The sequence below is a fragment of the Rosa chinensis genome, chromosome 2, assembly GCF_002994745.2.
Source record: "Rosa chinensis cultivar Old Blush chromosome 2, RchiOBHm-V2, whole genome shotgun sequence".
Taxonomy (NCBI): domain Eukaryota; kingdom Viridiplantae; phylum Streptophyta; class Magnoliopsida; order Rosales; family Rosaceae; genus Rosa; species Rosa chinensis.
In genome coordinates, this window is record NC_037089.1 from 67974821 (window position 1) to 68040375 (window position 65555).

General features: G+C 39.3%; 7 protein-coding genes and 1 pseudogene across 7 annotated transcripts; 5 read left to right on the forward strand and 3 right to left on the reverse strand.

Annotated features, from left to right (window-relative positions):
* Window positions 1–8025: 8025 nt before the first annotated feature.
* Window positions 8026–13111, reverse strand: LOC112190975 (U1 small nuclear ribonucleoprotein A). The gene is given in 9 exon segments (XM_024330491.2): window positions 8026–8406; window positions 9066–9148; window positions 9281–9350; window positions 9459–9550; window positions 11805–11916; window positions 12112–12238; window positions 12515–12590; window positions 12684–12919; window positions 12922–13111. Coding segments are annotated over 9 exon segments (978 nt in total). The 5' UTR covers window positions 13007–13111; the 3' UTR covers window positions 8026–8309.
* A 1453-nt stretch (window positions 13112–14564) lies between these two features.
* Window positions 14565–18797, reverse strand: LOC112190974 (D-3-phosphoglycerate dehydrogenase 2, chloroplastic). The gene is made up of 5 exons (XM_024330490.2): window positions 18061–18797; window positions 16308–16684; window positions 15876–15986; window positions 15664–15759; window positions 14565–15570 (listed from the first exon to the last, which is right to left on the reverse strand). Exons 1-5 carry the CDS (start codon window positions 18716–18718, stop codon window positions 14902–14904), a joined length of 1911 nt encoding a protein of 636 aa, XP_024186258.1. The 5' UTR covers window positions 18719–18797; the 3' UTR covers window positions 14565–14901.
* A 10417-nt stretch (window positions 18798–29214) lies between these two features.
* Window positions 29215–32027, reverse strand: LOC112189159 ((R)-mandelonitrile lyase-like). Its single transcript, XM_024328428.2, has 3 exons — window positions 31771–32027; window positions 29669–31184; window positions 29215–29530 (listed from the first exon to the last, which is right to left on the reverse strand). Exons 1-3 carry the CDS (start codon window positions 31889–31891, stop codon window positions 29473–29475), a joined length of 1695 nt encoding a protein of 564 aa, XP_024184196.1. The 5' UTR covers window positions 31892–32027; the 3' UTR covers window positions 29215–29472.
* Window positions 32028–32213: 186 nt separating this feature from the next.
* LOC112187764 (DNA-dependent metalloprotease WSS1) lies at window positions 32214–35014 on the forward strand. Its single transcript, XM_024326679.2, has 5 exons — window positions 32214–32354; window positions 32722–32883; window positions 32969–33164; window positions 34067–34522; window positions 34667–35014. The coding sequence occupies exons 2-5, from the start codon at window positions 32729–32731 to the stop codon at window positions 34847–34849; spliced, it is 990 nt and encodes a 329-aa protein (XP_024182447.1). The 5' UTR covers window positions 32214–32354; window positions 32722–32728; the 3' UTR covers window positions 34850–35014.
* An 11579-nt stretch (window positions 35015–46593) lies between these two features.
* On the forward strand, window positions 46594–48339 carry LOC112187179 (mitogen-activated protein kinase kinase 5). The gene has a single exon (XM_024325858.2). The coding sequence runs from the start codon at window positions 46942–46944 to the stop codon at window positions 48001–48003; it is 1062 nt and encodes a 353-aa protein (XP_024181626.1). The 5' UTR covers window positions 46594–46941; the 3' UTR covers window positions 48004–48339.
* A 2781-nt stretch (window positions 48340–51120) lies between these two features.
* LOC112189565 (mitogen-activated protein kinase kinase 5) lies at window positions 51121–52607 on the forward strand. Its single transcript, XM_024328911.2, has one exon. It carries the CDS (start codon window positions 51466–51468, stop codon window positions 52348–52350), a length of 885 nt encoding a protein of 294 aa, XP_024184679.1. The 5' UTR covers window positions 51121–51465; the 3' UTR covers window positions 52351–52607.
* Window positions 52608–54326: 1719 nt separating this feature from the next.
* Window positions 54327–55808, forward strand: LOC112189195 (mitogen-activated protein kinase kinase 5). The gene has a single exon (XM_024328469.2). The coding sequence runs from the start codon at window positions 54367–54369 to the stop codon at window positions 55693–55695; it is 1329 nt and encodes a 442-aa protein (XP_024184237.1). The 5' UTR covers window positions 54327–54366; the 3' UTR covers window positions 55696–55808.
* LOC112184840 lies at window positions 55790–56849 on the forward strand (annotated as a pseudogene).
* Window positions 56850–65555: the final 8706 nt, after the last annotated feature.

Here is a 65555-nt window from a genome sequence, read left to right on the forward strand (position 1 = left end):
GGCTGGAAGAACCCTATTGAGTTTTAAAGATATAAGAGCCAATGACCTTCATGTGGAAACACATTGTGAGAATTGACAAGAGTTCCTTTGCATTACCTCTAATAACTACGGAAATACACAAGTATTAGAGAAACTTATGTATCGCTCTAGTGGATTATATGCAACCACTATCAGAGTAATTGAATCCAACCATGTCATGAATGAAAATTTATGGGATTCTGACACATATAGACTTTGGCACGACCGCTTGGGTCACCCAGGTCGTGATATGATGCTCCGTATATTAAAAACTTCACACGGACATCCATTCTTCAAAACGAAAAGAAGTACGAACCAAAGATTGGTCGAAAGAACTACTTCATATCATTAATTTTGCAAGGCTTGCTGTTTAGCAAAGGTAGGATCAAGACCATCCTATGCAAAGGACTCTAAAGAAAATATACCATTCTTGCAAAGAATACAAGGTGATATTTGTGGACCTATTCAACCAACTTGCGGACCATTTAGATATTTTATGGTGTTGGTTGATGCATCGACACGCTGGTCACATGTCATGCTATTATCCACGAGAAATGCTGCATTTGCTAAACTCCTAGCACAGATCATTAAATTAAGGGCTCACCACCCTGATCATCCTATTAAGTCAATTCGTCTTGACAATGCTGGAGAGTTTACATCAAAAACTTTTGATGATTATTGCATGTCCATTGGGATCGAGGTTGAAAACCATGTACCTCATGTACGCACCCAAAATGGTCTCGCAGAAGCTGCCATTAAAAGACTTCAAATGGTTGCTCGAGCATTGGTTATGCGCACCAATCTCCCTATTTCTGCTTGGGGCTATGCAATATTGAACGCAGCTGTGCTTATTCGTATGAGGCCCACTGCCACCCAACCATTTTCTGCTTCCCAGATGGTCACTGGGTATGAGCCCGATGTCTCACACTTACGAATATTCGGGTGTGCAGTCTATGTGCCAATTGCGCCGCCACAACGCACCAAAATGGGTCCTCAAAGACGATTAGGTCTTTATATTGGATATGACTCTCCCACCATTATCCGCTATATAGAACCCTTGACAGGTGATCTATTTACCGCTAGATTTGCGGATTGTCACTTTGATGAGACAGTCTTCCCATCATTAGGGGGAGACATGAACAGTAATGTTCAACAGAAAAGACAGGAATTGTCGTGGTTTATCCCCACTCTGTCTCATCTTGATCCCCGAACAGCACAATCTGAAATAGAAGTGCGGAGGATTCTCGATCTTCAGAACGTAGCAGAATCAATGCCTGATGCGTTTTCTGATATAGCTAAAGTGACAAGATCACATATACCTGCTGCAAATGTGCCTGCAAGGATTGATGTCCCTAACACTAGAGGACATGATGCCATCTCAAGAGTACATGAGAATGGCGCCAACGTCCCCTATATGGGTGACGTAGTGGCTAGACCCATGGCTCCCGCCAGAAAGTGCGGGAGGCCCATAGGTTCGATGGATTCTCGCCCAAGAAAGAAAGCGAGTTTGGCACAAAATAATCCACTAATCATCGATACAATTAATCCATCTCATGAAAATATTCCGGATTATGGTTATGTCAAAGAGACATCATTGGAGGACGCTCCAATAACAGAACCAATTCCATGAATTACACTGGTATACATGGGGTGATGGATAGAAATTCTATGACTATTAATGATGCTTTTGCATATCATATTGCAAAATGAATTATAGAATACGATGATATCGAACCTCGCTCCGTTGAAGAATGTCAACGAAGAGCTGATTGGTCTAAATGGAAAGATGCGATCCAAACTGAATTGGATTCACTAACAAAGAGACAGGTATTTGGGCCGATAACGCTGACACCACCAAATATAAAACCTGTTGGCCATAAATGGGTCTTTGTTAGAAAGCGTAATGAGAAAAATGAGGTTGTTAGATACAAAGCCCGCCTTGTGGCACAAGGTTTCTCACAACGCCCTGGAATCGACTACGATGAGACATATTCTCCCGTAATGGACGTTATAACGTTCCGCTACCTTGTCAGTTTGGTAGTTTCCGAAAAACTTGACATGCAGCCAATGGATGTGGTTACAGCATATCTCTATGGGGATCTAGATTCAGAGATATATATGAAGGTTCCAGATGGACTTCAATTACCCAAATCAAATGGCTCTAAACCACGGAGCGCGTTTTCAATAAGATTGAGACGCTCACTATATGGATTGAAACAATCCGGACGGATGTGGTATAACCTTCTAAGTGACTACTTGATTAGGAAGGGATATATTAACAATGAAATATGCTCATGCGTGTTCATTAAAAGGACAAGTTCCGGATTTGCAATTATAGCAGTATATGTCGATGACATGAATCTAATTGGAACTCTAAATGAGTTAAAAGAAACTGCTAAATATTTGAAATCTGAGTTTGAGATGAAAGATCTTGGGAAAACACGGTTTTGTCTCGGAATAGAACTCGAGCACCGTAGTGATGGGATTATGATCCATCAGTCAGCATTTACTCAAAAATTACTAAGGCGCTTTAATGAAGATAAAGCAAAGCCTGTGAGTACTCCCATGATCAGCCGTAGTCTTGAGCCCAGAAAAGATCCATTTCGTCCAAAGGATGAGGACGAAGGCTTATTAGAGGCTGAAGTGCCATATCTAAGTGCAATAGGTGCATTATTGTACTTAGCTCAATGCACAATACCGGATATCTCATTCGCAGTGAACTTGTTGGCTCGACATAGTTCCTCGCCAACACGCCGCCATTGGATTGGTATAAAGACAATCTTTCGATACTTAAAAGGTACGATTGATATGGGCTTGTTTTATCCCTACAGGGAGAAAAGAAAAGACGGAGGTATGGGATTAGAATCTTAGATCCCACAAGGAAAAAGGCCACCTTCCGTAATATGAACGTCGGCGACATCATCCATGGTGGCCGACGTTCTCCTCCTCCCCTCCATCAAAATGATAATGATGTTTTGATGGGTTTTGCTGATGCAGGGTACCTCTCTGACCCTCACAAAGGTCGCTCCCAAACAGGTTATGTCTTTACCATGGGAAGCACCGGGATATCTTGGAGATCCACAAAACAGACCCTTGTTGCTACTTCCTCAAATCATGCAGAGATTATTGCTCTACATGAAGCTGTGCGTGAATGCATATGGCTAAGGTCTGTAAATAGACACATTCGAGGAACCTGTGGTATGAAGTCTACCACAGAAGAACCTACATGCATTTACGAAGATAATGCAGCTTGTATTGAGCAAATGAAATTAGGTTTCATCAAGGGGGACAATACCAAGCATATATCGCCAAAATTCTTCTACAATCAGCAACAACAAACACTTCTAAAAATTGAAGTAAATCAAATCCGATCAGAGGAAAATGTAGCGGACTTATTTACTAAGTCGTTACCAAAATCCCCTTTCGAGAAACATGTGAAGAGTATCGGACTGAGAAGGTTATCCGAACTCCCACGATCTCCAGGGGGAGTCTAAATCAGGGGGAGTATCTAGATACATACTCCACACTCAACGCGCGTTGTGCTCTTTTTCTCCTTCAACCAAGGTTGTTTTTTCCCACAGGGTTTTATTACTTGGCAAGGTTTTTAACGAGGCAATTTCGAAGCGCACGACCTAGACAATACTATTGACATGAAATATCCAAGGCGGAGTGTTGTAGTATATATGATTCACATGTACAACATGAGTCATAGTATAAATGTCTATATCATGTATACAATAGGTACTTGAGTGTATAATGTAGGTATAGAGACTTGTGTGACAAGCTTTATGCCAAAGGGAAACAAGCATGGCAATTATCATCATCACAGCCACAATGTAGAGCTGCTGCTGTAAATGTTATAGTTATCAAATTGAGTTTCTCTTTGAGCTTTCACATTACAAAATGTACTCCTATATATACCCCTTTGTATGAGATGAATAAATACACTTGAAACTCCATTCTCTTTGAAATATTACTCTCTCTCTCTCTGTATCAATTTATACTTGTCCTCAAACAAGAAGGGAATTCATTGTTGACAGTATTGTCTTTGGAGATCTATGTGATGACTTTTGTAAGACAGTTATGTATGGTAGAGTTTCTTCTTGTACTACCATATATTTAAAGCTACATATTTATATATACATATTCTTTTTCAAAGTAATAGCATACAACAGAGAAACATCTATGAAAACGATAAGCACTAATGACTAACCCTGGGGAACGAAGTCTCAGATTCCCATCCAAAAGTTGACTGTGTAGGTAACTTCTTAAAGTTATCAACTGTGTGAACTATATCCTTGTGGAGTTTCTTTGAAGCATGGAGAATGTGCTTGTGCAATTCAGCCTTCACAGCAGCTCGGGCAAAACAATCATTATTTACCGAAGCAGACCTCATATCAGTTAAGACTCCTGGCGACATCCCAGGATATTTGTTGTACAGATAACTAGAGTGATCAGGTAATCTAAAACTGCGTCCCCGAGAAATTCTAACCGCTGCACAACAAAGAAAATACTTTTAGATGAACAGATTAAAGAACTTGAAATGAAATAATAAGCACATTAGATAGTTTATCGGTTTATGTGATAGCCTATCAAAAATGTGCAGATTGACATATGAATAAGTTCAACATCACTGGAAGTACCTGAAAACATCCTGGGATCTCAGGGAGCATGTAAGAACCATGAGTTAGTGCTTCCACTAGAAGAGAAGGATCACGAAATGAGTAGTTTAGTTGCTTCTCTAAATGTTTGACATTAATAAGCTCTCTCTGGCTGCACCGGACAGTTCCTGTCATATGGTATATAGGTAAAATCTACCTTTATACCAACCCAATTCATGAAGTGCACAGCAGCCATTTCACCACCGGTAATAAGGAATGCACCAATAAGTGCCTCAACAACATCAGCAATACGCTTTCTTTTTATCTTTCTTGTTCCCCTGCTGTAGATTTTTCTTTCACTAGAAAGCAACTCCTTTAATAAACAAGGTACAGAAAAGTCTCCAGGTATAATCCATTTTTTTGGATCAAAATGCTCGTTACGAATAAAACCCTACACAAAATGAAATAATGGCAAATGAGTTACAACTTACAATGCAGAAGATGACTTGTCTAAAATTGAATATAAAAAAATATGAAGACGAGAGTGATTTTCATGTCATGATAAAATCCCCTACTAATTTTTTTTTTTTTGAGGTGAAAGAGTTTAGACTTTATTCAATCTCCTACAAAAAATCTAAATGCAGCTATCAGCAAAATCCACAAGTATAAAAAGATCAAAAACGGTAATATTATACAAATAATTGTTACCGGAAGTTTGTGGTCACAACCAAGCTTGCAAAGAGCAGCATTAGAAACCATTATGTCTTTCATGTGTAGGTACTTCATAGCATGCCTTTTACATGTCCACTGCAAAACTAATTTACTCTAGATTTTGGTCCATTTACCCTGTTTGATCATTTAATGGGGTCTTGGTAATGGTACCATGATTTTAGTTTGGTTTGGCATTTTCTACCTTTATTTGTGTTTTACTGATCACCAATGGTAATTACTTTAGGTTGAGACTGCATATGATATGTAGCTTATGAGAAGGAAAGAAAAAAAGAAAAAGAAACAAGTTTTATTAAGGGCCAATAAATGTTTTGAATTGATGTAAGCTCCTCGTTTTTTTTCTTAATCAAAGTTTTATTTGTCTAATTTTAGGGAGATTAGTTCATATTCTGGCAACTGAAATGTCTATTGGGGGGCAATACATGTCTATCGAGGGGGGGGAATAAACCTCTCCGACCCTATATGAGATCTCTGACAACCTCTTTGGCAACTTTCGACGAGGTTTCATAAACCTCTATTGCCCCCAATAATGGTTTATTGGGGGCCAATACAGATCTGTTTAGGGGCAATAAACCTTTCCGGCAACCTACAAGATCTCTGACGACCTCTTTAGGGACCTCTGACGAGGTTTTTAGAGAAGTCCGGTGGACGGCAACCGGTGACAGAAATACAGTGATCGTTGGCCAGATATCGGCGAAGTCTCCTATGGCTTCTCTGTTTTCCATTCTCTCTCTCTCTCTCTCTCTCTCTCTATAACAAAGGGGTGAGGGTAAAATAGTCTCAAAAATTAGGAAATACCTTATTAGAGTTTTTATGGGTAAGAGAGAATTAAAAAAACTTAATGGAGTAAGTGGGAAAAAATCCCTAGAATTATGACAAATGGACAAAAACCCTTTACATAGGTATTGGAAAATTTAATAAAAGGTGTAAAAAACATAGAAGGTCAAGTGAGTAAATTTAGAGGTTCCAATAGTTTTTTTTTTTTTTTAGAATGAAAGTGTTGTTACGCTTAATTATAAAGAAATCCTCAAATACCACAATTGAGAGCATTAGTTAAGGGATTCTTGCTTAATATTAATTTTTTGTAAGATGTCATAGTCTCGTAAGTTTACTGATGAATAAGTGAGCTACAATGTAACAACAAACGGTACAAATCTTTCTTATCTGCTTGGATGATTATGAGCAGAGAAAATCATTGCAAGTGTCATTCTAATGAATCTTATTAATCTCTACTCAAAACAAACAATATTTGAAAACAACAACCACATTTTTATATCTATAAAAAAGTGTTTAGCAAAATATTACCAAACACCCCACGTTTTTTGTATTATCATGTTCACCCATTTTATCTCCAAAACAAGGTACTTCAAGAGATGGGATTTTCATACCAAAGGAATTAGTTAAAAAGTATGGTTGACAAAATCTCATACAGAAAATGTTGCTGCGAGTCCTTCAATGTTCAATTGATTTATAAGGATGAGATTCTTTGTTGGCCATCCGGAAGATAATTGGCAGTTACTAATTCCTATTGTCGGCTGCATGGTCAATCAAGAACACATCCCACGAAAAAAAAAAGTCATTTTATCATAGTTGCATAAAATCAGCTTTCTTTCCCATAGTTTAATCTCCTACATTCTCTGGTGTAACTACATTAGTCCATAGTACCATATGCACTACAGAAAGGGAGGTTTAGTGACACCAGCTGCATTTTATTTTTTGCACTGTACTACAGTTCGGCACACAAGGTATCAAGCTGCTGTTGTTTGCCTCACAAACAATTGAACTGCAACAAACCCGCTCGTCATGCACATCAACATATCATATAGAGAACACCAATAACAATTGCACGCAAAGTTGAAAAATCAAGGGGGTAAAAGATCTCAAACACCAGGCGAAACAAAAATTGAGAACTATTCTTCAAAGGTACCACCATATGCAAAAACACACTTCTGTCTCTCTGTTTTATCTTTTTTAGTTTTCCATGTATATTCCCACTCCCTACAATTAATTTCAGTTACAAAACATCAACAGCGCCCAGGGACCAACTAATAGTTCAGCAATAATTGCTAGAACTTGTGTACTAAAACGGAATGGGAATTCAGACCAGGAATAATGAAGTTCTCATTCAGAGTTAAATGTCAGTCCTCTAATCTTAAGGCAGCTTCACTGACGTACAAAGAAATATCACGCTTGATGAATGAGAATTAACCTCCATACAGGGCGTCAGAGAGTAACCTTTGCCTAGTAAAGTAATATTACCTGAAACAAAAGGGCAGCTGCAAAACCTTGACCTCCTCAAATGAATAGAGCTTTGTCATTTTGTATTGGAAACCCCTGTATATAAATGACAGCATATAATTCCCAACAGCTTTTTGAAAAGTTATGATTTGAAGATCTTGAATGTTAAAACAGCTACTAGCTCCTCGCTTAAACGATGACCTATGACCTAGTATGTCGTGGTGATGGGAATGACATGATAATGGTGTAATATCCTAAGTTTTTCAACATCCTAATAGAAGTTATGCCATGAAACAGACTGAGGACCACCTTCAGATGATTCGCTGAGTTTAGTGAATTAATCAATCCTACATAGAAAGATATGTAAGATAGCAACATGTCTAGATAGATGTGCATTCCTAGTATTGATGTACATAATATTAAGCAGATCACACTCAAATCCAACAAACCAGGAGACCCATGCATTACTCATCCTACAGGTGATAACAGTAATTTAGCCCCTAATATCCAGGAATTAACACACACTGATTATAAATGCATGTCTCAAATCAGTATAACATGACCAAATGGTATGTTCATGATGCCACTGTGCATTCATTCACATGAAGAGAGATAATGATGCTGATGACGTGACTATGAAATGGATGCATGCGCTGCAAGATGCATCCTATCATGTGGTTGTGTTTGTCGGTAGCATAAGGAACAGAGTACATCCCCCTCAAGCTACTGGTATGTCATAGCTGGTGGAGCTCCATTTGCAGCAGGGACAGCACCAGGGTAGTTCCCATCTTTCCTTTTACCAAATGGGTTCTTTGAGTATGTATTTATAGGTCAAGGAAAAGCACATAATAACATTAACAAGTCACAAGCAACAATATATGTTTCATTAGGTGAAGCAGATCAAAATATACATTTGGAAGTTCTTTAAGGTATACCGACACTTAAATTTTCTGTAACAAAACTGAAATCTCGTGGAACTTATTTAATGAGATGTCATCATGGTAGAAAACATCACTATGGTAAAATGATCGTATGTAAACCTTACAAATTGTGAAATGATAATCAGCCAATACAACAGACAGGAAAGAAAAAAACTCATTTTTGCTAAAGTAAATGAGCACAGGCAATGACTTCTGCATCCATTATAGAGGAGAACTCCAGATATACTATAATATAAAAAGTTATTTAGTGATTCTGAAAACCTAAAAAGCTGTGTAACTAGAGACCAAACGTAAAAAACAAACCTGTATTCAAACAAATACCACATGAGCGAAAAACTTATGCAACAAAATAATCAAGTTAAAGGTGACTTGAGTAATTAGTCAGGGTGGGGCTTTTAAGAGGGTTTAGCACCTAGGTACATGATCACACATTTTTAAACCTACATCAAGAGTCCCAATGCTTGCATGTCAATTCATATATATAAAAGTTGCATAAACAACCAAAAGGATCAGTGATAACAAAGTAATAAAAGGATATTGTATTCTCATGCCTATAGAACCAGAACTGGGGATAACAGCACCTTGAAAATTGTGGTGTACAGCAGTGGCACTGTTTACATCCTGCATAGGTTTTGCAGAAACCCCGTTTAGAAAATGTGGAATAAGGGTAGGAACTCAGACTCTGTATTTTAATATGATAACATTACTAATGAATGCATTTAGAGTTTAAAAGTTCGAATAAATATTACTTACTTCAAACTCAATGAAGCAAACAGTATGCCTTTCCTGTCGCAAGATCTTCATTTGCTTAAATCCAGGTTGTCTGCATGACAAAAAATCATGAAACAAAACAAAAGATTGTCTATTTAGCAGGCGTCTTTACTATGATAAGAGATGAAACACAAAACAATATGGGATGAGACATTCATACGAGCTGAATAGGCCCCTCAGTTCTTCCTCGTTAATGCTCTCTCCTAGATTGCCAATAAATAAGGTATTGCATGGTGGATTATCTTTTGTGTTCTGCGGGAAACAAGGGAACATCACATTAACGAACAAATTAGAGGCTCCATCACACATCAGTCACCATAAACAGCAACATTGAGGAGATATACTTTCAAATAAAACAACAAATATAGAAAGATAGGGCAGCGCGAACAACGTAAATGACTATAATATAGACAAGTTTCCAATAAAATAATGAAATCAAAATCCAAGACCATATATATTAAGTTGTACCCTGAGTAAATATAAAGCACCAAGATAACTAGGGAGACAACTTCAAGTAATTAACTTCTTCAGATGTGCAATCTACATGTTTAGCGCTAATATGTACAGCTGCATACCAAAGGCTTTCTAGAATGCTTGCAAAGGCTTTCTTGAGGCGCATCTCCAGGGATTCCAAGGCGAGGCACTGAAAACCCCGGAGGCAGCCACAAGAAGATTGTCTCTGGAAGCGTATCCTTCTGTCTCTGAAGAGGTCGAAGTTGTGCCGTGTAGAAGGCGTCCTTCTACGGTTCTTGATTTGTTTTTTCGTTTTTTTTTTTAGTGACCCAGCTTCAAAATGTTGTGGTGTGGCTATTTAACTTAAAAACGGCACATTTAAAGCCTAAGTTCCTACAAATTAGAGCAAGCTCTTCCTGATACAGTACCAGCAGGAACCCCAACTCCTAACGGTCACGATCTTCAAATTACCAAAGACTGATGACGATTGGCTCAACGAAAGAGTGGGTTTCTCCAATTTTCCCGTAATCTTGTTAATATTTTGGCATCCCTAATATTACTATGTTTGGATGACTATTGGTACTTTTTTATCCCATAGAAGTATATCTTGTAGTCTCACCTTGAGCTTTTTTTTTTTTTTTTGAAAAGAAACAACTCTTTATTGAAAAAGAGAAAGACAAAAACAAGGGGGCGGACAAGGAGTCCACTAAAAAGAACAAAGGACAGCTAGGCCAAAAGGCTTAGCAAGACGACTAAAAGAACAAACACAGCTTAGGGACTTATACTACAGCTGCTTGCCAATTAAGAATAATAGAAGAAAGACTATAATCCTTGAAATCCTTAGAAATAGAAGCCCATAAAGATGCCCATAATTTGACTCTCTCCCACATGTCATCCCTCTCCGAACCTCCATAGTTTTCAAAAATTCTTCTATTTCTTTCCAACCAGACCACCCAACAAACAGCTAGCACCCCACATCCCCAAAGGGTTTTTGCCTTTTTCCCTTTACCAAAAGCTAAAGGTTTTTCTCTTAGCAATTCGCTTCGCTGTAAAGGAGTTGTCCAGTCCACTCTTGCCTCCCTAAAAAGCTTTTTCCATAAGGAAATAGTCACTTCACAATGCACAAAGACGTGATCAGCACTTTCTCCATGGTTCTTGCATAAGATGCACCAGTGAGGAGAAGAACAACTTCCCGGTCTTTTCTTTTGAAGGACATCACAAGTATTCATCTTCCCCAATACCACAAGCCACCCCAAAATCTTCACCTTTGTAGGGACCTTGACGTTCCAAATAAACTTTGCAGGAGCTTTGACCGTAAAATCACAGGATAGTACTAGTAGTGTATCATCTATGTGTGAGGGTGACCATGAAATTTGCAACTGATTTATACTACTAGTTATGTATTAACTTTTTAGGCAATACCAAGGGAAAATACCAGTAAAGAGATGGTCCTAAGTCAACCGAAAACCTAGATGAGTACATAACTGCCTAAAACAGAGACGAAACTAAGGCAATTATCTAAGACAGTTAAAGATCTCGTTCTACAAAATTCAAAATACTGGCCTGCACTTCTCAGTCCTCACCAATATTGCGACTCAAGAAGTCCTCTTTAACCAGCTGGTAGTAAATGAACCTACTTGCAAGTGCCCACCCCAGGTTTGATCCTAGCCAGTGCACTTAAGAGCGACAAGCAACTTGTAATACAATTGGACTCCAAACATATTAGATCTATGATATGCCTAGTGCTAAGCAATGATACAAGGAAACACGAGCATAAAACTAGTCGAGATGTGCCTCTGTTAGTTGATCATTTTGAATTAAGCAACAGCACATATCTATAGATGAATATCAATTTCAGTTATCTCAACCCCCAGAAAGAAAAAAGAAAAATCAAATAACACCAGTTAACGAAAAAACACTTTGTGGACCATTCTAAATGTATCATATGAACTGATCATATAGCAAACACAAACTTTGCTTTATCCCACATTTATCTTCCAACAAATATCTCAAAACCAGGTGCTCAAGACATAAAAATGGCTCAGTGGATTACCAGAACAGGTACATAACTGCTGGGTGCTGGTACAGGAGCAGAAGGGGGCATTGGTACTGGAGCAACAGGATAACCATATGGATCATATGGAGGAGGTGGTGGAGCCATATACCTGGGCCACATAAGCAACATTCACTATGAGAAAATATAGATATATGTAGTCCTGAATCTGGAGAGGAAACTATATGCTCCATTGAACAACAGAGACAGCTGAATTTGTTTCCCGGATTATATTTTCAGTTATAACATCTGGTCCTTTAAATAATAGCAATTCCAGCAGGAAAATAGATGAGATATATATTCTTACCCGTGTGGTCCCCAAACAGGTGGCGGTGGCGGATGAAAAGGCACCGGACTGGAATAACCAGCCTGTGTGTAGTCACCAGTACGCAATCGTTTACTTTGATCATAAGCATTTGAATCCCCTACAATCCCTACAGTTCCAACAGATAGCACATTGTACCATCACAACAATTGGGAAGCATTGTTATCAAGATCCATCATTGAAAAGTAGAGCGGTAATGGTAAACACAATTGACAGACCCAACTTCTTGTTTCCACTATCAAATTTAGTTAGAAACCAATACATTAACTACTCCACATACCCTACCCTATCAATGTAGACAATACATTATGTACTAGATTCCTCGCAACCTGTATAACTTCCCAATCAACTCTTAAATTCAACAAATATTGAGTAGCATTCTCACCTCTTTTCACAAAAAGATTCTTCTTTGCCATCTCCGTATGCAACACCGCCTTCGATTCCGTATCGAAAACCATACTCTGCAAATCCAAAATCCAATCAAAATTCAAACCTCCAGCATCATCAACAACAACAAAACCAGTCAATGTAACCTCCGTTAAAGACGAACGAACCTGAAGAGCGTCTTTGGCAGCGATAGCTTGCTGAGCAGTGGCGAAGAGCGCGAAGCTCATGGGCTTCTCGCCTTTGTAGTTGACCTGGGAGGCCTCGTAGCCCGGGAGCCATCGGAGGAGGTTCTGTATCTCCCTCTCCTTCACATCTTCGGGAAGACCGGTGATGAAAATGGTGCGGACCTCGTCGTTGGCGGGACGGTTCGGGTTGTCGACGAGGTGGTGAGGCGGAGGCGGAGGGCGGCGGCGACGACGGCCGGAGGAGGAGGCGGGGCGGCTGCCGGCGCCCATTGTTGATGGTAGGGGTGAATTCCCGCACCGGCCATATCGATTTGTACCCCAAAAGCCCTAGCTGAGATTTTGAGAGAGAGAGAGAGAGAGAGAGAGAGAGAGAGAGAGAGAAGGAGAGTTATTGTTGAATGCGTTTGCCGCGAGAGATTTGGGAATTGGGATTATAAACTGTCACTGTAGCTATCCGGTTACTCTCTCCCTAGCCTACCTAATCTCCAATAGCGTAGTGCCACGTGTCTAATAATTTTTTTTTCTTTTCTCTTTTTGAGAAACCAACTGGAATATCGCTTCAGTATAATTTAATGTGACACTAGTCTCTCTTTTATAAGTAAGAGTTCCTAAATTTAATTCACAAATTAGATATTGTGTACTCTCGATTATTGTTGTCTGGTCATAAAGATTTGAAAAACGTATATACTGACTTGACGAAATAAGATCAGGAAGTAACATTTTAATAAAAAATAATAATAATAAAAGTTAAACTATTAAGAAGTTTGTAAGAAAGAGCTCGAAAAGTTACTAATTCTAACCAGCTGGCTAGTATATTTCAATTTATTCTAGATTGAGAGGACATGCAAGCATGCTTGATGCGATTGACCACAATTTATGAATGAATTAATGATTGATTTGGAAGCAAAGTTGATTAATTTTAAATTAATTCACGTCATTATCGAACTTTCGTCACGTAAAAAACGGTAAAATAAACACGCAAAATACAACTTTATCCTCCGTTTGATGCAACAATCATAATACCATTTGTTGCTTACAAAACACCATCAACCATCAATGTCATTCAAAAAAATGTTAATTTAGTTATTGAGCATTTTTATGTTACTTTCAATTGACATGCATTTTGTCATTCTTAGTACTCTCAGGCTCCGTTTGGTTGGCAGGAATGTCAAAATGGGAAAATGATTTATTTTCCTTTCCAGACCGATATGGAATGGAATAGGTTTCGGTATTTCCATGTAAGTGTTTGGAACATTACTGAAAATTAAATTATAAAATTTATTTTCCATTCCTATTGTAGTATTTGGTAAGTCATAAGAATGAAATATAAAATTATAATTTTCAATAACACCCTTTTACTAATTAAAGTACAAATATGAGATTAAATTAAAATGAATGTTTGCGAGAGAATATAAATTTTTTAGAGGGATAATTTATGTAATTTTGCCTTTGATGGTGGAAAATGGAATTAGAATATCACCTCTTACTAAGTAATTCAATTCAGGCTTTATGAGGGAGTCAATTTCCAGTCAAATCTCATTTTTTTTATTTCCTTTCCAATCTCGAATTACAACCAATTAACCAAACGACACCTCTATATGAAAAATAAAATTAATTCTCATTCCATACCATGATTTCCTGCCATCCAAACGGGGCCTTATGTGTGGTAATTTTTCAGCATGAGTCCATGTCTCGGAGAATTTAGTATTGAATCCTTTTAAGACTAAATCCAGATTTTCAGAAATTTGTATGGTAAGCCAATACACTAGAGAAAGAAGAATTTGGGAATTAGAGTCCTGGGAAATCTCGAATGTCAATCACATTATAGTAGTTGCCATAAGAACTTCAAAGACAAGGGCTACATTGCAAGAGCTGAATACAATCAAGTACTTTATTAATTACACACCAGCAGAAGAATTACTTCCACAACCACCAGCATGGATAATAATACAAGAAGAAGAAGAAGCAAGCAAGCAAGCAAGCAATCAACAACAACAGCGATAACGATCTCTGAAAGTAGGTAAAGAGTTGCCATGACTAACTAAACAGCAATTCTAATACCCTGACTTCTATCATATCAGGTTGGCACAACACTACTATCTGGCTAGCTAGATGAAATTCATAGAACAACCGATGTTTACTGGGTAAGCAACTTGTGATTTTAACTCACCACTGTAAACTAGACCATCATTAACTTTCTCTATAGATTAAGGAACACAAACTCTTCAATAGCAGCCACATCCCCAATTTTCTTCAAAGTCTCCTTGTTTGGTTCCTCATCTACACCAATAGCCATTATGGCTTTCTTCAGGATGGTTCTTCCCACACTCATAAAGCTCACATTCACATTCTGGCTCCCAAGAATATTTCCCACCTTGCCAATCATTCCGGGTTGATCCACCTGCCGGCACAAAATAAGATTCCCTTCAAGGCTCACGTCCACGCCAAACGAACCCAAACATGTGAGATGGGGTTCCCCATATTTCACTTTCCCCTCAATGCTTATGCTTCCATTATCAGAAACTGAACTTGCAAATTTGGAGTCCACATTGGATATGTGCACCTGGATTGAGTCAACAGGGAACTCAGGAGATGAGTCAACAGATACCTTTTCCTCACTTATGCGCAGACCTTTCTGCTTGGCAACATAATCAGCATTTACTAGATTGATGAATGAGGTAGATATCGGTTCAATGATGCCTTTAGTGATCATAGCCCGGAGAAGTCTAGTATCCAAGTCATCAGAATCTCGAGCTGATTTGTACACCACCCTCACAGATGTAATTCCACTCCCTCCTGCTACTAATTGTACAGCTAACTTTCCTAGCTTCTCAGCAAGAACAACATAAGGAGACAACTCGAACATAACCTAAGGACATAAACCATGTAAGAAACGTTTATATTCTGCTATGAAATAAAATAGCTTATTCAAAAATGGGAATGATGTACCATCATCATTTACCTCAGGAGGAACCATGGGTGCATTGACAGCGGTTGCAGAAAGTTCACCTTGCAATGCTCCAACTACTGCCTCGGCTATTTCAATTGCTACACCTTCCTGAATTTCATACAGAAAACTCATTGACTTATACATGTAAGATATAATTCAATAAAGAAGTTTGATCAATATAGAAAATTGAAATTATGAAGACAGATCAGAGGAACCAAGCATACTTGTGCTTCCTTTGTACTAGCTCCGAGATGAGGTGTGACTGTGACATTCTCATGTTGCACTAACTTGCTTTCTTTTGATGGAGGCTCCTCTGTGAACACATCAAGTGCAGCCTGTTTCAAAATATAACAGTCAATTATGCATAGATCAAAACAATACTAAAATAATCTAGCGAAACTATGAATAGAATCATTAGAATGTACAATTCATATATGACACTAATTAGTGAGAGATTGCCATCTAGTTTTTCATCTAAGAGTCATCTGGACAAATATGATGATTTTCAAAAACCACAAGTAAAGAATTGGGAGCTAGAACCTAAGTCTTAAGGACAACAGTCCAGACTATTAGGTTAAAAATGTTGCATAAAGGCATGCTAGTTTAACAGGATGATCCTTCATATGAATTGGCTAGAGAATCATAAACAATCATACCTGAGCTACAACTCCGCTATCAAGGGCTCTCACTAATGCATCTTCATCAATGACTCCACCCCTTGCAACATTAATGATGCGAACACCCTTCTTCATCTTTGAAAACGTATCATCATTAAACACCTTTGATGTAGTAGGGGTAAGTGGCATATGCAGAGACACGAAATCTGCAGTGGAGATGGCCTGGTCGAAAGAGACCAAATCCACACCAACAGCACGGGCTCTGTCAGCTGGGGCATATGGATCATGTGCTATAACATGCATTCCCAAGCCTTTTGCACGTCTAGCAACTTCTGATCCAACTTTTCCAAATCCCATTACTGCTAATGTCTTCCCAACAAGAGAGACACCGACATACTTGTTGCGTTTCCATAGTCCTGCAAAAGATAATTGTCAATTTTAGCCTTTTTCTGCAGATTAGAACTAACAATTCAGCTGTATCAGATAAGAAAAATAAAACAATGTAATTAACCTTCTCAAAGTTCAATCTAAGATTCCTGCTAGACCTTGGAAACTCAAGTTCTTAGGTCAAAAGACTCAAAACTGAAATCAAATGTGTTAATTACAACCTAATTATCATCATTTTAGCAATCAAAAATTTGTAACAATCTAATGATCTGGGAACTTATGATTATGCAACCAAATTCAGGTTTACAACTGAGGTCGACGATTAAACACAAAAGGGATAGTCCTCAATGTTGAGCCAGGAAACAGTTCATTCGAGTTTTTCATCTCGTAGTATTCATTTGATTGAATAGAATATGAGACAAGCATAGCACATACTAGGCCAACTTCAACAGAAAGAGATTTTCACCAAGGCAAAGTACACTGGATAGCAACTTTATCTATTTCAGAACATTCTGATTCAAGCATATTGAATTCTGCCTCATTTAGCAGATGTCCCACAACAGAAACCCATTTAAAGTCTCCACTAAAACAGTATAGCAACACTGAGTTCAATCAGTCATCTTTGTATAATTGTAAGCAATAATGCAGAAGGGTATATACATAGTTAAAGCTAGAAACAAAAGGCAATATATAATATTATAATATCTGACAAATTTTGATGCCTGATTCTCTCCTATAATGAATTTTCTTTTCTTAAAAAGGCCACACATGTGAAGCATGTGCACACCACCACCTACCCACTTGACCATGTCAGCAAATAGCTAGCATCCAATCATTCATGTAAAACAGTTTTGCTTTGGCCCTCTTGCTTGGAACAATCATATTTCTACCCAGAAACGATGGAAAAATTCAATGCCACAACCACTAGAATTCAAAGTGTGAAACGTAAAAAAGCGAAAATTCGACCATGGCATTCCCCACTCTCACCAACCAAACTCACCACTATTATGAGAAAAGTACCCATCAAAAAAATACCCTAGAAACTAGATCTACAACAAAGCACAACATTTAGAAGTTCTGCTTTTAATTAGAAAGTTCAAAGCTTTGGCCTTTTTTTGTTGCTTAAAAATCCATTCTCTGTAGGTGAATCATGACGGATTTCAAACCTAATCTCCTAAATCGAGTTTCAGTATCATCATTTCTAACAATCAATGAAACACTTAAACAATCGGAATAAACAATACATATAAACTAACAACTGAAGCACGTAAACTGTCAGAATAAACAATATGTATCAAACTAACAACTTCCCCGGTCAAACAGAAACGTCACAAATTAAAACAGGGTCACCTAATTTGCGCCGGAGACTGCTCATTATTGACCAAACTAACAAAAAATTAATTACCAGCTTTCATGGAGGCATCTGCCTGAGCAACATTTCTAGCCATGGAAGTGAGCAGAGCGATCCCGTGCTCTGCGGCAGCGACGGTGTTTGCTGTCGGCGCATTAACGACGAGGCATCCAAACTCCGTCGCCGCCTGCAGATCCACATTGTCTATTCCAACCCCTGCCCTTCCCACCACCTTCAGCCTCCCCTTCGACGCCTCGAAAACCTGCCTGTTGACCTTCGTCCCGCTCCGGACGATCAGGGCGTCGCAGGCTGAGATCTTGGCGCAGAGCTCCTCCGGCGTGAGGTTGTACGCGCACTCCAGGTTCCCGAACTTGCGTAGGACCTCCAGGCCCGCCTCTCCAAGTTTCTCGGAGACCAGGATCGTAGGCTTGGCGTTGGAGGATGGCAACTTTGTTCGATCTCCGGAGGTAGACACCGGAGAGGAAGACTGTACGGTGTTCAAAGCATTGGTGACTGCGAGAGATAGAGCGGAATGGTTTCCACGAAAATGTGAACGAGGAATGGAGTGAGAAAGTTTTAGGGAGATTGGAGAGGAGGTGTTGTTGAGGAACGAGAGAAGTGAAGCTTTTGATGATGATGACGAGGGAGGTGGTGGTGTTTTTGAAGGGGTGGTGAAGGTGGAGATGGCTTTGAGAGAAGAAGAAGAAGCCATGGAAAGTGGGAGGTGTTTCTTCTTGTGTTTTTCTGTGCTTTGAAAAGTGCGAGACTAGATTTGCAGACTTGTTGGGATCTTAAAGGGAAGAAGAGTTTGTATTTTGTCAGGAATTTGTAACCGCATGCCATTTTAGGGGGGGCAGTAACTAAAGATGGATAATTTTTTGGGAAGAATAAATTTTTTTTACCTGAAGGAATTACAGTCAGACCAAGAGAAAATATAAAAAAATAAAAAATAAAAACCCTGATTGAAATCATGAATCATAGGCTGCAATTCAACAGTTGCACTTTTTAGCGGGTAAAACATACTTCAACCAAAAAGACTTGGATTTATGTGTTCATTATTTGCACACTCGGGGACCTTAGAGGAATCATGAGTAGCTAAAACACGTAATATGCAATGGAGATTCATTGGATTCATTGGGTTAAAGGTGTTAGACAATTTAAAACGTTCAAGTTTATGAGTACTCATCTCATACTCATATAGTCATATCTTTAAAGAAAAATTTCACAAATGGTCACTCAACTATAACTCATTCGACACTTTAGTTACTAAAGTTTCAAATATATCACTTTGGTCACTCAACTATTACACTGTCAATCACTTAAGTCACTTTGTTAATTTTTTTTTCATTAAAAAAAATTATAAAAAATACTCTTTGGGTGACTTAAGTGATTGACAGTGTAATAGTTGAGTGACCAAAGTGATATATTTGAAACTTTAGTGACCAAAGTGTCGAATGAGTCATAGTTGAGTGACCATTTGTGGAATTCTCCCTATCTTTAATATGGGATTCATTCGGTTATTGATATCACTTTTCCCTTCCTCTTCTCTATATCTCATCATTCTACAAGGAATAAACTTTTACAAGTTTACGTAGCGGAACTAGCAAGAAAAACTTGCTTATATAAAGATTTGAATTTAGGATATCTCAATCATAGTTATCATTTGCACATCTTCAAAACCTATGTGGACTGTCCCCTTTAACCAAAAAAAAAAACTATGTGGACTATCTTCCTTGTACTCGACTAGATCTCAGTGGAATCCAAAACGTCCTAATTAATACATTCAAGATTCATATGTATGAAACGAAAATTCTTGTGTGAAGCAATCGTGTAAAACGTCCGACGACCACATCTCATTCATTTACCCTAAACACTAATACCCCTTCTACTATATAGCAGAACACCAGAGTTACCCCGCAACCCCCCTCAAGTACTAAACTAATAATATCATACAACGGACTAACAAGAGAGTTTCACATTAGATAATTAAAACATTTTAATTTACCGCTGGTCTCATTACCCTACAAACAAATGTGGTGACATGATGTGGTTTTAAAGAAGTCTGCTGCAACAGATCGAGGACAGTACTAGTCATTTACTATATGCATGCGCCGCCCATTCCCCACATCAATAGTCTCATTTTCATTTCACTTTCATCCTTTCAATCAACGTATTAAAAGGCGAATATATGAGGCGAGGCGTCTTGTTTAAGGCTTAAGCGTCAAAGTAAAAATAGATGACAAATAGAAATAATCATAATGTTTTATTAGAAACTACTAAAAGATGGTTGATTTTTTGACATGAAATCACATCCATGCATGTGTCACTTATCCTCTAAAGAATTAGTTTCTGCTATGATAAATATGAAATTGCAGTGATATTCACATTAAGAAAAATAAATAAATAAAAACCTTGCAAGGGTAGTCTCAAGGCCTTTCACTAAACTAATCATATACAAGGACACGAACTCTAGCAATAGTGCAATACAAGGTTTTCTTGCAACAAGATCTTCTTCAAATCGCCGCCTGTTTTCCTGAATTCAAAACTAATTAGCCTTATTCTCAGTAATAGGAAAAATTTAACTACACTCGAAAGTGAAAAATTAAGGAAACTCATTTTTAAGGTACTAAAGGAAAACTAATTTCACCGAAACTCTTTTGATCATATAATCTGTAAAGCAGGTGATCATTAGTCTATGTCAACACAAAATTCTAACTTTCCTTAGATCTTGAAGAACACAGAGAAGCCCAACTCAATTAATAGCACGTTTACTTACTTTAAATGAAAAATAATCATGATGTTTGGCTCCAAAACCAGTTGGCGTGCAAACTGTTTCTTTTGAGCGTGTGCGCAGGCGTGCCAGCACCGTGGGGTGCAGTCGTCAGGGGAGTCCCTTGACCTGACTTCTTCTTCAAGCGTTGTGGACGAGGAGAGCACCAACCTCGCCACAAGGTTCTTCTCTAGCCTTCCGAGAAAGGACTTCTTACCTTACGAATAAGGACTTTGGATGTGATCTCTTCGCGTCACCGAATCGATACTCAACGTTGTAGGCTGAGCAGAGCAATCACTGGGAAGTTTGGAGAAAGCACGAGTTTTACTAAAGCGTGACTTTAGCTTCGCTGGGTTGCGAGGGCGTTACCCTTGCTTCGTTGCTAGTATCGGTGGCAGTAGCACTGGCAGTCGGCTCTTAGAGAGACTAGGACTGGAAGTGCGGTCGCCGGGTTGATCTAGTGACGCTGACAATTGGCTCTTGGAGAGACTAGGACTGGCGCGCGGTCACCGGGTTTCAATAAGGTTGAAGGTATGCTCCAGGGAGGCTCTGTAATCGCTGGGATTGATTGATTCGAGAGAGGTCCTTCATTTGTCCTTTAAACCCTGTATTTATACACCTAGGGTTTCGAATGTTCCTTGCTATAGAAGGATTATTGATTGAAGTTTCCTATTCAATCTCTGCTACTTGATTCCAATAAGGTTTCGTTTTCCTTATGGATCACGGAATAGGCGAAGCTATAACCCAAACCCAAGTAGGCTTATTTTTGGGTCGCAGGTATCGACCCGCTGTGCTAAATCCACTAAAGGATCTTGCCAAAATTAATTTTGGGCTCAAACACATGAATCCTAGACAACTGGAATGAGAAAAGAAATGAATCGGTATTTGATTACGGAGGAGTTGATTCCTAAACTCATCTCCCCCCTTCGTAATCAAATTCCTGAGTATTTAGGAATCGATTCCTTATAAGGAGGTGAGACCTACACTCATTTCGATTCTTTCATGTGTTAGTAAACGCATGAATACTTTTATCCGGAATCATTCTGATTTCTTTATGTGTTAGTAAACGCAGGAATAGTTTTACCGCGTAATCATTCACTTTCATTCCAAGTAAGTAAACGTGCCTTAAGTGTAATTATTACAAGTCCCACGCCTAAATTCTTATTTAAATTTATAAGATAAGATTCAAAGTCAAGCATAAACAAGGATGAGAGATAGCAAGGAGAGGATCTTGATCCTTGAATGAATGGATAAGATTCAAAGTCAAGCATAGCAAAGGATGAGAGATCGATAGTCAAGGAGAGGATCTTGATCCTCACACTTAAGAGTTGGAGATGGTCAAAGATAGTAACTCTCACTATTTTCATGAATAATAATTATTAGGAGCTAAAACTTAGCCCAGAGAGTTTATCAGTGGCTAAAATTTATCCTGGGGTCTATTCTGAGTTTCTGACCTCCGGAGTTTGAGATGGCCTCCTTAGATCTTGAAGAGCACATAGAAGACCAGCTCAATTAAGTGTAATTATTACAGGTCCCATGCCTAAATTCCTGATTTGATTGGTTAAAATGGACAAATACCTACCTTGTTTGTTTTTTTCGTTCTTTCACTCCATTATAGCCCGAACCACTGCTTTAGATTAATTAAAATAGAAGCAATCAACTAAACAATTTGATTGATCATTCGTAAGCACTACACGTTAATTGGGCATATTCCATATGGTACCCAATTCCCATCTCACGTACCACACAAACTCTCTCTTCTTCAAGTCACTAGTCATTACATACGGTACCCATCCCAGTAATACCATTTCATATAGCACTCCTTTCAATTAGTTAAAAGAGAAGCAATCAACAATATCTACCATTTGCATCAATGCATAGTATCAACACTTTGAAGCAGCACATGTTAATTGAGCATATTCCATATGGTATCCATCCCAGTAGTACACAAACTCTCTCTTCTTCAATAATGAATGATGAACACGTAAAATTTGAAAAAACTTGCTCTGCGTTATTCGGAGAGGCTAAAACAGTTTTCTTTGGAAGCAGAGAAGAACCAAGTGCTCCCTTGTTCCGTCCGGCGGCACGTCTTCGGTGACGTCATCGTCGGACCTGTAGGTCAGGAGTCATAGTCCACCAGTGCAGGTCTGAGACAGAAGGGAGGCTAGGACGGGGAGGAACGATGGAAGATTTATGGTGTTCTACGGGGATGGGTGTTTGGCTCAAAAACCAGTTGGCGTGCAAACTGTCTCTTTTGAATGCGTGTGATTGCGCAGGCGTGCCAGCACCGTGGGGTGCAGTCGTCGGGGCGTCCATTGACCTGACTTCTTGATCAAGCGCTGTGGACGAGGAGAGCACCAACCTCGTCACAAGGCTCTTTTCTTGCCTTCCGAGAAAGGACTTCTTGCCTTACTGGTAAGGGCTTTGGTTGTAGTCTCTTGCGTTCACCGAATCGATACTTAGTGTTGTAGACTAAGCAGAGCAATACTGGGAAGTTTGGAGAAAGCACAAGGTTTTGCTAAAACGTGACTTTAGCTTCGCTGGGTTGCGAGGGCATTACCCTTGCTTCGCTGTTAGTATCGGTGGCAGTAGCACTAGCAATCGGCTCTTGGAGAAACTAGGACTGGAAGCACGGTTGCAGGGTTGGTTTGGTGGCGTTGACAGTCGGCTCTTGAGGAGACTAGGACTGGAACGTGGTCACCGGTAAGAGAGGTTGCTCCGGGGAGGCTTTGATAATCGTAGAGATTAATTGGAGAGAGTTGTTCTCTGTGTTGTATCACTTTAGCCTCTATATATATAGGCTGCCCGTAGATTCTCCTTCCAAATAGGAATGCAATACTATATTTTAGGCCACAGTTATTGGCCTTGAATCAAATCAAAACACTTAATAGTTTTGATAACTATCGTAGGCAATAAAAGATTAACTCTGTCGTAGCAACGATTCGAAACCCTACTTTTTTCCTCTCTCTCTAAACAAACCCCCCGAAACCAGTTTCTCCACTTCCTCCCCCTTTCTGGCCAGATCTCGATCAATTTGATTGGGATCTCCAGCTGGAGAGGAGGGAGGGTACTCGTTCTTGATCTTGTTTTCTTTTCCGTTTTGCTTGTTTGCTTTTCTTTGCCGTTTTGGAGATTTTCCTCGAAGTTCGTCTCCAATCCAACCTTGCTTGGTGACCCCGTGCGGGTCTGCAGTATGCCGGGTCCTCAGTCAATGTTCCTTCTGGGGATCGGGGAGTGGTGGTGGCGGTTTGGGGGAGTTGTGGTGGCGGCCTGGGTTGGTCCCAATCGGTTTGGGTCCAATCTGATGGGGTGGTTTGATATGGGATGGACCCGATTTGAGAAAGGCCTAGGGTGGTCTTGGTGGCAAAGGGTGGGAGGGTGGTGGTCAAGCGATTCTGATGGCAGAGGGCTGTTGGGGGTCAATCGGCAATGGCGGTGGTGGTGGGTGTGGCAGCCTGCTGAGAGTTTTTGGTGTTTGGTTTCTTTATTTCATCAATAAGTCTTTTGTAGGTTTTTTTAGTTTTAGCTATTGGGTCGCACTGCAATTTTTGGTATAGACAATCTTCTCTTCGCCGATCGAGAGGTCGTTCCTGTTCTGGAGTTGGGTCAGCAGTGGTGGCGAAAATGTCTGGCTATAGACAATCATCCTTGGCCTTCTAGTGGGTCCTTCCTATATGAGATCGGGTCGAAGGCGATGGCGATTTGGAGCAGTGGTGGATGGATGGTGTTGACAAGAGGGTGGTGATGGTGTTGAGTTTTTTAGTCCCAAGTGTGATTGTCTGGCAACCCTTTTGGTCGGGTTTAGGTCACAATGAGTGTTGGCTTGGTCGATCAAACGCTGGTCAGGAGGACTCTGGTGGGTGAGTTTAGTGTCAACACAAGTAAGTTGTCTAGTTTAGAGTTCTTACTAGCTGGACGAGAGGTGAGATGTCAATGATTCACTGCTTCTGCGCTTTTGTCCGTCATACAGTTTTGTGTTTGCCTTTTGTTGTAGTGCAAGTTAAGTCTGTAGTTGAGTCGGGGTCTTGTTGGCTCCGTTAGTCAGTCGTTTTGGAGTTCCAGTGTGAAGTCCAGTGGCCATTTCTGTGTATGAGATGATGCCAAAACTCATTGTATCCAGTTCATTATTAATGAAGTTTCTTCTTGATCAAAAAAAAGAAAAACTCTGTCGTAGCAATCTTCTAGGCAAGGTTAATTACCTTTTGGAGTACTGGACGTAATCTTCCTCTTGGATGCGGTAGGATATGCAAGTATATATGTTCATATATATCTCTTCCCGAGGACTCTTCGCGAGCACTCGTATCTCCATGCAATAGTTTTTAATTGCATACACTATATGTCTCATATGTTAGCTACGTATTGGCTTTTTCCATGCAACAAAGTAGTTCAACTTAATTGACCCTCTGGCATGCAATGAACAATTATATATATATTCCTTGTTACTTGCAATCATGCTTCCATATGTTTCGTGTCCACTACCCATTAATTGCATGGATAGCTTTGATTCCATGCATATATATATATATATATATATATATATATATATATATATATCTTGGTAGTGAAGGCTGATTGTCTCACAACTCCTTAATTACATGGGAAGTATATATGACCAACTTGATCCTCGTGAGCACTACGTAGCTAGCCCGCGCTCGCGTCCTTGATTATCTTCGCGAGCAATCTTTAATTGTAATATATATCTTCGGCTGCAAGTTCGCGCCATTTATTCCTTTAAGCAATAAGAACTCATGCTTGCACGTCCACATCCTTCCCTCCTGCTCAATCTTGGTAATCAAGCAAATCATCATATTTAATTATCAAATATTTGATAATTAATAGTAAATCGATGAATATCCCGATTCGCTCCTAGATTGCTTGGTCTCCAAGTAGGCTTTATTTAGCCTCTAAACAATATATTCCAAACTTGTCGAAAATAAATAGGTTGGGCCACGGATATTGGCCAGGTTTTCTTCGGGTCCCCTTTGTCAGGAAAAAATGTTATCTTGGGTTCAAACAATGGGTACAACAGCCGCTTCGGGACAATGAAAATTAGATCCGCTTATGGCCACCGTCGTGGAAGCCTCATGGAGGGCAAGGGAGATTTGGGTTGCGCTCCGGATCCGGCGGGAATCTAAGGGCGACGGAGATCCAGTCATTATTGCTGGGTTTCGATCCACGGAGGAATGTTTTACCGGAAATGGCTCGACGTCATTGTGGTTTGGCGGCGGACATAATCCAGCAGGCGTGGTTCGGCTACTGGTGCGGGAAGTGGATCGCCGACAAGGTTGGTCAACGTTGGTGGTGGTACGCGTCCGACAGCACGCGGGGGAGGATGGAAGGGCAGTTGGATCGTGGGCCTTTGATCTGTTGATTGGCTTTTCCTGTTGGGCTTGTGATCTAATATTATATTTAGTAGGTTGTTTAAAGTTTAAGTGTACTTTATGTACAATAAATCCCTACCGCATATTGGTAGGGATATGTGGGCGATGTCCCGGTTTGCATACTCAGTATGCCTTGTTTGCCGACTGCCCTAGCGAAGCGGCAGATCATGCATTGGTTGCAACCTCCTAGTAGCGCGATGAAACGAAGTGTCATCAGTTTTATTTCTGATCGGCAACATATTGGGAAAACTATTACTTTATTGGTACTATAACACTACTTTAACTTTCCGATATGCCACAATTATTGTAAAGCAAATGGAGTAGTCGATATGACACTCTTTGCTATTAGGTGCATGTTTGAATACATTGTTATTGTAGAGACTCCTGTTATTATTTGAGACCTATATTGTAATTAGGAGTTTCACCATTATGTCCCCTTATGTATTAATCCGTTTTATTAATAAAAGTCAGAGGGCAGCCGCATAGCCCTTATTTCAAAAAATAATAATAATAATGAATAATAAACAAAGACGCCATGTGGGGACTTGGAACCTCTTTTGCTTTGCACTTACCCCATTCCATTCATTCATGTTTGTGTTTTCGTGGGTCCTTCCTTTGCCGTTGATGTTGTTTCTTCTGTTTTCAATATCTACAGATCTGGATCCTCCTTTTGCCGCAATTTAATACAGAGATCACCGTTGTTCATTACTATTTACTACTATACATTACAATATTGATTAGCATGTTGCAATTTTGATCTAGCGTGCAGGTCTAGCTAGTGTTGCAAATTTTTTATGGTTTTTTTTTTTATGCAAATTTTTTATGGTTATTATAATTGATGGGATTCTAAACTTATATAAAAAAATAATAAAAAAATACTTTACGTTGCTAAATCAAATAGTTGTAGATTTGTGGGTAATTTTAAAATGAGAATCTAAACTCTCAAATTTGCAGTAAGGGTGTGAGTCGGTTAAACGGTTTGATTCCAATTAAAAAGCTTCGGATTTTCAGAAACCAAAATTAAATCTAAAAGTTGAAATGCCAAAGAAAAAAAAATTAAAATGAAATGGTGAAATTTTGAAATGAAAATCTAAACTCTCGAATTTGCACTAGGGTGTAAGTTTTTATTTTTTATTTTTTGATCAAACACTTAAGGGTGTAAGTTGGTTGAAAAGTTTGATTCCAATTAAAAAGTTTTAGATTTTTAAAGACCAAAATCAAATCTATAAGTTGAAATATCAAAAAAAAATTTTTTTAAATGAAATGGCTATGTAATTTTCGATTCAATCTAAAGTACAATACTATGTGAAAATTGTAGTACTATATATTTTTTTTTATTGGAGAAAGAGCATCCATTATTAAGAGCTCATTTTGAGAGCATGACCTATCCAAATGGCACATTAAAAATATATTATTGTTCTGAGAGTACTTTTTTGAATCTTTTCTTTTTCCTAGTCAATGTGCTTTAAATCAGCTGAATGTGCCCATGAACTTGTAGCAAATACATTATTGATTATTCCAGAGGTCGTATCAAACAGGAATTAACCTGCATGTTGTCCACTAGCTTAATATCCACTATAATTTACGCGGTAGTAAAAGTTTAAGGGGTCTTGACTCTTGACCAAATGTAAGGGGAATAGTTCACCCAGTGAACGAAAAATGCAAGGGGAATAGTTCACCCGGTCAAGTCGGTAGAATGCTATGTGATGAATATGACATTATTTGCATGATTTGTATCATATATTAGTTAATCCTTTGGAAACCTTGATACAAGTCACCTGGATCTATGTGAAGTACCAAAATATCTAATTGATATGTGAATGCCAAGTGTTATTGGGACTTGGGATTGACTGATCCTCAGCTTTTGGTGTTTTCTTGTGTATAGGAGGACTGCTGGAGTGGAGGACTAAAAGTCAGGAAAAAATTATGGGAGTTGAGACGTCGGAAGGAGAGGCTTCTATTCCTAGTGGGGGAGGTTCTAGTTCAGAAGTTCAAGGCAATCTGACAGCACAAGGAAGAAGCCTAAGTTTGTAAAGATGGAGTTCCATTTATGTTTTGCGAAACACAGCACACAGCAGCATCATTCAAGCTCAATTTCAAAAACACAGTTTCAATTACATGACTGAATGGAACTTTAACATTGCACATGAATTATAAATGCTGCCAGAGAAAAGCTTTTGAAGTATAAAACTGCACAATCTGCTCTTTCAGTTGCAGTCAATCAGTACAGAATGTGCTTATCCTAGTTTCTATTATTCTCAAAGAATAAATCAACATCCACACACAAAGTAAAACCAAGAGCTGAACCATCAACAAGCAGGACACAGAACACCATGTCTAGTAGTAGCACTGAGTCTTCCACAGTTCCTCATAGAGGATGAAGGAACCAAAATATCTACCGATGGCAATGCTAAAAACTCCAGAACAATGGATGGGAACAGTTGTGAATGCTTCGCTATTCATAGGAGAGAATTTTCGGTCTAGTGAGTGTGGTGGAAAGCATGGAGGGTATTCTGGTTCAGATGCCCATTTGTAGCATGATCTTATGAAACACAGCACAGCAGTCTAAATTCCTATCCTGACAGCATAAGGATGATCCTAAGTTTCCAAAGATGGAGTTCCATTACATTGTCATACCAATACCAGAAGTATATCGAAGCCAATGTGAGCAGCTGCATATACTTCCTAACAAACGTAGCTCACAAACATCAAATAACTTGATTCCTATTCTGACAGCAAAGGCCCTAAGTTCCCAAATATGGAGTTCATCATAATACGATACCAAGTTACCAACACCAGATACAGAAAACTTGATGTGAGCATCTGCATGTACTTTACCCAAAATATAGCACAGCAACACCATCTACTCTAAGTTCCTATTTGACTGATGTCCCTTGGTAAAATGGGCAGATTGTTCACATTGCATTGCATTACCAACATTTACACTTTCCCCAAAATAAAAACTCCATATCAAAAACCCAAAAACACTATTGTAGTTAAGTATGGCTGGGTGAACACAATACTGCTCATGAATTATATATGCTACTCAGTAAAAGAAGCTTAGAACAAAAACTGCACAAATTTTCTTTTTCAGTTATATTCAATTCAAAGTTCAGAGTTGATACATTTATCTGCTTATCCCTAATTCCTGTAATGTGAATGAATGAATCAACATATCTGTAGGAAGATATCTACAAAAGAATACAGAGGTACTAGAAAAAGTAAAACCTGCCCACCAGCAAGCAGTACATAGCACTATCTCTACAAGCAGCATTGAGTATGTATGCCACAGTTCTTTTTCAGCCTAACCGATGATCAATCAACCATTTTATATCCTCCCTTTCGGTCTTTCATTATCTTCTGCCCAACATATCTGCCAAAATTGACCAAATAAAACAGTCAGCTAGCCATTTTATTAAGCAACAAATCTATCAAGATACAATCCTATATGCATGTATCTCAATTAGCTACAAAGCTACAAGGACTTCTAACATGATTTGAGGACACCGACCTTCCAAGCATCAGAAGGGTAGCCTGAGGATTTGTCCCTGGTGATATACCAAAAGTAGACCCATCAACAACACGGAGTGCATCTATACCAATGACCCGGAAATCACCATCAACCACCTTCCCAGCAATGCAGCCCCCATGGTAGTGCCATATGGTGCTTACAGTGCGGCGGCAGAAATCTGCCATTACGTCAAAGTCAGACTGATCAACTGGCAATGCAGGCCCTATAAACCTAAAATCTCTATTCCCAAACCATCCCTGGAACTTGAAATCCTCCATAGACCTGGTCCTGAGAATGTCACCAATCTTTCGCGTCCCATTCACACACCTTTGCAAATCCACTGGGCTGTTGAAGTAATTGAATCGAACAATAGGATTCACGTTGACATCAGTTGAAGCCAGCCTTAAAGAACCAGCAGAGACTGGCCCGACAATCTTCTCCATGAGGGTGGCCACAGTAAGATATAGAGGTGCAGACGGTGTCCTATGGAACACAGAGCGGGCTGGGGATGCAAATTGGATGACAGTGGAGGCTGATTCAATGTAAGCCCCTGATTCAGTAATGCCAACCACTTGAATGAGTGAGTGCTCCAGTGGAATTGGTGGCACTATTGAGATGCCATTTCTGGGATTATCAAACATAAACTGCCCAACATAAGGAAGATGATGAGCCACTGGAATCCCCCAAGATGCAAGATAAGGCCTTGGGCCAATACCACTCAGAAGAAGTAGCTGTGGAGTCCCAATTGCACCAGCTGAGAGAAGGACCTCTCCATGTTTTCGTAGCATAGCATGGTGATACCTCCCACTTCTGTCACGAAAAATAACTCCAACAGCAGATTGCCTCGACACTGGAGATGAAGTAGATGAAGCCAACAGAACTTTTTCCACAGTGGCATGCACTGCAACTCGAATATTCAATGGCTTTGCATATTTAAGAAGGTCAGCAGCACTGTGTCTCCTTCCCAAAGTATCAAATGTTGAACCACCAGTCTTGGTCCCCACTACATGATCAAAACTATACCCATTATAGGGATCAATACCAGCTTGCAATAAGCCATCTCGAACTGCTGACTGCCAATTCCTAAGCTCAGGCCTGAAGACAATTGCTCTTTCAACCCACTCATAGGACTCATTCACCACTTTAAGATCCCATTTGAAAGTGGACCTTTTGTAGAATTCGTGATCTGCACGGCTATAGAAACCAGCATTTATGGCACTGCTGCCTCCAAGAATGCGTCCTCGGACATTTGGAACACCATCTTCAGATGTGAAGGCTTGTGTCGGAGAGTCAAAGGTGTTGACATCCATGAGTGTGGCCAAGAAACCTTCCTGGGTCATCAAGTTTCGATTGCCATAAGCAACACCACCTCTTTCCAGCAGGAGGACCCGAAACCTGGATGATAGAGTCGCAGCCAAAGGGCACCCAGCAGTGCCACCTCCCACGATAATGTAGTCATAGTAGTCCTCCGATGGGAAGTCAGTGGCGTTGGAAACAAACTTCAGGTGACTTGGCTCTGTTACAAAAACAGAGAAGCATTACCCTCAGTTCAGTTACCAAGAAATCATGAAGCAAGAACAAGTTTCACAACAACAAAAAAGTAACTGGCTTCGAAAACAACTTGATATCTTCTAGTTTTCTACGATAAAAAGAGGAATTAACATCCGTATGAAAACCCAGAAACCTCAAAGCAACTATAAACTGACCACAAAACAAAATTACAGAAAAAATATATATATATATATGAAAGATTATTACAGCTTAGGCAATAGGCACAGTCAAGAAAAGGTTTTCAGTTTCATTTCACCAAAACACGAAACGCAAAACCCCATATCAAAAACGCAAAACCCCAATATCATCATAAACCACGAACACAAAAACCACACTCGGGTCTCATTTCTCAAACTTAACAAAGCCAATAGCAACACCACATTCGATACACAGAACCATATAAGCTTTACCCTAATTTAGGAACCAAGAAAACACCACAAAGATTCAATCTTGCTAACATTTCAACCACATCTGCCTTAAATTTCAACAATTCCACAGAAACGAACACCGAATTAAGCAAAAGAACTGAGAGCGAAGAAGAAAGGAGCTACCTTGAAGAGGGCGGCGTGGGTTCCGAGACGGCGGCCTTGGAGAAGCGACGACGGCATTGATCACCACCATGAAGGCAAACGCCTGAAGAAGTAGAGAGAGCGAAATGGGTCTCACCGCCATTGATGAAGTCTCTCGGTGTTTCTTGAAGAACAGAAATTTCTCTGTGATTCTCGGAGAAAAAGAATCTTGGAGAAGAAGAAGAAGAAGAAGAAGAAGAGAGAGAGAGAAGAAGGTAGTGTGGCTATTGGGTACTAATTCAGTTGGAGTGGTTATTTAGCGGCAAAGGAAGAATGATCCGCTGTGGTTAGCCTCAGTGTAGGTCATACTCTTAAACGAATCAGAGAGGAACAAAGGGGTAGAAGCGTAAATTTGTTCAGAGAGAAGCAGTATAGGCCCCCCACAAACGAATCAGAGAAAAACGAAGGGATAAAAGAGTCAATTCGCGTCCCGTAAAGGTAATACGTCGTCGTCTAGAGACCTGCTTGAGGAACAAGTCGTCTATCTTTCACACTCTCCTGGGTTTTTAGTCTCAATATTCTCAATTGGGTTTCAAAGGCTTTAACAGTGAGCACAAGGACCTCAGGTCAATCTCTTTCTCTTTTTTCTCTCTGTAATTTTCTGATTGGTATGAGCTTTAAAATACCCTAATTGTAATACTTTGTAGAAAACTTTTGATTTTTTTTTTTTTTTTTGGAGATATGATGGAGGGTTTTGTGAGGAACTGAGGAAGATTAGGGTTTTGGTTTAGGATGAATGTCTAAATTGGTGAAATTTTGGTACCCAGTAATCAGTTAGCTTTGTTCTGTTTTGGGTTGTGAACTTGTGATCATAGAAAGGATGAAGCTTTCCTTTTGATGCATTCCTATTACATTTCTGAGATAATTGTAAATGAATTTTCAAATGTTAATGGAGATTTGGAAGTAAAGTAGGTGTTTTTTTTTACTATCCAGAGTCCATATGGATCTCAATGATCTTAACAAGGTTTGGGAAATCAAACCACTTAAGAAAATTGGAGAAGAGGATGCAAGAAAAATCCTTGAGAGAGTTGCAAAGCAAGTGCAGCCTATAATGCGCAAGCGTAATTGGAAAGTCCGAATCCTTTCTGAATTCAGGTTGGGGTGTTTGTTGTTATCTTCCCTTGATTTGTTTGTGCTTTATTGTATGTTTTTCATTGACATCTGAGACTTTGGAATGCAGTCCTGCCAACCCGGCTCTTCAAGGGCTCAATATAGGAGGAGGTGCTGAAGTTAAGCTCAGACTGCGAAGGCCAAACAACGAATGGGATTTCTATCCGTATGAACAGATCCTCGATACAATGCTGCATGAGCTCTGCCACAACGAGCATGGTCCTCATAATGCCGACTTTTACAACCTTTTGGACGAGATCAGAAGGGTAATTGCCTTGCCTCACTTATGAAATTGATAATTAGTATAATCTGCTGAAGGGCTAAGAATTTCAACAAACTACAGTGAACTGCTGGTTATATTACTTTTCATGAATCCACTAGCGCTGTTGCTCTCAGTAAACTGCACCCTGGTACCTTAATTGGAATTTGTCAATTAGGTCTTTATCACACAAATCTTAGGGGCACAACTTACTGTGATATGTATTAAATGGAACTCAACTGATAACTGTATAGATGCAAATTTAGATGAATCACTGTATCCCTATGTATGTGGATGATGTAGGAGCACCAGAAATAGCAGATCTTATTCTGGATGGTTGCATATTGAGCATCCACATTATCCTCTTTAGAAGTCAGTGTGGATCATTCATACACTTAAGTTTTTTTTTTTTTTTTTCATCATTAGTTGATGTGATTCCTCATCATCCTTCCCTCTGACCCAAGCGTATAGGGTATTGGGCCACATAAACTCACTCTTCCCTTCTTATCTATTATATGAAGTATCTCCTATTAAATATAATTAGTTAGGTCTTTTCATACTACTTATTCCAATTTATTGTCCAAGTTCTAAAAGGCTCAAGTGAAGCCTTTCAATTCTTTGCTCCTGGATGAAAAAGTTGTTGTGAATTAGCGATTTATATCCTCTTGTGTTGGCTACTTTATCATTCCTGTTATTTCTGTAGATTTAAACTTGTGAAAAGACATGTTTAAGCGCCAGTATTTTTGTAAATGATTACATTACATCTTCTCATTATCAAATTTCATTTACTTTACCTAGTATTTTCTGTTGTAGTACTTAGCTTACTTAGTAATAGTTCTTCTATATTTTGTATAGATGCATGCTGTGTGGATGATTGTCACTTTACTTGGTTCCCATGGTTTTCTGCAGGAATGTGAGGAACTGATGGGTAAAGGGATTACCGGCACTGGACAAGGATTTGATCTTCCTGGGAGACGTTTGGGTGGTTTCTCACGTCAACCCCCTCCATCATCTCTACGCCAGACTGCCTTGGCTGCTGCTGAAAGCAGAGCACGTCGTGGAGCTCTATTGCCTTCAGGACCTAAGCGTTTAGGTGGGGATAGCAACATTAAGGCTGCTTTGAGCCCAATACAAGCTGCTGCTATGGCTGCAGAAAGGAGACTACATGATGATCTATGGTGTGGGTCAAAGTCTTTAGAGGGTGACACTAATGTCCAGGGTCATGTCGGAACTTCTCAAAAGCCACAAGCTTTCACAGTTACTGATGGAAGATCTACCCAAACTTCTACTCAACCAAAGCCAGGTCCGGAAAAAGTAGATGATCAATCGAAGTGGCAATGTAGTACATGCACTTTACTAAATGAGGTAAAGCTATTCATAATTTTTTTTCAAGAAAGCACAAAAATTATCTGCACTTGTTGGTCTCATTCTGGTTAATATCACTGTTTTTGCTAGAGCTTGATTAGGAGTTCATGTTCTCATCAGTTTAATGCTTTGAAGTTATTGCAGGAATTGGCATTGACATGTGCAGCCTGCGCGACTTTAAAAGATAACACCAAGTTTAAGGTTTGGTCTTGCAAATTTTGTACATTAGAAAACAGAGTTGGGGTAGAAAGATGCTTAGCTTGTGGAGAATGGAGATACTCATATGCTCCTCCTGTCTCCAATCGCGGACCTTATGTTGGCACCTGAGAAAGAGTGGAATTCAGAGTCTGCTCGCAATTGATGCAGTCTTCATATAGAACAATCTTATAAATATACTTCATTTATCACACAGCACATAAACTGTAAAGTCAGGATATCCATTTTGATTGTACATACCTACATAAATTTAAAGTCCTTTTGAACCCCATTTTAGCTGGTGTTGCAGTTATTTAATCTTGGTCATCTTTGCTGTTTTTGTTAATCTGTTGCTTTATCAGAACAACCAAATCTAAAAGGAAAACTGACGAACGTGAAGGAGAGGACAAAATTAAAAGATCAATGAGTGGAAATATTTGTGGATGAGGCATATTTCAGTTCGTTTCCTTTTCAAATCCAGGCAGTATAATGGGGCTCGGTTTCTCTTTCACTACTGTTCAGTAGTTTTGAACAAATTAGATGAAACATATCCTAATGAATGTCATTTGCGTGAGTTTGGTTCTTGCGAGTATTCTTTTCATGACCGCTATCACAGGATACCATCACATCATTTTAAGTTATGTTGTATATTTATATACTCTTTGCTCTTTGTATAAACAAGAAAGGCTAAAACAAAAAATTTGTTGAGGAAGCTAAAACAAAAACTTTGTTGAGGAGGCTAATACACTTTGTTGTCGTCTGTTTCATGAGATAATGGAGGAAATTAACACAGTAGCGGCTTACTTGGTTTAGATTTTGAATTAGAGACTTGATTTGCAAAAGTGAAACTATAAAGATCAAATGAAAAATCAAATAACCTACATGAACTAGATATGTCATTTGGACCATAAAAAAAGTAGGCATGTTGACACATTGGCTGCATTTGTAAAGAAGCCTGCCGCTTGCTGTATAGTTTGAACATGATAAATTTTTACCGAACCATTCCGGATCAACTAAATAGGTACGGAAGTTGTTATTTATATAACAATAGAAGGTTGGTTGTTGACCAATGGAAAGTATGGGAGAAAAAATGATGCACAAACGAAGTTGCATAAATATAGAAAAATATCATATTGTATTGGACCAAGTCCATTTGATTGCAATGAAATTTTATTTTTTTTATTTTGCAATGAAATCATCTGATATTAACCTTTTAGATGGTCTTTTCATTTTTGATCCTCTAATGATCCTGAAAACGCATAACACATGTACGGAAGCGAACAGGGCAGCTGATCATGTTGCTCATCTTGCTTCAAGGCTGGAGTGCCCAAAAAAAAAAAAACAAGCAAACGCATAACACATTTGGTGTACGCCTAGCATCTCAAATTATGACAGATTATTTTGATTTGTACTACCCTGATTAACTTAGAGCAAGAAAAGCATGACATAAATCTCGAATTACTTTAGTAATGGTCACTGAAGGACTTCACTATAACAAATGAAATTTGATTCTGTTCGTAGGTCTTCATCTCAGCATAACCCAGCAAAGTCTTTTAACTGGTTTTGGTTTCATTCTACATCCTTACCCTCTAATCAACTCTTTTCACATTAGCACAAGCGTATTGCAATTTTGCATTTCAATAGCCATTTCCAAGGGGGTTGAGCCTCCTGGGAGGAGTAACGCCATAAAGAATTGGAACAACATTTAATATAAAGAGCATTATCCTTAAATCAATGACTAATCCGATAAGGTTTAAGCCAATTTGGTGAGGATAATAAAGGCTTTGTGGGTTTCTAAAACCCAGAAAACATTTATTTTGATGACTAAACCCATCTGCATGCATGAACCTTCAACTCTGATACCAACTTCTACTTTAGTACAGATAGTTTTTGCCATTAATGTAACTAATACTAATCTTAGCATTGAAATCGCAGGCAAATTAAGAAGCACGTATCACAATATCAGTTAATGATGACAAGCATATTCAAATAAGGTTAATACTTATTGATCACCAAGCCAGAAAGTCTTGAATCTTGGGATATATGAACACACAATTGCCAGGCACAGCTTGATAGTACTGTTCCATCTATTTAGCGCCTCAAATCATATATTTTTGGTTACAACGTGATGCCCATTTCACTACAACTTCATGTAAAGTAACCACAAGCCGAGACTGAGAGCTGCCAAAGAGAACGGTTAAGCATATTAGAATTAAAGTTCAGTACAGGAACGATCCATTTGATATCTGATCGATTTCCAAATTATATTGATATATTCAGCCGTCCATGTCAATGAAATTTGTAAACCATATAAGTACATTTGGGAATCTCTTTAGCCGAACGAGTGCTGATTTAGCACTAGACTCACTACAATTATTAGAGTACGTGGGTCGGAAACTGAGAAACAGCAAACACATACTATTCCTATGTTGAAGTATATCAGTATCTGAGATTAGTAAAGACATAGTTTTAGCCATGTTAAACCAGATAAGTCTCAGCAAGTATGACAAGCAGGTGAGACAATAGTATTTTAGTGATGGTAAACCAGAAAGCCTACTAGATATATATACAATTACACAATGCTTGGCCACTTTGGGCATAGTAAACATACTAACATCTGCTCCTACTAATATGTATAACAAATTATGGAAGGCAAATATATGTTTTCCTCGTACCTCACCTCAATAAGCTTAGTAAGTTCCATTTCCCATGCTAAGAAATCAGCACTACGAATATAAACAATTCCATACAAAATGCCTCATTATATGCCTCATTATATAATGAGTTATATCATGTCAAAATGCCTCATTATATTAAAAAAAAAAAAAATTGGCCAATATAATGGGGCATTTTGACATGATATAACTTAACTATACAAATATAAACAATACCAAAACTTTTCGGTCAAGAAAATTTCCTCCTCCCACTCTTTTAATTACCATCCTCCTTGCTCTTCAGAAAGTTGTTGCAGTGGAACTGTGGAAGGTATTGACGGAGATAACGGAGGAAACATAACCACACAGAAGCTTAATTTCTGAACAAGCTAGCGGGTAGTTGTGCAAATATCATTTTCCCCCACTTTCCAGTTTCCCCGACTTCTCAAAACATTTAATTGATTTAAACTACTGTATTGCTTAATTAAACATCTTTTATTGGGGAAACCGACAGTTGACACCCTTTTGTTGTGGACTTGTAGGGCTCCTTTTGATTACTAGAAAAAATGTTGGTGCATACAATCCTCTCCAAAAAATGTCACCTAATATGTTTCCACAAATAGACCCAACCCAAAGGAATGCTAGATCCATTCATGATCAGCTATATCAATCCAAGAAACCTAAGACAACCTATATTTTCATTTACTTAATATTTAGTGCAGCTTAAATTTTCTCCAACACTTTTTCTATGATTTATGAATTACACAGTTATTTGATGAATATTGCAGGTGATTATTTTGTGTCATCATTACAGATTCTCAACTAGCCTTGATTAATTGCATTTGAAGCTTGGATCGAAACCAATCACCAATGTATATGCCTAATTCAATCTAACTTTTTATCCCTTCAATGATATACAGTACACAATTAATTTTCTTTATTTACATTTTGATCGACTTGTCTAGTTCTTGTCGGCAGAATAGTACTTTGATGTGTAAGGAATAGATACAATATTAGAGGAAATTCAAAAAAATTGACAATATGTTTATTCCAAAGATGAAATTTACTATGCATATAGATATATGGAGCCTGAAATATGTTTGTGATTTTTCATTTTTTCGTTCCCAATACTGAAAATTTAAACAATCAAAGAGAAAAAAAAAAAGGAAATTGGGGAACTTTTTTTGGTCCGACGTGGTCTCATGATAGACATGCCCCATAACATTTATGTTTAGAAAATATAGCCTTTTTTTTTTGGCAAACCTCGACAGAACGAGGGAAATTTATTGGAAAAAAAACACAACGAGTACATCAAGACGGGCAAGGGAAAAACAACAACCTTACTCCTCGAAAGATTGAAGAGATATGCCTCTTCAAGAACAACTAAAGAACTACAAATTAGCTAAAACAAAAATTAGGAAGAGCTAAACGGTCTCAAACATAAATTTTTTTTTGCAAATTGTGGAATCGAATCCCACTAAATCATAGCAGACAACTACAACCCATATCATATACATGTAGGGGACTTGAAATAGCGAGAAATCGCTTAATTAGATGTTGATGGCTGGAAAGGGGTAAAATCTTCCAAAATAAAGAGTTTAGAAAAGTGGGGAGAACCAGAGAAAAGATTGGAAAACGATAGAAAAAGCAAAGAGATTGGACATGATTGAAGTGACAAGAGATGGATGAAGAGGACGAAAGGGTTTGTGGGAAATTTGGGGTGCTAAGATTTGGGGAAATTGGTTGGGAGATGAAAAGAGAGAAGAAACGTAGGAGGAACCGCAAACAAATCTGCCACCGACAGGGCAGAGATCTACCATAAGGAAGGGTAGGGGAAAACCGGGAGGGAGCCCAAGCAGAAGCCCCTTGAAGGATCTCCCAAAAAAAAAAAAAACCCCTTGAAGGGCGGAAGAAACGCCGACGACTCTCAACTTAGAGAGAAAACCCAGAGGCAAAGATTTTCTTGCACGTCTTCTATAACAGTGTGTTTGGATAAGGGAAAAAGTGAGGGAATTTAATTAAAAGTGTGGATTTCCCAATTTCTTAGGACTGTTTCCATCGTTTGGCTTCTTATCCTGTGAAATCAGCAATTTCCACGGGAAAAAAATCGTGGAATTTGGGGGTGCAGATTCCCGACTTGAATTCCTCTCAAAATAGGTGTTATTTGCCGATTCCATCGCAGCGGGAAATCACAATTTCTAGAGCGCCAAAATCAAAACATGGCGCCGAAAATTTTGATCAAATCGACTCTATATAAAGCCATAAAACTTGCCAGACTTCGACGCCGTTTGCAATTGTTCTGGTCTTTGGATTTCCATCTACTGCTATACGGGTTAGGTTTGTAATTCCATGTGGGGTATGAAATTGTAATTCCACGTGGGGTATGAGTACCCTCCTGATCAATGATCAATCTTTTGTCGCAAATACACGACATATTTAAGAACTAATTAAAGAATCGCAACTATTATATACTATAATATATATCCAAAGATTACAATACTAAAGCAAATTGAATTTACAAAAATGCAGTCACTAACTTGGTTGGTTGAGAGAGGCTTGCGTATGCAACGCAATGTCCTAAGACAGAATTTCGTCCCCACACAGGTGCTGTGGTTGATCGTAGACGACTACCCTGCAGGATACAACTCTCGTTCCAAGACGTGGCACCATTGCCTTGAAACCTAGCGAACTTCACTTGTGCTTCTCTCGAGTGTTTATGAGAAGAGATGTTAGAAACGATTTTTTCTTATTCTGCAATGAACCTTCATGCCTCTTGACAAGAAGAAGAAGACGTAACTGTTCAATCAATTTGAATTTGATTTGAACAGTTACAACCGTTTTGGGATCAGTTTTTCCAAAAAAAAAATTGTTTTTTGGATCAGATTTTCCAAAAATATTATCTTTATCCGAATTTATAAAAAGAAATGGTTTTATTGGAATTTTAATTTCAGCCCAAGGCCCTCTTTGATATATTAAATATATATATATATATATCAAATATTTTCATTGCAAATTTATCCCAAACTCGCCCCCCATGCTCCGTATCCTCTGCCCAATTCTATCAAACCCTAGCCGCCATGGCTGGGGATCTAAGCAACGCCGGTCGGCGATATCACCAAGCGGAATCTCCCACTCCGCCTCTCCCTGCCTCATCGCGGCAACCAAACGACGATCTCGTTCAACGATCTCTCCATTAGACTTCCTCTCCACAGTTTGTGGGGGGAGAGAGGGTTTTGCAGTAGCTGGACTCTTGCGCTGGAGTCTGGTGACTGGAAAGGAATTCAATCAAGATCCGGATCGGATTCGACCGGGAAGGGCACGGCTCAAGGCTGGTATGAAGCTGGCAGTATGGGTGGGGATGACGGCAACGCAGATGTAAATTGTCTAATCATGGCAGGGACGAAGTTTCAGTTCCCCATGGATGACGGCGACCGGCCTCGTGTCAGTTACAGCGGTGGAGGCGGCTATGGTGCTTCCAGGTGCGACCGCTATGGTGGCATCTGGCTGGATCATAACTGGTCTGATGGGCCAGAGTGGATCGACAAGGGGTATGGCGAGGCTGGTGGCGGCGAACGAAGGTGAACTGAAGAGGCGACGGCGTGTCTGAAAGCTAATCGTCGATTGCCGGAACCAAGCTTCAGGGACTATGAGTGTGAATGGTGCAACAGTGGGCCAACCCAATCTGGGTTGGGTGTCAAGATCAGTTTTGTGGCCCAAGTCTTGTTTTAGGTCTAATTCTATTTGGGTGCCCAAACCTTCTTGGGTGTCCAAACAAAGTTGGGTTCATTTCTTGAGCTCTGGATCTATGTGGTTTCGAATTTGGGACTCGGGCGGATGGAGTCAGCTACACCTCGTTGTCCTTGCTTGGATACTAAGGAGAAATTTTAATTTTTTGTCTAACTCTGCCTATTTACTATGTTCTAGTTTTGTCATAGTTATAGGTTTGCTTCTAATAAGTGAGCACTGGTTGTCTAATGGGTGGTGCTAGCATACCACGTCCTAAACTTGCCCTAGAGTTGGTAAGGGAAGGTATGTATCCGTGCCATTCTGGCTTGAGATGAATGGAATTGAAATCCTTGAGATCAAAAAAATAAAAATAAAATTTCATTGCAAAGGTCTTGTTGCCCATTCAATGGGCCTCCACCTTCACTTTGTCTATTTAATATGTTCTTGTGTAAACATATATAAAGAGATCAAAGTATGGTCTTATCTCCTATGTGGGATAAGGGAGCACTAGCTATTCCAATAGCTATACCAATCGGTTCTAACAAGGTTCCAACCTCTATCTTCTTCTATATAACTGTTTTGTGTATTGAAATTTAATTTTTCAATGGTACTTTGATTATGGCTAGGTTATTTGCAATTGCTCTGATCTCTGGATTTTCTTCTTCCGCTAAAAAGGTTAGTTTCCAGTCTTGATTCGTTCTGTATAATTGTTGTATGTATTGAAGTTGAATTATTTATATTGCTACTACATATATATATGTTGGATTTTGGCGTATGGGCTATGTTATTATGCTCTGTTATTTTCTTCTTTTAATTTGTCTCTTCGAGATTCTTTTCTTTACAATGGTGATGAAAAAAAAACTCACCCATTTGGTATAAAGTAGTAAAAAATGGGGTGGTGTTAAAGACTTGGCCTTTTGAAAACACAAAGCCTGGGCACTAAATGATTAGAACAAGCACGGCAAATTGATAGCAACCTATTTTACATATTAGTGATATTACTTCCAGAATGAAAAAGGAGCAAACGGTCCATGTATGTATGCGGTTTGTAACTTGCGAGTGATGTATACGCATAATGACAACAAAAACAAAAGCAACGGCTGGAATAGAACACCAAAAGCAGAAAAACCAAAAATTTTTGCTGAGCCTTAATAGCATTACTTGGCCTATCTATATCTGTGTATATGTAGTTGGTGCAAAAATAGACACATAAAGAAGTGTTTGTTTTCTATTGTTTTCATTCTCATAAATTTAATTGTTGAGAATCCAAAATAGACATACAGAGAAGTGGTTTCATGACTAACCAAGTTGAGAAGAGATAATTGAACAGAGGCGGAGCCACGTTGGGGCACGGTGGGTCCCGTGCTCCAATCAGATATTCTTTATATATATTTCCGGTGTCATAGTTACATGAACAACTTTTGTGATGCAGGCATTCAAGAACTTAAGCCTTGTTCCCAGGTTCGAGTGTTGGTACCAGCCACAATATGTCAGCCTGATTTCATGTAGTTGAATGTTTGATTAAGAAAATATGTAATTTAAAAAAAAATATTGATCTTTCTAATTTTTTTATGTTTATTAAAATTTTAATATATTCTAAGTTTAAATTGTTTTTTTTTTTTTAAACTTTCGAGTGCCCCAGTGTCAACCTTTTTTATTTATTTCTTCCTCTAACATTAGTGTCATTCTAGCTTCTCAACACAAAAACAGGATTTCATGTAGTTGAATGTTTGATTAAGAAAATATGTAATTTAAAAAAAAATATTGATCTTTCTAATTTTTTATGTTTATTAAAATTTTAATATATTTTAAGTTTAATTTTTTTTTTTTATAACTTTCGAGTGCCCCAGTAGAGATCAATTTCTGGCTCCGCCACTTATTGAACTTCATGAAAATATTGAATGTATTAGGAGGTTCTGTATGCTAATGTTTACAAAGTATTAGGGAATATCGAATGTATTAGGAGCTTAGGGAATTGATAGGCAATGTCAAAGTAATGCATGGCAGACTTTGTAAGACCAGAATAAGTTGTAAAAATGCATTCTTTATGTTCATGACTTCATGTAGACTTATATATTAAATTAGAAGTATATGCTATGAATTGAATATGCTTTCTCCCAATATTAATTTTGATTTCAGCTCAAATATTAGTGAGTCAAATATACTGATGCAGACGTCGCAGTTGAAATGGACATCTGATATTGAACTAGTGAGTCGTGAAGAATAAGAAAATATGAAGATGAAATCATGAAATTACAGTAGACTTTCCACAAGGAATTTCAAAGCATGTTAATTGCTGTGGATGGTATGGATTTTTCTTGGAAGAAGAAAAGTCTAGACACATGTGAGACATAATTAAGCTAGCTATATATGCAACTTATGTCAAACCAGAAAACGTTGCACATCAAATACCGCGTACGCCTTTTAGGGCTATATATGGTGACATCTGGCTCCTACTCTTAGTGACAGAATCTAGTAGCTATCCAGGCTGAAATGTAGCAATAAATTTTGAATCAATAATGTATCAAGGTAAGATTAATTATGTGTAACAATCAAGACGAATCTAATAGATTATTAAAAATTTACAAAAATGTAGATGTTCGGTTTTTTTTTTGTAATTCCAGATTATTAAAGTTTTAAGCTCTTCTATATAATTAAATATTTAGTCTAATTGAAAATTGCTTAGTCATGCAAGTTGTGCGGCTATTGAAATTATTGAATTATTTGATATGTCATATGATGAAGGATATTTCTGGAAAGATAAATGGGTTGAATAAGTAAATCTAGTAATTGAAATTAAAATGGAGGGTGTAATGAGCAAGTAGGGTGAACAAATAAAATTATAGAGTGACAATAGCCTCACCCATACAAATATAGTATGTTTGCAATCTCAAATGAGAATAGTAGTAGTGGATTTCCTATCTAGAGTGCATCACTCCACTATTTCGTCTAACATCATGACATATGTTGTTGTTCTACAACTCCGTTTTTCACAGTTTAAGCTACTCTCATTTCATTCGCCACTAAAATGAAACAAATTCATAAATGGATGAGAAGGATTAGAAGCTGTAGTTTCAAGTCTAACTTTATTCTCCTTCTTTATAAATTTATATTAACATTTGAATTTTGTAGTTTCTTTTTAGGTAATCTTATTGTTATGTGTGTCTTACGATTTGATTTTCTACTTAAAGGGTTTTTCATAATTTGATCTTGACGGAAAAATCCTATCAAGTCATGACATGAAAAGAGAGCCCAAAGTTGGCTAAAGTACCAACAAACTGATTTTGTTCCTGATATATATTAGAGGAGTAAAAGTTTATCATTGAAATTCAATGAAAACAATTTTCACATAACGTAGAGATCAAAGAAAATCAAACACAAGAGAAAAATCAATTTTCATCTAAACAAATTTTCAATTTTCGCCCAAACTGGATCAATAACCTAGTCATTATATTTTAAAATATTTGGTTGTCAACTATTACATTACTGGTATTGTGAGCTCTGCATGATCAAATGAACATGCACTTAATAAAAATCGCATTTCTAGTTTTTGTGTTTCTTTATTGATCACTTTCATAATTGCAGTTAACATTCAAGCTCTTATTATAAATGTGAATTAAATTCAATTTAATTGGGCACTTATATGCATGACTGCAGTATATACATAATTCCGATGGTGATGGGGGTTTCTACCTTGCAAAATCCGAGGGAAAACTCCAAACTCTTTTAGTCTTTTGATGGTGTGGAGCAAGTCATTTCATGGTATGATGAGGAAGAGTGGGGAAAGAGGACTAGAATCTAGAAAGAAGAGAGGGCAGAAAAAGAAAATTCAAATCAAGGTGGCCGTGGGCTGTTCAGTAATGGAAGAGAGATAAGTGCTTGGGTATTTCCATTTTGAGGATGATTAACTTGGGAGGGTGTTTGGGTATTTCCTATATGAGGATTTTGAAATTTTATTGATAAAATTACATTGGTTAAATTTAATACAATCATTGTCCTTTACTTTTATTAACTAATGTTACACGTTAATTTTAAAAGTGAATTAGGCATCTATCCACCTAAATCAAGATGGGTAACAAATTTAGGCGGCAGCAAATATTGATTAGACAACAAATTTAGAAGGATAACAAATTAAAGTATGAATAGATAGGACCACAATTGGAGTTAAAAATTGTGTTTGAGATGGGATTTGGACATTTGGTTGACCCAGGGGTATACTTGGAAGAACAAAAGCCTAAACAATTAGGTGTGACATACTTTTAGCTAGTTATGCAACTTATGTTAGACCAATGAACAAGGGATATAAAAGATGCATTGGCCTTTTAGGACTTAATTATTAGTTATGTACTAAGGAATAACCGCATAAGAGGTCATTGGAATAAAGATAGAAAATAAAGAGTATTTTGGGAATAAATTGCTAGGTTCCTATCATTACAGGATTTGCATGATCAAATGAATATACATGAGTTCGATTTAATTTATGACACAATTAATTAGCGTAAAACACTATAAAGTGAGGGATGCTTCTGTAATTTTTCAATCCACTTATGTTTAATAGTCTTTCATAATTACAGTAGCTCGAACTCTTTTATCATGAATGTGAATCAGATTCAATTAGATCAGCGTAGGTCGTAAGTGTGCATAGCCTCCAAAGACACAGGTTCAATGATGATGGTGAGTTTCTATCTTTTCAAAAATAGTGGAAAAAGACTCGACCCTCTTTTCATGGTGTGGAGAAATCCCTTCATCGCCATTCACACCCGGCTAGAATTAATCCCTCATTATTAAAAAGTAATTATCAGTAATTATCAAATCATCATCATAGATTAGTTATTAGTCTCCATCTAATCGTTACTTAATCCATCAAAACATGCTGTCGTGGCAACCCGGGCCCCACGTAACCCCATGACAGCCGCCCCGTACCCGGATCCGACCCGTTTACAAACCCGAAAACGATTTCCAACGCTTATTTAACCGCCGGCGGGGAATAAACAAAATTAACCCATCATTTATTTTCCACTGTTCCCCGGCTCAAGTTAGTCACGAGCAACTTGCAAACCCCACGCTGCCACAGCTTGTATTCATTTACTCCCCGAGGGCAAAATGGGTATTAAAGGAAAACTATTTCCACTACTTTCCAATTAGGCGCACGAGGTATTCATGGTAAGTAGCGCAGTGGATTACTGCCTCCGAATTCCGTCTTAAATTTTTTCCACGAGATACCCGATGTCGGGGGAAGAAGGGAAAAATGAAAATCACGCGCGCCCCCCCCCCCCCCCCCCCCCACGCATGTTTTTTTTTTACCGCCTAAAATGGACATTTCACATTCTCTCTTACCCAGGTAGTGGGCCCCGCCCGCAGACTCCTCCGAATCTTGATTGGCTCCCATCGCTCTGTCCAGCGCGTGAGGCTCCCTCGCCTTCAAAATCTCGGTTCCCCTCACGATGATGATATATGCACATCGCATCCACATCACCAATTCCTCTTCTTCATTTCTTTAATTTTTTTTTTTTTTTGGGGGTTTTCGGAGAGAGAGAGAGAGAGAGAAAAAAATCCTCGTCTTCTTTTTCTGGTTGTTTCCTCCTCTTTTCCTCGCTCCTGCAGAAGTCTCCGATTCTCGAAACGAAGACGAGTAATAGGAGATAAACGACACCGTTCCAATCAATTCCACCATTCAATCAAAGCCCCCTCTCCCCCCATGAAACGGAGCAAAACGGTGAGTCGTCGCGATCGTCGCGACCTCCATCTCCATCTTTAACCTCTCTCTTTCTCTTTTCTCCTCCTCTTCTCTGCTCTGCTCAGCTCAGCTCAGCTCTCTTTCGAAACCGCGATCGGGAAACAATCATGAGACCGAATAATATGAGTCAGATGCCGCCGCCGCCGCCGGGAGTTGTGGCCGCCAGAAAGGACCCGTCGGGGAAGACACGGCGTCGTCCTGACCTGAGTCTACCGATGCCGAGGCGGGACACGTCTCTGGCCGTGCCGTTGCCTCTGCCGCCGGGACCGAGCTCGGCTCCGTCCGGGTCCGAGGCCGTGATGATCAACTTCTCCGAGCTGGAGCGGGCGAACCGGATTGGGAGCGGAGCGGGCGGCACGGTCTACAAGGTTATTCACAAGCCGACGGGGCGGCTCTACGCGCTGAAAGTGATCTACGGCAACCACGACGAGTCGACCCGGCACCAGATCTGCCGCGAGATCCAAATCCTCCGCGACGTCGATAACCCTAACGTCGTCAAGTGCCACGATATGTTTGACCACAACGGCGAGATCCAGGTGCTGCTGGAGTTCATGGACGGCGGTTCGTTAGAGGGGAAGCACATCGCCAACGAGAAAAGCCTCTCCGACTTGGCACGGCAGATCCTCACCGGATTGGCCTACCTCCACAAACGGCACATCGTCCACCGCGACATCAAGCCTTCGAATCTCTTGATCAACGCCCGGAATCAGGTCAAGATCGCCGATTTCGGAGTCAGCCGGATTTTGGCGCAGACTATGGACCCGTGTAACTCCTCTGTAGGGACCATAGCCTACATGAGCCCGGAGAGGATCAACACCGATCTCAATCAGGGCAGGTACGACGGCTACGCCGGCGATATCTGGAGCCTGGGGGTCAGCATCTTGGAGTTTTACATGGGCCGATTTCCGTTCAATGTGCAGCGGGCTCAGGGAGATTGGGCCAGCTTAATGTGGGCCATTTGTATGTCTCAGCCGCCTGAGGCTCCTCCGACGGCCTCCAGAGATTTCCGGCATTTCATTGCTTGCTGTTTGCAGAGAGAGCCGAACAGGAGAATGTCGGCCCAGCAGTTGTTGCAGCACCCATTTATCTCCGGCAATGGGGGCGGCCCGCCGCAGGTTCATCAGAATCTGCACACTCTTCTACCACCGCCACGCCCGCTTCCTTCTTAGCTAGTACTTTCCATCTTTGCCCAATTACTGTGATGATGATGCTGGTTTTACTTGGTTAATTTTCTGTCTTTCCTCTTTTTGATGATAATGATAATGATGATATGATTTGGTGTTTAAGGAAGATGATGATGATGGGTGAGATTTGATGATTTGAGGAGGAATTGGGGAAATGGGTGCATTTGTTTTTAGCTTTACTTCTACTTTTGTTAGTCAGTCCATCACTCAACTCAATCATTCTGTCATTGATAATGTGAATGGTAACTGGAAATGGGATATTGGTTCTAGGGGGACTCACCCTTTTCTCAGATTTCAAGCAAATTATACTAATTTTGGCTATGTGATTGATAGAGATTCGTTGGGATTGGATTTTTGGGTACTTCTGATGTTCTTTTCCGTTTTTGGTTAAACTTGTTTTGTTGGGTATTTCTGGGAGGTATCAATATTGAGTGAATCTTTCATCTTTGAGCTGCCCAGCTTAATATGGTTGGTTTGGTACTTTGGTTAGTGGGGTGGTGGATGAGATTTTACCTTTGTAATATCAATGCACGAATCTTTCTTTCTCCATCATGAAGATTACATGGAGATTACACAGAATAGGAAAGTTGCAGAGATTCTTTCTTCTTTTCAAGTCTTTTCCTCTTATACCTCCCTCTCTTTTAGCTTCTCCTATGAAGTAGGCAAGTAGCACACTGGTGTTGATGAGGAAGAGGAGCTTCATAATATTGAAGTCTTGGTCAGTGAAATCAGTATTGTAATTCTAATTTGTTAGTGAATATCACTTATCAAAGTTTTTCTATTCAAGCAATTTAATCAATTTTCTTTGGGAAATAAATGTCACAGTTGCCATTGCTACTGTAATTCATACTTTGCTAAGAATGTGTCGTGCTTTTGCTTATTCACATTTGGCTTCTCTCTTCAATCTAGCTGGTGAATATATATGTATATAATGTTGCCTGGCCAATTTGAAACCCGGACCCAAAGCCCCAAGTCGAATTTTAACACCGGCAAAATATAACTGCCAAGAGGCCAAGACCAATGGAGAGAAACTAAAGAAGCTTTTTCATTTTGGAAAGAACGTAACTCGTAGATTTGGTGCACGAGTTTTCTTTCTTTTTGATGACACTGCATGTTTCATGGAAAAAGGTGAAAGCCATTTAAAAGCTGCATAACAATCCATGGCTTTCTCCCATTACTTTCGAGACAGATTGTTACCGCTTAGCCTCTGCTGTTGAGGTTGGAGGTGAGGAGAGCTCACCTTTGTGTCCAGTTATTGAGGATATCAACTCTTTTTTAAAGGTGCTAGTTGGTTCTTCTTTGAGGCATGTGTATTGTGAGGCCAATTTAGTTGCTCATAATTTAGGTAAACCTACTTTACATTCATCTTTTAATCTATCCTGGAGAGGGCATATCCGTTCGAATATTAGAAGCTTTGTAACTTCTTATTGTTCCCATTGATTGGTGAATGCAATTTGGTCATTCTTCCCTTCAAAAAAAAAAAAAAAAAAAAAAACTACGCTGAACTTATCTAAATTGAAGGCTGAAAGAACCAGCTTCTTTCGCAAGATATGGGGGTTCGAAGAGGCATGGCCAAGAGATGTCACTGTATCGGCCACAAAGTTGGCTTCAAGAGGAACATGCTGGAAGGACATTATGTCAAAACTTTTGAAAATTGCTTCAATATCCTCAACCAAAGCACAGATGCGCTAGGGTGGATCACATACTTTGTTGATGGAGCTGGTGACCGCTTAAGAGTCTCCTTCGACGCATATCTTCAGACAATTGTTTTGCAAGACCTGAATCAAACCATCCTCGAAGTCAGCCATGTCACACAATACTACATTTTAAATTCTTGTTTTTGATTTATGCTTTTACTTTATGCAATATTATTAATTAATAAGATATCAAACAAAGAAAACATAGTATTAATCTTTTAGCCAAATAATATAGTTCTATTCGTACTTCTAAATTTGATATTTAAATTTTTATATTTCTTTTTAGCTTTGAAAGTCCAATTTTACCCCTTACTGAAAAATCTAACACGTTACCCGACAATAACGATCTATGATTTGAGGGGCGAGAGAGATTATACTGGTACTGTATCGATTTTGAAGTTGAGACACAAATTAAAGTGTAGCCTGTAGGAAAGAGAAATATATTACCTGAACAAGCACCATCTCCTTCATTGGATTAGCGAATACTGATCACCTACAAGACCTTATTATTTTATTTTTCTTGGTCGTGAACAAGACATATATTATATCAATTGAGAAAATTTTATATTGTTGGTGACTGGGTGTTTGAAGTTGCAATGACCTAATCGCTGAGGGTTACTCATATCAATTAACTAAACTAATTGTCATAGGTTTCTTATCAAGATGCCTAGTTTACGAGTTTTGTTTCTAGCACTGTATCCTTTAATTTAGAAAGAGAATAAATTATAAAGACACACCTCTCATATGACCTCGACCTAAGTGGTCAAAGTTGAAGGCAGAGAAAACAGTAGCGGGCATCTACGTTTTGTTGGGTGTGAAGTCTCTTATTTTCTTCTCCGCTGTTTAGAGGTTTGTTTTATTTTAGGGAAAAACTTACAAACAGTACCTGAATTACGGGCCACTAATAACTTTCGTACCTCAACTTAAAAAACTATCACAATGGTACCCAGATTATCTAACACGACCTAACATTCATACATGCCGTCCAGTTTGCCGTTAACGGTGTTAAATTTACAAGGATAAATCTGTCATTTCACTGTTTATCTCTCTTACCATGGTACTGTTCATAATTAATTTTTTTTTTCCTCCTAAAAAAAAAAAAAAAAAAAAAAAACAGTACCATGGTAAGAGATATGAACAGTGAAATGACAGATTTACCCTTGTAAATTTAACACCGTTAACAGCAAAGTGGACGGCATGTATGAATCTTGGGTCGGGGTGAAAAGTCCAGGTACCAAAATGATAGTTTTTGAAGTTGAGGTACGAAAGTTATTAGTGACCCATAGTTTGAGTACTGTTTATATTTTTTTCCCTTTATTTTAACTGCCTTTTAATGCCATTAGGTGCATCCATACTAACCTAGAAGTTTCTCTCTCTCTCTCTCTCTCTCTCTCTCTCTCTCTCTGTTTTTTTTTTTGACCAAGGAAAGAAACAGAAAGAAGTTTCTTTCTTTTTCAAAAGTCCGAGAAGACCAACACTCAGCTAAGGAGAATGCATCACCGATGTACACAGCCAAGGAAAATGCATCACCAACACCAGCTAAGGAAAATGCATCGCCAACAGATATGCATTTTCCGGGAAGTTAGAACATCGTCCCGAATTTCCTGTTATAATTTCCCGGAAAATGCATATCTATCTGCAATTATAAAAGCAATCAACAATAAAACTGGAGCTTTCTGATTAAGATTAATATTAGTCATCTCCGACTCGTAAAAGTATACACAAGATTAAACTCAGTAACAGTTTGTCCATGGACCAAAGTTCCGAACCCCAGCCTCTTCCTCCGAGTCCCAGCTCGTCTCCGCCGGGACCAGAGTCACTGCCGATCAACTTCTCCGAGTTAGAGCGTGACAAAAAACCGATTAGAAGCGGAGCCGGAGGCACGGTGTACAAAGCCGTTCACAAACCCACCGGTCGGCTCTACGCGGTGAAAGTGATCGACGGCATCGACTTCCGTGACTACTCGGTCCGGCGTCAGATCATCCAAGAGTTCCAAGTCCTCCGCGACGTTGCTAACCCTAACATCGTCAAGTGCTACGACATGTTCAACCACAACGACGATATTTACGTCCTCCTAGAATACATGGAGGGAGGTTCATTGAAAGGCAAGTACATCAACAACGAGAAAGCTCTCTCCGACTTGGCTAGGCAGATCCTCACCGGCTTGACTTTTCTCCACGGACGGCACGTAGCCCACATGGATATCAAGCCCTCGAATCTCTTGATCAACTCCAGGCATGAAGTCAAGATCGCAGATTTCGTTGGGAGAGTTTTGGCCAAGACTATGGATCCGTGTAACTCTTCTGTGGGGAACATAGCATATATGTGCCCGGAGAGAATCAATACCGATCTAAATCACGGAAATTTTGACGCCTGCACCGGCGATATATGGAGCGTCGGAGTCAGCATCTTGGAGTTTTACATTGGGCGGTATCCCTTCTCTGCACACAAGGGAGATTGGAGCTTGATGTGGGGCATATGTATGTCTCAGCCTCCTGAAGCTCCTATATATGCGTCAAGAGAGTTGAGGCATTTCATTGCTTGCTGTTTGCAGAGAGAGCCGAAAAAGAGACCGTCGGCGGCGCAGTTGTTGCAGCACCCATTTATCTCCGGCAACAGCAGCGGACAGAAGTAGGTTAATCAGAATCTGCATGCTCCATGTACAACATTCGCGCCCACTTCCTTATTAGCTAGCACTTTCAATCTCTGCCAATTACTGTAATGATGATGCTGGTTATCAATATTCAGCGAACCTTTGAGATTCAATGCACGAGATTACACAGAAAAGGAAAGTTGACGAGATTCTCTCTTTTTAGTTTTCTTTTTTCCTTTCTTTCCCTCTCTGTTTGGAACTGGCTGGGTTTATAACATTTTCAAAAAGCTCTTCTTATCTTTTCTATCTATGTTTTTTCCCTATCATGTTTATTTGGTAATATGAAGTAAGCCAAGTAGCACTTCATTGTCACAAAAAAAACAAAGAAGAAGAAGAAGAAGAAGAAGAAGAAGGGGAAGTAGGCCAAGTAGCACACTGGTTTTGAAGAGGAGAGGAGCTTTATTATTGCAGGGATCGGGTTTTTCAAAATACTTTTCTTATTTGAGTGATATCAGTGGTGCAACTTTACTTTAGTATTCAATATCAATAATCATGAGGCAATTTCTTGAGGTGCTTTTATAATAAAAATAAATGTCACAGTTGCCATCTTTATTCATTGGCATGGGTAGGTTCCATCAAGATTTGGCTCAAGGTTTGCATGCTGCTTTCATTGCAGTCATGTGATGTATTTGGAATTTTAGAAATAGAGTCAGCTGGTGCACACGTGGATCTGATTAATGGTCACAAGTTGATTAATGGGCGCATACATTCTAGTACGATGGCTTAGGAACTAGTGTACGGTAATATGGAGAAGCTCATTATGTATTTTGAAGAGTTTAAGAGTCTCCGTAGATTTCTTGTGGTTCATGATTACTTTTGAGTTCTATCTAAATGTATAACTGTTGTTAAGTTGAGGTGAATAATAATTAAGCAGATCAAGCTCAACTGATATATATGTTTATGGAACACTACTCAAATGTTTATGAAACAACCTAAAGCTTAAATTACGTTCGGTTTAACTCGATCTTAAGTCAATATAAAAAACGTGTTGAATATATAGTATATATGCAAAATAAATAGTAACCTTAAATAATAAAGGTGATCTAAAAGAAAAATTATATTTCATTTAGTTAAACTTTTAATATTATAAATATTTTAGTTAGATCATAAAATCAGTATCCTTTTTAAAGAAAATATAATGAGTTTTTCGCGAGCTTTAGTAGTCAAATATATTGAAGTTCAGGCTGGGAGCATCTTCCTATTGAGTATAATATTGAGTTCAAACTCGACTCGTGTTTCTATCAAACATGAGTTGAATGACTCGAAATTGAATCAGAATGTGCCGAACTCGAATTGCATAGAGTTGATTAATTTGCAGCTTAAGTTTCCTCACTAGGTGATAAAATATGAGGATTTCGGACGTCAAAATTGTCTCTCGTATTAAAGTCTTTTGCATGGTGGTTATGAACATTTGGTTGCACTTTACGAAATCGATCACAAAATCAAAGTCTAGGATACACTTTCACTCATTGCGCATATGACTGAGCACCAAATTAAGCTACATCTAGCTACTTAATTAGGGCTAGCTGTGACTTGGAATCTTGGATGTTCTAGATTGGGGCTTCGTGGGCATAGTCTCGTCCCTACTGACGTTGCCACGCGCAGAAATTCTTTGGTTTGAATATATAGGTTGTTTTTTTTACTTTTTAAGAATTTCAGTGAACCTTATAGTCTAGTTCCGGGAAGGTTGTTGGAGTCCACACAGCGTTTGTACAACTGGAAATTATCTGAATAATCTCTCAAATTAATTGTTGGTCAGTTGGTCCAAGAATCGACTGGCATAGTTTCTTTCTTGCTGACCGAACAACAAAAGTTTCTTTGTTTTTGAAAAGTCAGAGAAGAGCAAGGCTGCTATGGTAAAAAAATGATTATAAATCAGGGAAGAGCAACAATGCCAAGGAAACTGCATATCTGCAACTATAAAAGCAATGAATAAAACCTACGCTTTCTAATCAAGATAAAGAACTGATTAAGCAAGCAAAAGTTGATTAAGCAATAATGTCGACGAGAAGTATTTGCGAATCACCTTCAAGTTCTAAACGTCAACACTGGACAAAGAAGCTTCGTAACAAGATTCGTAGCATGTTGTCGATCCACCAACGTTCCGTACCGCAGCCTCCCCGTCCGGTTCCCACGTCGGCTCCGACGGAGGAACTTCCCATCAACTTCTTGGAGCCAGAGCGGGCGATCAACTCCTATCTCAATCAGGGCAGCCTCAACCTCCCCCTCCGGTTCCGTACCGCAGCCTCCGCCTCCGGTTCCCACCTCGGCTCCGACGGAGGAACTTCCGATCAACTTCTTGAAGCCGGAGCGGGTGATCAACTCCGATCAGCTCGGCTTAGTAAAAGTATGTTGGCGAGGTCTTGCAGATCATTTTCAACCTGTAAAAGTATACACCCAGTAAAACATGGTAAGAGTTTCTCCATGGACCAAAGTTCCGTACCCCAGCCTCTTCTTCCGGTTCCCAGCTCGGCTCTTCCGGTACCGGAGTCACTTCTGATCAACTTCTCGGATATAGAGCGGGAGAAAAAACCGATTAGAAGCGGAGCCGGAGGCACGGTCTACAAAGCCGTTCACAAGCCGACCGGCCGGCTCTACGCGGTGAAAGTGATCTACGGAGACCCTGAGGACTCAGTCCGGAGTCAGATCTTCGAAGAGTTCCAAGTCCTCCGCAAAGTTGCTAACCCTAACGTCGTCAAGTGCTACGACATTTTCGATCACAACAGCGAGATACAGGTGCTGCTAGAATTCATGGACGGAGGTTCGTTAAAGGGCAAGTACATCCACGACGAGAAAGCTCTCTCCAATTTGGCTCGGCAGATCCTCACCGGCTTGGCCTATCTCCACAGACGGCACGTCGTCCACCGCGATATCAAGCCCGCTAATCTCTTGATCAACACCCGAAATGAAGTAAAAATTGCTGATTTCGTGGGAAAAGTTTTGGCGCAGACTATGGACCCTTGTAACTCCTGTGTGGGAAATATAGCCTACATGAGCCCGGAGAGGATCAACCCTGATCTCAATCAGGACAATTACGACCGCTACGCCGGCGATATTTGGAGCTTTGGGGTCAGCATCTTGGAAATTTACGTAGGTCGGTACCCCTTCTCTGTGGATCGTTACCAAAAAGGATACTGGTTCCGCTTAACTTGGGTAATATGTATGTCTCAGCCTCCTGAAGCTCCTTCTACTGCGTCCAGAGAGTTCAGGCATTTCATTGCTTGCTGTTTGCAACGAGAGCCGAATAAAAGATTCTCGGCGGCTCAGTTGTTGCAGCACCCATTCATCTCTGGCCATGGCGGTGGACAGACCCAGGTTGATCAGTAGTACGTCATGCTTGTTTTACGATTGTTGATTCATTGTTTTATTTTATTACTCGTTCATCGTTTCGATGATATTGATTTCTTGGATAAGGATGATAATGAAGAAGCTAGAACTGGGGAAATGGGCTCTTTTGGTTTTAGCTTTACTACTTAGTAGTGTTGTTAATTAATCTATCAGTTAAGAATATATATATATATAGGGTACTTTCAGTGAGAGATTCTTTTTTTTAGTCTTTTCTAAGGACATGACACTAGACCAATTTTTTGATCATATTTTAAGGGGGGTGAAATTTGTACACCCCAATTTGCAAATGGCACACCCTTTGATTTTTTTAATATTATTTCATCTCACATATTTTTGCACTTCCTAAAATACCCTCGAAGTCAGTTCTCTCCCTCCCTCCTCTCTCTCCCTCCCTCCTTTCTCCAAAACCACGACAAAACTCTTATAGCCCTCTTCGTCGTCATCACCTTCCTCTTCATCCACCGCGTTCCCCATAAAGTCTTCGCCACCATTCGCCTCCGCCTCAAAAGCAAATCCGGCATCCAATCCAAGCGCCACTTCCGATACGGTTCATTACAATCCCTCTGATCTGTCGACTTGGCTGTAGAGCATGATTTCGGAGATAACTCCACCTCTGAATTCGACCCAGTAATGGTAGCGCCCCCGCTGCTGATGAAGCTCGCTAGAAGCTCTATTGTGCCGGAATCCTCCACCATAACCTCAATCAATTTTGCCGATCAAACCATGAACACAGAGCAAATCTCTCAGCCCACGAATCCAGTTAGAGGACTGCTCGTCTTCCAATTACGAGCTCAAGGCCATACCTGGAAAAGCCATTGTTAGCCAGACCCAGTTCAATTCTTCCCAAGAGAGCCCAAACGGCTCAAACCTTCTTCAGATTTCTACTCCACCACCACCACCACCACCACTTATTCCCTCCAACCCCCATCTCCGTCCCCCTCCCCAAAAACGAGTCAACTCGCCCGGTGGTAGTCGTCGACTCGCAAGAGAGCGGCGTCAAACTCGTCCACGGAGCCTTAACCTCACTGTAGCTGAACCGGTTTGGACTGGAATTTTAATTCTCTCCCTCTCTCTTAAACCCTTAACCCCAGAGCCCACATTCATCTGAATGGGCGGCGGGCCCAGAACCTTCCCCGACGGCGTATCCAAGTGGTAGTGGAAGCGCATGCAGGCTAAGAAAGCCAAGCAGCTCCTTAAGGCCCGCCTCTGTAGCAAGCGCCAAATCTACGAGATGCGAAAGCGGGCCCATCTCAAAGCCGTCGTGTCGGAGCTCGAGCGCCCCTGGGAGACCGTCGAGAAGCCTCCCAATTTGTTCTCCGTCAGCGTTGATGAGTAAGTTAAGGTCTTGGCCGATCAGTTCCAGAGGCCTGGAGAAGGAGAGAAATGGTCGTGGTTTTGGAGATCAGAGAGAGAGAGAGGATCCAAAAAGGTCAAAAAAAAAAATCTGACTTCGAGGGTATTTTAGGAAGTGCAAAAATATGTGAGATGAAATAATATTAAAAAAATCAAAGGGTGTGCCATTTGCAAATTGGGGTATGTAAATTTCACCCCCCCTATTTTAATATCTTAACATTTCAGATTTTAGGTCCAAATGTGTAGATCACTTATGCGAATTTTCAGCCAAATTGATTATTGTTAAAGCATTCAAAACGGCGACTTAAGATTATAAGTATGAACGGTTTAAGTTTGACAGATTTGCTTCGTTAATTGATTTATTCTAGTTTGATACCATAACGATCACCAATTTGGCTGAAAATTTGCAAAAATAATCTACACATTAGGACCTAAAAACTGAACAGTTGAGATGCCGAAATATGATCGAAAAGTTAGTCTAATACCCCATCTCTATAAAAGACCAAAAAATGAATCTTTTAGTGGAAGGGCCCTCTACACACACACACACACACATATATATATATATATATGTCATTTATGTCATTGATATATTGTGAATGGATGGTTATTACCAGAAATGGGAATAGCTTATGGGACTCACCCTTTGTTGAGAATATATACATTCTACATGAGAAAATGAGACATTGCCTATGGGTTTATAAGGGTTTGGGTCACTCCCATCCATTGCCAATTGGTTTTGGATGTGAACCCCATATTACTTTATTATGGTATCAAAGTCAGGTTACCCACGTGTGCATGCCTAATTGCCACACAGGCTCCATGTCACCCAAAGTTGTCTACGTGTATGGCTTGAAAATTCGCCACACGTGCGGGAGCGTGTTGAGAATATATACACCCCCCCCCCACATGGGAAAAATAAGACCTTACCTATGAGTTTATAAGGGTTTGGGTCACTTCATCCATTGCCAATTGGTTTTGGATGTGAACCCCATATTACTTTATCACCCTTCTCCACAATTGTACTCATTTTTGGCTATGTGATTGATTGGTATGGGCCGAGAAACGGTCCAATAGCTAGTATCATAGGGGACTTGGGATTGAATTTTTGGGTACTGCAATTTTGTTTCTACTTTTGTTTAACTAGTTTTGTTGGGCAACTCAGCTTAAAATGGTTGTTGTTTTAGATAGTCGATCGATTGGATGAGAATCATGAAATTTTGACATTTTGCCTTTGTATTATCAATGCAAGAATCTCCCTTTGTCCATGATCATGCTATTACAAATATATACGGCGCTATTATAAGGAATGAAGTGTCATAGTTGCTACTGCTACTAAAACATGAAAAACTTTCATTTTTATATTAAATGGTTGAAAGTCTTCCACCATGCTCTCACACCATAATGGACTGCAGGACGAACGATGGCATATATGTGTTGGCTACCTGTCAAAGACATAGCTTAATTTGTGCGGTATGCCATATATTTAGGGAGTGAAATTTGCACTCCACTTTTTGTAAACCACACTCCCGTTTTTTCTTTTGTTCATTAAACTTCCCAAACTACCCCTATCTTCTTTTTATATTTTCGTTGTCAGTAATTGCGAGTCACAAAATAACTAAGCTCCTCTCCCTCATGGCGGTGTTTGAGGTCAGTGACGGAGAGTCCAGCGTGTGCGACGTACATGGCTGCAGTGATGTCGTTGTGGCCACCTCTAATGACCAACGTGTCCTATTTTTTGTCCTTCAACGCACTTGCGGCGCCGACACTCCTGCATCTAAAGCTCCTCCGCCTCATTGAATCCTTAACTTTCTCTACTAGCCTTCACATATTGGTTGCTCAGTGCCTATAGAATAGTCAATAGAGAAGATTCTTCTCTCTCTTCCTTGTTGATATCATCTTCAATCCTTTTTAATTACCCAACTTTTAAGAGATCCAAATACCCATGAAGCAAACTAATTAACCAAATCCCAGCTTGATTCCATATTCAAAATCTTCATGGGTTTTAAATTGTGAAATGAGTGTTTTCACCCTTTCCGATCAAACAAGCCCACCTTCAAAAGCATCAATTTGATCATATCTTTTGTTTTTATAAGTTCTTCAAGAAATGAACAAAGACTACCTTTCAAGACCCATAACATGGTTTTCTTGCTCTTCACGATTGAAATTCAGGTACTTCTCATTATGATCCGCTTGATCCTCTTCACCTTCATATGCTTCTCTAACATAGCCTTCTATTTGCTCAAAAATCGTCTCGGTCACGTGTAACTCGACCGATGTCTTCTTGGCTTACACGCGTCCTTCTGGCTTGGTGACGTGTGCCCGGGCGTGCCAACTAGTGGCCGAGAGGCCGAGCGAGCTTTTGATCTAGGTTACTGAGTTTGCGCTGATCTGACTTCTAATCAGTCAGCTGTGGATTGAGGAAGGATCGATCTCGGCGGCGGGGTTCTCTCTGCCTCGGATGCAAGGACTTTACAAGATTCTGCTTTGATAGCCGTAGTGTTAGTGCTGTGCAACTTGGTGAGTCAATGTGAAAGTGCGAGTGATTATTGATAAATCTATAGGATGCGGATACTCACAAGTCACAGTAAATATAAAATCAAAGTATAAGGTGTTCCCTTGATTCCTTGATTCAATACGAGTTCGGACGAAGAAATGCATCTAAACACCTGTTTATATGATTTTCTTAATATGATTTGTGAAAAAGTAAATGCAGGAGAGTAGGTGCAAAGAAATCAAATGCAGGAAAAATAATTAGCAAGGAATTAAAGAACGACAAAATAAATTTGCAAGAATATAAAGTGCGAAAGACAGGAAAAATACCAGTAAGTAAAATGACATGAGAGATATTGTAAATTGATAGAGTGTAGAGATGCGATAGAGAATTTGAGAATGTTGAATTTGTATTGAGCTGTTGTGTTTTTAGTCATGGACCTCTAACAAGGATGTCTACAACCCTTTTTATAGTACAGAATAAAGATAATAAAACAAATACAATCTCAGCTTTAATTGTTGAGACTGAATTGATTACAAATTGAATTCTAAGAATAAAATTCTTATTTTGATGTGCATAACTGGTGATTAACCATCATGACTCTTCAATGCTTATTTTTGTAACAGACCATCATGACACTTCAATGGTTATTTTTGTAACGGCCACACTTAGTGTTGCAATGTCTCTAAATGTAGAATTTGGCATTTAGTAGCTTTTATCTACTCATAATGTCCTGCCATTAGTGTCCCTGACCAATTGATACGGGCATTGGATAGGACTTTCTCAGCCACAAGTAAACCAGAAATCAATTCATGTGAGCCGGACCTCAGCTGAGGTGAAGCGAGCTGGACCTCGGCTGAAGTGAGCTGGGCCTCGGCCGATGTGGAGTGAGCCGGACCTCAGCTGAAGTGAAGTGATCAGCTGGACCTCGGATGAAGTGAACCGAGCCTCGACTGAGGTGAAGTGAGCCGGACCTTGGCTGAGGTGAAGTGAGCCAGACCTCGGCTAAATACTTATTATATCATGGCCCATCATGACCCAATCCTGCCTCCTGTGGGCCCTAGTTTAATTATCTGCTACGTGGGCCTTGCCAAATTTAGATTCAAACACCTTCACATTCCAGTCAACAAAACCAGAAACAGGGTATTACGAAAAGAAATGATAAAAACGAAGAGAGAGAGATGAAAAACTAGTAAGGGATATTTTTAGAATAAACAACAAAGAGAGTGCGGTTTACAAAAAGGGGAGTGTAAATTTCACTCCCCTATATTTATTGCTTTTGGCTACCCCTATATTTGGCTTGGTGGTTGAATAAGGTGGTACATATATAATAATTATAACTCCCATGACAAAATGATAGGAGTATTTTATGCAACGTGTATATGGTTAATCTCTATATTAATCTTTGTTAGTTTATTCTGTTTTCTCTTTATTTATTTACTTTTGTGTTTATTAGGTTTTCAGGAATAAATATACAAAAATAAGATAATATAGAGGAAAGATGCACAGATAAGGAAAAGCTTGAAATCCTGACCCAAGCAGAAGACCTTGATGGATCGAGGAGCCCAATCCATGGAGCTATCGCAGCAAATTATGGAGATATTCGTAGAGATATTGATGATAAAATGGCGAATTCTCATTGGACAAAGTGGTGTGGAGAAATCCTAACCCTTAATCAGAGAATTAAGAAGTTGGTTTTCTCTACACTTCAAGGGCTCTCAAACCAAAAAGGAATGAAAGAGGACTTCAGAGCACTATAATAAGCCTAGAAAAGCTAACGAAAAGAGTATTACCCGCGAGAATCAAGCAAGAAACCCGAGCAGAAAAAAGCGGATCAGCTGTTCACCGACCAGTCGGTGGATCCCGACGACCGGTTGTTCTGATGATTTTCCAACTTGATTTTTAGGTTTTTCTGTTTTACTTTTCTTATGAATTCTTTTGTGCTTCCAATTCAAACCATGTGCAACTAAATTCTTAGTAGTTTGGGGATATTGAAGCCCCAATCATGATTGTATGCCATGCTGTGACATTTAATTAGTTTTTGTTTATTCAATGGATGAGAACTTAATTACTATTTTTACATTGATGATTTCTTTATGTGCTTTCTTTGGTGGCCAACTTAGATTGCATCTTTAGGATTCTATTGCTATGAATGATCTTTGCCTATTCCTTTTAAGAAGGTTCTGTTGAAAGTTCTAGAGTAGTAAATCATCTATAAGGCGAGTGATTAGGTTCCTAGATTAATTGAGACGCGTCGTACTCATGATGTCTTGTGATATCTCGTTTTTCTTAATCTTAATGATTTCTATGTGTTAAATTGCGTCAATAGGTTGCATTTTAAGAAATAAGTTAGGTGTAAAGCATCTCTCACCTAGCATACAAGTAAGGAAAAATAATAGGGCGTTGGGTTAACTTGAACATCTTCATCCATAGGTAAATAAGACTAGGTTAAACATGGTTTGCATACTTGATTGATTGGTGGTGGATACATTCCCTGACTTCTGTTTCTCTATTGATTCTCAACCTTAAGCAATTCATTATTTGTTATTTATTTTCATTTGCTTTCACAAACTTCACAATCAACTCTTAAACTCGGAAAGTCTTACAATTAGTCCATAAGTCTTCTGTGGGAGACCCTACTTCCTTATTCTACAGTTGACATTCAAATCGGTAGTAGGAAAATTGTTGGTATAAAAATAACCGATCACAAAAGGAGGTTACCAAAAAGAAGCGTTTAACTAAGTTTTGCAATGCTTTTCTATCCCTCCAATTCTAGCTAGGAAGCATGAAAAGTGTGTTAGTATAGGGCATGGCAAGCAAGAAATGAATTCTTTAACGTGTAGATTTCGTGCATGAATCTCCTCTCTCTTGATGGAAAAGCTGCATATGTTTGTGCTATTCGGGTCCTTTGCATTAGGTACTCTACAAATGTATCTATGGTGTGTGTGACAGAGTTATTCACCTCATGACTTTGATCCACTTTTGTTCTTGGCATGCCATTTATATGAGCAACCAAGATTTGGACAAGCTTTTGGCTAGCCGAAGAAAAGTTTTGGGCAACTCGCATATAATCCTAGTTTCTACATTAAGGTGGGGCCGACAACATGAAAAAGAATGTAGATTTATGTGATTTGCATCTTGAAGTATCCAAAAGACGGTGACTAGCATCTAAACAGATAGCGAAAATTTGACTAATATTTTTAGAGGGGTGAAATTTGCACACCCCCTTTGACATTCTACACACATTTTCCTTCTTCTTTTTTAATATTGTTATCATTTCAGTCCAAAACTACCCTCCTCTGTCTCCCTCCCTCCCTCCCTTAAGAAACTTCCCTAACCAGCCCTGGTCAACCACTCCTAACCATGGCTAACGTGGCTCTCTGAGAGCCCAACACTTTTTTTTTTTTCCTTTTCGGCTCCATCTGAATGGAGTGACTCTTCCTGCAGCCCTTTCCTCTCTTTCAACCCGACCCCCAATCCCTTCTCTTCCTCCAGTCCTCTTCTTCCTTCTCAAAGCCTAAGGAAAATCCCCAATTGCTATCCAAACCCAATCCGAACCAGAAAGGAAGAAAGAAGGCCAAGATCGAACACTCTAGCTCTGGTCCAGAGCAAGCACCAACGACGAAGAAATTTTGAACGGTGGCCTGAGTCGAGGAGCGGACGGCCCAATTGGCAAGGAGCTGTTGAAGGCGGCCTTGGATTTTAACCTGAAACTGATGGCAGAAGGAAACCTAGTTTGGAAGAGAGAGAGAAAGAGATAGTCTTTGGGGTTTTGTAGATGGAGAGAGAGAAGGGTAGTTTTGGAAGAGAAATTTTGTGAAATGATAAGAAATATTAAAAAAAAGGAAATGGTGTATAGAATGTAAAAGGGGTGTGAAAATTTCACCCCCAATTTTTATTGTATGAGAATTCCACTCACCTAATGCTTATATGATTTTTTTTTTTGATTTATTAGGTGGAGAAAGGCGTGCCAACTCTATTCTGAACTTCTATATCTTGAATTTGAAACCACTTTTTCCCTAGTATTTGGCACGTGACGTTACTTGAATGAATGGTCGAATAAACCTAATATAGTCAGGCGAGGTAGATATGGTTGAAGGTTCATGAAGTAACTGTTAACTAATCCCGAATAGAGGCAGCTCTCTCTAACTCTCTTGTTTGTCTACAGTAGCTTAATGCACTTGAATTTGTAATTATGTGGGATTATTTGACATATGTTTCATGTGTCCCTATAGCTAATACTAATAGTTTATGATGGCTAGCAAAATTTCATAGATTAGTAACGGTTTATTAGTTGGTGTACGTTGATTTGTGTTTTAACTACCGTTTCAAATTTTGGAGAGCCATACAATTAGGGGAGTGAAATTTGCACTCTCCTTTTTACATTCTACACACCTTTTTATTTTTTTTATTATATTTTATCTCTTGCTCTTATTTGCATCCCTAAATTACCCTTAATCTCTCTATAAAAAAAAAAAACTGGGTATCAGTCTTTCTCCCTCTCTGTGTATGTTTGACAGTTTGATCCTCTCTCTCTGTCCCCTTCTTCCATTATCTTTGGTGAACCTGAAGCGGTCAAATAAGATGGTATAAACCAATATACTGATTCAATGATTTGTTTATATTAGAATTGAAATTAGAGATTATATCTTTCATATCCGACTGGAACCCAGATGGATAACATATAATCGAACATCAATCGGGATTATATAATTGAGACCCCTCTGCTACACCCTCCCAAGCTCTCTCTTTTGACACCCAGCGCCTCTCTCTCCTCCACAACTACCGACACCTCCACACTCTGCCTCATCCACATTCCCCGCTTTACACAACCCATGAATCAAATAACTACAAGTAAACAAATCACATCCTCTTTCATTCCTCTTCATCCTATTCCATATCTCCAAACTCTCACCAAACCTCCAGCATCTGCACAAACCACTAATCATAACATTATAACTAACAACATTCGGATAAGCCTTCGAGTCCATCACCAACCTCTCCCAAACCTCCTTAGCCTCCACATATTCGCCTTTCTGAAAAAAACCCATGAATCAAAATATTGTAACAGATGACATCGCATCTACAATCCGCCCTAGAGGCTCCTCCTCACCGCTGATACCAGCAGCTAGCTGGTTTGTCTCCGCTGCTCCAATCAACAAGAACATCGATGGGTCTGGGATTTGGATCACAGAGAGAGAGTTTTAATTTTCGTTCAAGTCCATGGAAGAGAGAGGATAAGTAGAGGGGTGATTTGGTAAAAGGGCACAAACGGAGTGCAAAATGTAAAAATGGGAGTGCAAATTTCAGCTCCCTACAATTATCTTTCTTTTACTAGAAAGTTTTAGTTCTAGAACTCAGACCACCTAATGCAGTTGGACTTGGAGAATCAATTATAGAATTCAATGCATTTGGACTTAGAGAATCAATGATAGAATCCATGGCAGATTTTGATTGATTGATCATGGATGGATAGGCAATTCCCTTGGTTCTCATGGAAGACTTTAGTTAACGTGTGTGTGTGTATCTTGTCATGGAGGAAGAGGTTGGCAGATTGCAAATTTAATTTGCAATACTGCTAAGCTACTTATCAGTTAAGTTATTCCTCGACTTGATTAACAATAACTGGTCTAACTTGGTATGCGTTCGTTGTCTAGCTATGAGCTTGAAGTGATTGGATTCAAATTTGTTGACCACCAAAATATTGGTGGTGATACTACCACTCAATATAAAACTACCATATGTTATAAAACATAATTATAGTTAATCATGATGTTTTATTAAAAAAATATAATTTAAGTATTCAATTAATTTTACATGACGTGACAAGTTTTAATATGGTAGTGATGTCACCACAAAATAAAAGTAGTGAGCAAATTTAAACCCAAAGTGATTGGGGTACTTCCTGAAAAAGAAAAGAAACATTACCCTTTTCATGGTCTTGGATGAGGCTAATGACCACCACATGTAACATGAGAGGGAAAAAACTTTA

Bases quoted from the DNA above. Each gene is read 5' to 3' on its own strand.
- LOC112190974 (XM_024330490.2), bottom strand. From the start codon at position 18,718: ATGGCTTCTTCTTCTTCTCTCAAAGCCATCTCCACCTTCACCACCCCT. The intron at 16,685-18,060 runs GTAATTAATTTT...TATCTTTTGCAG, and splicing joins AGATGCCTCCATGAAAGCTG to GACTATGGAAACGCAACAAG. The intron at 15,571-15,663 runs GTAAATGATGAT...TTATGTCCTTAG, and splicing joins CACCCATGGTTCCTCCTGAG to GTTATGTTCGAGTTGTCTCC.
- LOC112189159 (XM_024328428.2), bottom strand. From the start codon at position 31,891: ATGGCGGTGAGACCCATTTCGCTCTCTCTACTTCTTCAGGCGTTTGCC. The intron at 31,185-31,770 runs GTAGCTCCTTTC...TTTTTGTAACAG, and splicing joins CCCACGCCGCCCTCTTCAAG to AGCCAAGTCACCTGAAGTTT. The intron at 29,531-29,668 runs GTCGGTGTCCTC...CAATTTTGGCAG, and splicing joins ACCCTTCTGATGCTTGGAAG to ATATGTTGGGCAGAAGATAA.
- LOC112187764 (XM_024326679.2), top strand. From the start codon at position 32,729: ATGGATCTCAATGATCTTAACAAGGTTTGGGAAATCAAACCACTTAAG. The intron at 32,884-32,968 runs GTTGGGGTGTTT...TTTGGAATGCAG, and splicing joins CGAATCCTTTCTGAATTCAG to TCCTGCCAACCCGGCTCTTC. The intron at 33,165-34,066 runs GTAATTGCCTTG...GGTTTTCTGCAG, and splicing joins TTTTGGACGAGATCAGAAGG to GAATGTGAGGAACTGATGGG.
- LOC112187179 (XM_024325858.2), top strand. From the start codon at position 46,942: ATGAGACCGAATAATATGAGTCAGATGCCGCCGCCGCCGCCGGGAGTT.
- LOC112189565 (XM_024328911.2), top strand. From the start codon at position 51,466: ATGGACCAAAGTTCCGAACCCCAGCCTCTTCCTCCGAGTCCCAGCTCG.
- LOC112189195 (XM_024328469.2), top strand. From the start codon at position 54,367: ATGTCGACGAGAAGTATTTGCGAATCACCTTCAAGTTCTAAACGTCAA.